This window comes from Coregonus lavaretus, assembly GCF_964263955.1.
Source record: "Coregonus lavaretus genome assembly, chromosome: 9".
Classification (NCBI taxonomy): domain Eukaryota; kingdom Metazoa; phylum Chordata; class Actinopteri; order Salmoniformes; family Salmonidae; genus Coregonus; species Coregonus lavaretus.
Genome location: NC_139996.1, coordinates 4,118,589 through 4,173,374, shown reverse-complemented (window position 1 = coordinate 4,173,374; position 54,786 = coordinate 4,118,589). Strand labels below are relative to the sequence as shown.

Below are 54,786 nucleotides of genomic sequence, written 5' to 3'. Positions count from 1 at the left end.
CAGGAATGCCACCTTCATGGGTAGGTGCTTCAAAGACGCTAACCCCAGGGGCTCCAAGGGTGGCCTAGCAAGTGCTGGCAGCACCACGTCAAGGTCCCAGTTTGGCACCGAACGGGCCTTCGCTGGACACAGACGTCTAACTCCCTTCATAAACTTGGAGAGCAATGGGTGACCACCCATGGGTCCCTCCAGGCACTCGTCATGGCACGCCAAAATTGCAGCCAAATACACTCTCAAAGTAGACGCCGCTCGGGCCCGCATCAAGCAGTGATTTGTAAAAAGTGTAAAACCATTTGTACATCACACGACTCGGGGGGGCAACATTATGACCCCCACACCAAGTACAGAATATGCCCCACTGCATTTGATATGACCACGTTGGTGGAGGAAACCCTGGCATTTTGCATCGTGTTCACCACATTGTCATGAATGCCTAAACTTGCCCATTTACGCCTCTCGGGCCAAGCCCAAAGCTGGAGGCGGCGCGGCTCCGGATACCACAGCGTCCCCCGGAGCCTGAAAGAGCAGGTCGGGTCTCAGCGGCAGCTTCCATATGGTCCCAGACAGGAGGGACAACAGGAGACAGTATGGAGCTATCAGGAGCAGCCGGTGGCCCTTCAAGCTGACTCTGTCTAGTGTCGCTGTGATCAGGGGAAATGGTGGGAATGCATAATGTGTTGTTGCCGGCCAATCGTGAGCGAGGGCGTCCAAACCCAGAGGGCCTGGAAGGTCCAACATCGAGAACCAGCTGGGACAACGAGTGCTCTCCTGAGATGCAAACAGGTCCACCTGCGCTCTCTCTTTCCCACAGCTGTAGCACCACCTGAGGGTGTAGACTCCAGTCCGCCTCCGGCGGGCCATTTCTCAAAAGCATGTCCGCTACCCGGTTCAGGACCCTGGGAATGTGCGCTGCCAGCAGTGACGCTAAGCGGGTCTGAGCCCACAGCAAGCGCTCCCAAGCTCTGATCTCAGTCCCCCCTGGTGATTGATATACGCCACTATCGTGGTGTTGTCTGATCTGACCAGGACATGCTTCCCCTCCAAGTAGGGCAGAAACTGTTGGAGTGCCAGGCGAACTGCCCTGAGCTCCAGCACATTGATTTGCTCGCCACTCCATGGGGGGCTCCAGCGTCCGCTAGCTGCCATGCTTCTGAACACTGCCCCCTAACCCGCTAGCGAGCGTCTGTGCACACTAGCTCCCTGCGGTGGACTCTGTTCAGTGTCACTCCCTTCAACAGGAAGGAGTGAGAGTGCCATTTCAACAGAGTCCTCACACATGCTTTGGTCACCGATAGCTGACGATGTCTGTGTCGTCTCTGGTGTAGATGGTGAGAGTTGAACCCTTGCTGGAGTGGCCTGAGGTGAAGAAGGCCCTGCGGAATCAACAGAGAAGCCGGCGTGAGTAGGCAGAGTAACTTCTGATACTCTAATACGGACACGTCTAGGTAGGCCTGTATCTTCACCAATCTCACCTGAGGGATATGTGCTCTCATAAGAGTTGAGTCGATCAACATCCCCCAGGAAGACCACCACCTGTGAGGGAGTCAGGTTGCTCTTCTCCCTGTTTAGGGTGAGGCCCAGGTCTTGAATGAGCTTCAAGATTATCCTTGTGTCTGCTGTGGCTTGCTCTCTTGATTAATCACACACCAGTCAGTAGTTCAGCACTAGAATGCCCTGGGACATGATAGGCGCTAGGACTGTAACCATGCACTTTGTGAATGTACGCGGCGCCAGTGAGAGGTCGAATGGGCGGACTTTGAATTCGTAAGCCACTCCTTCGAAGGCAAATCGGAGGTACTTCCAGTGATTTCGATTAACAGGAACGTGGAAGTACTCGTCCTTCAGGTCGAGCGTGGTGAACCATTGGCCGCTCGAGATTGCCTGCAACACCCGCGCTGGCGAAAGCCTCTTGAACTTGAGCTCTTTTAAACATTTTTTAGGCCGCGCAGGTCCAGGATCAGCCGAAAGCTGTCATCCTTTTTCTAGCGGTTCTACCTTCCTGATTTGTGTCCTTGCTCAGCCGGAGCGCCTCCTTCCTCACGGCATCTGCCCCTGTAGGGTGGCGGTTGGCATCGGAACTGGAGTTTGTATCCCCCCCAGGACTGTGTCCAGTACCCTTTGGGCCTGGGAGAGACGGCCGAGGCTGACCGCCATCACCTCAGGAGGACTGCCGGGGCCCATCCTTCTTAGCCGCCGCTTGTAAGGGTGGTCATGATGCCTGTCCTTGTGATGTCGGGGTGTAAAACGCCGGTTCCCATTTCCCTGCCCATGCTGTCTCTGCAGGGGGAGGAGAGGGGCCAAGATGTTGCTGGAGCACCCTTGCGACATCCTGCCCTGTCTTCCAGCTCCTCCGAGGGGTGGGGGTAGGGCACGCAGTTGCCAATAACTCCTGCAAAGTCTCTATGTCTTTGCGCAGTTTTGTAGTCTGCTGTATGATGTTGTCAACCCCTGGCCCAAAGGTGGAACCTGGCATGAGGGAGCACCAATAATGTTGTCTGAACTGGCGGTGGCAGTTTAGACCGTGCCAGCCAAAGATGGCAGCGTGAAGTGACTACTGAAGCCAAAGCCTTGCCGATGGCATGTGCCATATCCGTCTGGAGCATAGTGAGCAGCGTTGACACCTCTGTGGCCTCCTTAAGAAGCTTGTCACCATCCCCTGGGAGGCGAGGTATCAGCAGGGCGAGGTAGGATTGCAGCATCGTAGCCGTGTTTATGAGGCGTGCCATTATGGAGAGGGTCCCGGAGATGCTTTGCTGGCATTCGTCAATTACTCTTTCAGGTCCTGGTTTGAGGCGAGGCACCTTGCCAATAATCTCCTTGTCAGGGAGGATCATGGCAGCCACCATGTCATCCATCACCGGATAGTGGTCCAGCTCCAAGGACTCTGCATCCCTTAGGAGAGTCCATGGCCTGGTTTGGTTGTCACAACCGAAGCTCCCTCCAGTATTCGCGGAGAGCCAAAGCGCTACCCGGTACACGGGACTAATCTGAAATTCTTATTCAGAATGTATCCTGCCGAGTGGAAGGATACCATATTGGAGTGATCCAATATAGTGCTACGTAACTCTGTGGTCGTAATTGTATTGCTTTACTGTAAAGTGTGTTTTAAATGAGCTTTAAATAGTTTGATTTGATTTAAGGTGGAACAGCGATCTGCGGGGCCCTGCCCCCCGACCAAGGAGCCACAGCCTAAGCTCCGTGGACACACGTCACCTTAACCACCACCCCCAACTCCACCAGCACAGCCACCGCAAAATCCAGTTCATGGTCTCCGACTCGGAAGACGAAGCTGGCTACTCAGAAGATGACGAGGGCTCCTCCACTGAAGATAATGCCTCAGGCTCAAAGTCACTCCGTGGAGGCTCTCATGATGGTGAACGGCCACGGTCGCGAATCTCTGCACCAAAACGCCCACTATCCAGAGTCAAAGACCACCATCTTGGCTCCTCCTCAGGTCATCACCACTCTAACCCGCCTTCGCCTCGAGGTCGAGGCTACCAGGGTCGCAACAGGAGGGCCACCGCTTCATCCGTCTTGGACTGCAGGTGGCAAGGGTCGTTCACTGGGCTCAAGCAGGAGCAGGGGTGTGCCAAAAGCTCCCAGTACCATGGCGGCCAGAGGCACTGTAGGAAGGATCGCAACAGTCAGCAGCAGGCGTCATCGTCCTCTGGCCTGGAAGAGTCCTCTGGGCGGGCCAGTAGCCCTCAGTGTCACGGCCATGCCAGTAGCCCTCAGTGTCATGGTTGGGATGGAAGTCCCAAGTGTCATGGTGGTCAGAGGCACTACAGCAGGAAGAGGCACCATTCTTTGTGCTCAATGATAAGGAAGCACTCGTACACCCTCACCCCACATCAGCTGCCACCACGGCCCTCCTCAGCTAGACCTGTAGTCAACAACCACAGGCAGACGGTAAGCAACACTGTTGTAAGTAGGGGGTTAGGATCAACCCATTTTCAATTCAGTCATTTCAGGAAGTAAAACTGAAACCCAACCCTGGCTACTTAACCTTACTCTAGCCTGTCACTATTCTTCCTTTAGGCTCTGTGTCCCCGGAGCTCCCACGACCTGGGCTGGGACTCGTCTGCAGAGCTGCTGACGGCCCTGAGTCAGGAGGAGAGAGAGCTGCTGACGGCCCTGAGTCAGGAGGAGAGAGAGCTGCTGGAGCCTATCACTGAGCAGGACTACCCTCTACGTACTGCTATCCTGGCCCTGCAGAAGACTGGCCCACAGCAGGTAGAGATCCTGGGACAGGACTAGTTCAACGCCCACCAAGCTGTTATGTAGGTGGCTGAGAGCCGACTGGTCTCATAGAGTATACGTAACGTAGCAGCAAACTTAAATCCAGGACACTCAAATTAGTATGATATGTTACGTTTGGTATGGTTACGTAAGATGGAAGGTTACTTAAAACAAAAGGAGGGTGGTTGTCCGGGATGGATGGGTAGGTAGGTGTATAATGCGAACGTCTAACAACCCAAAGGTTGCATGTTCGAATCTCATCACGGACAACATTAGCATTTCAGCTAATTTGTAACTTTTTAGTTACTTTGCAACTACTTAGCATGTTACCTAACCCTTCCCCCTCATGCGTGCATACATTTTTTTTTTGTGTATGGGTGGTCCCGGGGATCGATCCCACTACCTTGGCGTTACAAGCGCCGTGCTCTACCAGCTGAGCTACAGAGGATGTTCCAGAACTGTGAGAACAAGGTGAGATTCTCAATACACACATTCTAAATTATTTTATATTTTCAGAATTCCATTTCTGTTGACGCTAATATAACCTGGAAATAACCTGACGAAGATCCTTGCAGGATCGAAACATTGTTCGTTTGTGAATAAAGGTACGTGGTGGAGCTTATGAGCAAAGTTTATTTTTTTTATTATTTTTTTTATAACTAGCCCAAGATAGACCACAGCCTGTTGTTTCCAATGGGAGCAAATTAATCATAGTGGGCAGAACAAGCAAGGAGGTGGGCAGAGCCAAGCATGTGCTAGCGAGATCCTATTGGCGCGTTCTAGCATGTATTTGCATATTTCCGTTAGGGAACGCCTACTCTGTGAAGTGCGCGTGTGCAATAACTCAATTCGCCCTTGCACTCCTTCTAAACAACGCACATTTTAGAAAACTTGGCAAAGGGTAAAGTCTACAAAACTTAGTCCACTCTGATCGTAGCAGATAGTTGTTTTGGAAACAGAAAACGTATTGAGATAAAATGTTTAATCGTTGAGAAAATTAGCAGAATGTCGGACAAAAATCCATCTACCTCCATCTTCTCCCTGCCGGCCACTGGGCTTCCTCTCATCACCATATTTGTTGTAAGAGGAAACGCCAACCGGAATTCTTCCTGTGAAAGCCAGGTTTCCTTGACACGGATTAATGGCCAATTTAGCTTTCTTACAACCAAATCGCTATTTTTTATGTAAATGATAAAGATCCAGACACTTCTTTTGCGATTTCACTTATTTTTGAGAAACGTACTCCAACCAGCGAGTCACTTCCTCATCCTCATTGTGCAGTAAGGGCAGGGCTGGATTAAGAAATCATAGGCCCCAGGGCTTTAGAAAATATATACAGTACCAGTCAAAGGTTTGGACACACCTACTCATTCAAGGGTTGTTCTTTATTTTTTTACTATTTTCTACATTGTAGAATAATAGTGAAGATATCAAAACTACGAAATAACACACATGGAATCATGTAGTAACCAAAAAAAGTGTTAAACAAATCAAAATATATTTTAGATTCTTCAAAGTAGCCACCCTTTGCCTTGATGACAGCTTTGCACACTCTTGGCATTCTCTCAACCAGCTTCACCTGGAATGCTTTTCCAACAGTCTTGAAGGAGTTCCCTCATATGCTGAGCACTTGTTGGCTGCTTTTCCTTCACTCTGCCGTCCGACTCATCCCAAACCATCTCAATTGGGTTGAGGTCGGGGGATTGTGGAGGCCAGGTCATCTGATGCAGCACTCCATCACTCTCCTTTCTGGTCAAATAGCCCTTACACAGCCTGGAGGTGTGTTGGGTCATTGTCCTGTTGAAAAACAAATGATAGTCATTTACATTTTTTTTACATTTACGTCATTTAGCAGACACTCTTATCCAGAGCGACTTACAAATTGGTGCATTCACCTTATAGCCAGTGGGATAACCACTTTACAATGTTTTTTTTTTTTTTTTTTTTTTTTTGGGGGGGGGGGGGTTGGGGTAAGGGTAGGGTAGAAGGATTACTTTATCCTATCCCAGGTATTCCTTAAAGAGGTGGGGTTTCAAATGTCTCCGGAAGGTGGTGAGTAACTCCGCTGTCCTGGCGTCGTGAGGGAGCTTGTTCCACCATTGGGGTGCCAGAGCAGCGAACAGTTTTGACTGGGCTGAGCGGGAACTATGCTTCCGCAGAGGTAGGGGAGCCAGCAGGCCAGAGGTGGATGAACGCAATGCCCTCGTTTGGGTGTAGGGACTGATCAGAGCCTGAAGGTACGGAGGTGCCGTTCCCCTCACAGCTCCGTAGGCAAGCACCATGGTCTTGTAGCAGATGCGAGCTTCAACTGGAAGCCAGTGGAGTGTGCGGAGGAGCGGGGTGACGTGAGAGAACTTGGGAAGGTTGAACACCAGACGGGCTGCAGCATTCTGGATGAGTTGTAGGGGTTTAATGGCACAGGCACGGAGCCCAGCCCAACAGCGAGTTGCAGTAATCCAGACGGGAGATGACAAGTGCCTGGATTAGGACCTGTGCCGCTTCCTGTGTAAGGCAGGGTCGTACTCTCCGAATGTTATAGAGCATGAACCTACAGGATTGGGTCACCGCCTTGATGTTAGCGGAGAACGACAGGGTGTTGTCCAGGGTCACGCCAAGGCTCTTCGCACTCTGGGAGGAGGACACAACGGAGTTGTCAACCGTGATGGCGAGATCATGGAACAGGCAGTCCTTCCCCGGGAGGAAGAGCAGCTCCGTCTTGCCAAGCTTCACCTTGAGGTGGTGATCCGTCATCCATACTGATATGTCTGCCAGACATGCAGAGATGCGATTCGCCACCTGGTTATCAGAAGGGGGAAAGGAGAAGATTAGTTGTGTGTCGTCTGCGTAGCAATGATAGGAGAGGCCATGTGAGGATATGACAGAGCCAAGTGACTTGGTGTATAGCGAGAATTGGAGAGGGCCTAGAACTGAGCCCTGGGGGACACCAGTGGTGAGAGCACGTGGTGCGGAGACAGCTTCTCACCACGCCACTTGGTAGGAGTGACCGGTCAGGTAGGACGCAATCCAAGAGTGAGCCGCGCCGGAGATGCCCAGCTCGGAGAGGGTGGAGAGGAGGATCTGATGGTTCACAGTGTCAAAGGCAGCAGACAGGTCTAGAAGGACAAGAGCAGAGGAGAGAGAGTTAGCTTTAGCAGTGCGGAGAGCCTCCGTGACACAGAGAAGAGCAGTCTCAGTTGAATGACCAGTCTTGAAACCTGACTGGTTTGGATCAAGAAGGTCATTCTGAGAGAGATAGCAAGAGAGTTGGCTAAAGACGGCACTCTCAATAGTTTTGGAGAGAAAAGAAAGAAGGGATACTGGTCTGTAGTTGTTGACATCAGAGGGGTCGAGTGTTGGTTTTTTGAGAAGGGGTGCAACTCTCGCTCTCTTGAAGACGGAAGGGACATAGCCAGCGGTCAAGGATGAGTTGATCAGCGAGGTGAGGTAAGGGAGAAGGTCACCGGAGATGGTCTGGAGAAGAGAGGAGGGGATGGGGTCAAGCGGGCAGGTTGTTGGGCGGCCTGCCGTCACAAGTCGCAAGATTTTATCTGGAGAGAGAGGGGAGAAAGAAGTCAAAGCATAGGGTAGGGCAGTGTGAGCAGGACCAGCAGTGTCATTTGACTTAACAAACGAGGATCGGATGTCGTCAACCTTCTTTTCAAAATGGTTGACGAAGTCATCCACAGAGAGGGGGGGGGGGGGGGGATTCAGCAGGGAGGAGAATGTGGCAAAGAGCTTCCTAGGGTTAGAGGCAGATGCTTGGAATTTAGAGTGGTAGAAAGTGGCCTTAGCAGCAGAAACAGATTAAGAAAATGTAGAGAGGAGGGAGTGAAAAGATGACAGGTCCGCAGGGAGTCTAGTTTTCTTCCATTTCCGCTCAGCTGCCCGGAGCTCTGTTCTGTGAGCTCGCAATGAGTCATCAAGCCACGGAGCTGGAGGGGAGGACCGAGCCGGCCGGGAGGATAGGGGACATAGAGAGTCAAAGGATGCAGAAAGGGAGGAGAGGAGGGTTGAGGAGGCAGAATCAGGAGATTGGAGGGAGAAGGATTGAGCAGAGGGAAGAGATGATAGGATGGAAGAGGAGAGAGTAGCGGGAGAGAGAGAGCGAAGGTTGCGACGGCGCATTACCATCTGTGTAGGGGCAGAGTGAGTAGTGTTGGAGGAGAGCGAGAGAGAAAAGGATACAAAGTAGTGGTCGGAGACATGGAGGGGAGTTGCAGTGAGATTTGTAGAACAACAGCATCCAGTAAAGATGAGGTCAAGCGTATTGCCTGCCTTGTGAGTAGGGGGGACGGTGAGAGGGTGAGGTCAAAAGAGGAGAGGAGTGGAAAGAAGGAGGCAGAGAGAAATGAGTCAAATGTAGACGTAGGGAGGTTGAAATCCCCCAGAACTGTGAGGGGTGAGCCATCCTCAGGAAAGGAACTTATCAAGGCATCAAGCTCATTGATGAACTCTCCAAGGGAACCTGGAGGGCGATAGATGACAAGGATATTAAGCTTAAATGGGCTAGTGACTGTGACGGCATGGAATTCAAATGAGGAGATAGACAGATGGGTCAGGGGGAAAATTGAGAATGTCCACTTGGGAGAGATGAGGATTCCTGTGCCACCACCCCGCTGACCAGATGCTCTCGGGGTATGCGAGAACACATGGTCAGACGAGGAGAGAGCAGTAGGAGTAGCAGTGTTTTCAGTGGTAATCCATGTTTCCGTCAGCGCCAAGAAGTCGAGGGACTGGAGGGTAGCATAGGCTGAGATGAACTCTGCCTTGTTGGCAGCAGAACGGCAGTTCCAGAGGCTGCCTGAGACCTGGAACTCCACGTGGGTGGTGCGTGCAGGGACCACCAGGTTAGAGAGGCAGCAGCCACGCGGTGTGAGGCGTTTGTATAGCCTGTGCGGAGAGGAGAGAACAGGGATATGCAGAGGCATAGTTGACAGGCTGCAGCAAATGGCTACAATAATGCAGAGGAGATCGGAATGAAATGAACTAAACATCTGGGAAAGGAGAGAGCGGGGCCTCCCTCACCACAACTCCCAAATATAACTCTCCCAACTTCCACCTCAGAAACTATAATTGTTGTAAACTACAGCGGTTCAATGTTTTCTAGGAATAGACTAACTTAGTTTATTCAGCTAGCTAACTAGGTACAGTATTATTCCGTGAAAATCGTCCGGGCACCTAGTCATAAGACGCCACAGCCAGCTAGCATGCCGGACTCCAACAACACGGTTTAGCGCCAATACTCGGTCACAACAAACCACCAGTGTATCAAAACGCAAGCAGATCGTTCGTGTCCGTGTCTAACGTTGTGGGTTAGTCCCGACAGCTTGAGCGAGTCCGTCGTCAACTTATTCAGCCAGTTAGTTAGCTAGAATAGTTAGCAAGCTAGCTAGCCATTGCTTTCAGACAAAGAAGAACCCCTCCTTTCACAGCACGAACACACAGAGAGAGCCAAGCATAGTCCCACTAAGCCCAAACCAGATGTGATGGCGTATCGCTGCAGAATGCTGTGGTATCCATGCTGGTTAAGTGTGCCTTGAATTCTAAATAAATCACAGACAGTGTCACCACATGCTTCACGGCGGGAACTACACTTGCAGAGATCATCCGTTCACCTACTCTGCATCTCACAAAGACACGGCGGGTGGAACCAAAAATCTCAAATTTGGACTCATCAGACCAAAGGACAGATTTCCACCAGTCTAATGTCCATTGCTTGTGTTTCTTGGCCCAAGCAAGTCTCTTATTATTATTGGTGTCCTTTAGTAGTGGTTTCTTTGCAGCAATTCGACCATGATTCACACAGTCTCCTCTGAACAATTGATGTTGAGATGTGTCTGTTACTTGAACTCTGTGAAGCATTTATTTGGGCTGCAATCTGAGGTGCAGTTAACACTAATACAATTATCCTCTGCAGAAGAGGTAGCTCTGGGTCTTCCTTTCCTGTGGCGGTCCTCATGAGAGCCAGTTTCATCATGGTGCTTGATGGTTTTTGGAACCATTGGAACCATTTCCTTGTTTGACCGCTAGGTGTTATGGGTATTATGACTCATACTGTGGTACTCTGTTGTAGGCTGTGTGTAGCGGTTAGCGGTTATGATATGAAGGTTTGGCTTGGAAAGGTTTTTTCGCCTGGTCACAGACAGCTGATGTGTTGTGCACAGAAGTCCACAAGCGAAGGGAAAAGGTGAGAGGAGGAGAGTGCGTAGATGTGAGAAGGAATTATCCAATGATCAAAGTTTTGTCGAATAGGCTTTGTCGTGAAGAGGGCACGACAAAGCCTATTCCCCCTCAGGAGACTAAAAAGATTTGGCATGGGTCCTCAGATCCTCAAAAAAATCTACAGCTGCACCATCGAAAGCATCCTGACTGGTTGCATCACCGCCTGGTATGGCAACTGCTTGGCCTCCGACCGCAAGGCACTACAGAGGGTAGTGCGTACGGCCCAGTACATCACTGGGGCAAAGCTTCCTGCCATCCAGGACCTCTATACCAGGCGGTGTCAGAGGAAGGCCCTCAAAATTGTCAAAGACTCCAGCCACCCTAGTCATAGACTGTTCTCTCTGCTACCGCACGGCAAGCGGTACCGGAGTGCCAAGTCTAGGTCCAAAAGACTTCTCAACAGCTTCTACCCCCAAGCCATAAGACTTTAACTCTACCCACATGTACATATTACCTCAACTACCTCAACTAGCCGGTGCCCCCGCACATTGACTCTGCAACGGTACCCCCCTGTATATATATAGCCTCCCTACTGTCACTTTATTTTACTTCTGCTCTTTTTTTTCTCAACACTTTTTTTGTTGTTGTTTTATTTTTACTTTTTTTGTTTAAAATAAATGCACTGTTGGTTAAGGGCTGTAAGTAAGCATTTCACTGTAATGTCTGCACCTGTTGTATTCGGCGCATGTGACCAATAAAATTTGATTTGATTTGATCACTGAAGTCCACAAGCGAAGGGAAAAGGTGAGAGGAGGAGAGCGCGTAGATGTGAGAAGGAATTATCCAATGATCAAAGGGATCATGCTGTTTTTATGTCACTGCTATGAAAGTGATCTGTGTTTGCGTGGGATAAACATACCTGAATTTTTCCAATGGAAACTCTCGTTTACAACTGTTGGACTGATGATTACGCCACTGATCAGCTAGATGCAGGCAAGATTGACCAAGGCGGTATTGAATGTGTCAATGTCTGTCACCTTGATTACTCAAAAGTCTCTCAACCTGTGCACCTAGGTTGAAAACGTTAATTCATAGGCTAGGTTGTAGCAACCTCATGATGGGTATAGTGAAAATTGGAGTATCATGTAGTAGGCTAAACCTAACTTTCAGGATGAATCAAACCAGTGTCGTTTTTATTAATCAATATACATTATTTCTGCGTAATGGCATTTTATGTGCATGATATGAAGTGTGTTGTAGTGACTGAGTAAGCCTAATTGTAAAAGTATGCCTCAAAAGTGCCATGTTTGCAAAAGTTTATTATGCGGAGGAAACATTTAGGCAGCCAGGACTATAAGCCAGGACCGCTCCGTAGGCCGCACTGTAGGCCTAGCTCTCACTGCAGTCCAGTGCCATGGACATCTTTGAAGTTTGGCCTCTAGTAATTTAGGAGGGCAACTTTATAAAGGCCTCCTCACAATGGCCTTATCATACAAGGCTCTACAGACAGATTGAAAAATACATAGGCTATTTTTAGTGTACACATTATTTGCGTTGATGATGTATGTATGTATGTATTGAAGTCATACACAAAAAAATGTATGCACGCATGACTGTAAGTCGCTTTGGATAAAAGCGTCTGCTAAATGGCATATTATATTATTATAAATCAAGTGGTTCAACATTCAAATGCATTTTGATTGACCACATAAAACAGCTTGGACAAGGCGACGGTCGGTGGAAGTCTGGCGCCACCAAGCGGACAATTACTTCAGTTTCCTTGAGGCAGCAGTGCTACCAGAAATATTTTATAGAAAGTAAAATGTTATGTCAATATTATTATCTCCTAATTGTTTTTCCCACCCCCGTGTTTGATAGATTATTATTCCAATGTAGCTGTTAATCTGGTTTTAATTCAACAAGGATTTATCTCCTTTCCGATTGGAGGGCGGATGACCACATGACTTTCAAACCTACCAATTTGTTACATTGTAACAGTCAAAGTGGCTATTCCCGACGTTGATCAACTCCCAATCTATGCCACCATTTTTTAAAAGCAACATCTTTGATATTTGGCGGAAAGTTTACAGAGCTCATTTTGATGTAACCGTGAACGAATTTGTCGTGTCGGAGAACGGCACCTTCCTTCCGAAAGCATTGCGGTATCGCTTCTCGGCCTTTTGGCTAAGATCAAGTGTAGTATCTGTTCTTATCAGTTTAATATCTGATACGTCCCCTATCTGGGGACCATATATTAAATTGATTTTTGGAATAGGGAGATGGAATAGGGGCTTGCTCCGTCCACTCCACGCATCGACCTGGTATTGCAGTACCTCCAGGAACGGTGCACCCCCTGTCGTTGTAAAGAAAAAGTAGGACAATTCAATTGACTGGCTTAGTGTTCTTTTATTAGGATCATGATGAAATTACGTTTGAGGTAGTTCATCTCAATGTCGACTTGCTAGTGGTGGTCAAGTCAGTCGCCTATTCTAATGACTAAAGTCATGTACTGGTAACGTTATTTGATGTATTTGCCTGAAGTCATTATTCATAGGCCTGCTATTTTCACAAAATTCAAATATATGCCATTGAAATGAAAGCATGGTTTGTTCTTCATCTTCCTGTGTTACAAAGTAACTATGGCTATTTATCCCATTGATTCTATTTCTATGATTTCTCACTGCACTTTTTCGAGATGAACTTGCTCAAACGTAATATCCAACTTCTCGGCCTTTTGGCTAAGATCAAGTGTAGTATTTTACTGGGCTTGATTTTGAGAAGTGATCAGCAAATTGTGCTTTTGTTAAAAAATGTTTTTTCTGTTTCACTATTGTTTTTTGTCCTGGTAGGTGGTGGTTTGGTGGTGGACTACAGGTGCACCAGCATCTGTAGGGTGAGTTAAGTGTTTTCTTCCTTTCTTTATTTATTTCTTTTCTTGTGTTAGCTTGTTGTTATTGTTGTTGTGTGTTTTTTGTGTTTACTTTAGAAAAAAAACCCAAAAAAATATTATCTGTTCTGTGTTTGCTCGTTGTTGTTTCTTTTGTTATTCTTATCTTTCTTATTTTTTGTTCTTTGTGTTTCCCCATCCTCTTGTAGCCCGAGTTTCCCTTTAGTTTTACCCCTTTGTTTTCTGTTTGTGTTTGCTAGCTTGGTTGGCTTGCTGGCTGGCCGGCCTGTCTAGCTTTTAGCTTGGCTGGCCTGCTAGCCTCCTCGCCCCTTAGGCTTGGCAGGCATTGTTTGTTCCTTTCTGTTCGTATTGTACCCCCCCTGTAACCCATCCATACCCCCTCAAATTGTATTTCCATCCCCTGAACTTTCCCTTGTCTTGGTTTTTTGTTTATTGACTTTTGTGTTCACTTGGGGGGCCATTTTGTTGGCTGGCCGGCCTGCTAGCTGGTTAGCTTAGTCTGGCCTGCTGGTGAGGCCTGCTAGCCTTCCTCGCCCCTCAATTTGGCTTGTCTTGTGAGTATTTGTCTGTTTTTTCTGTGTCCTGTCACCCCATCCATATTATTTCCCTCGTTTTATACCCATTTTTTCCCTCTTGTTTGTTTTGTCATCTGGGAGGTTTGGCATCCGGCCTGCTAGCTTGTTAGCTTAGACTGACTTGCTAGCACGGCCTGCTAGCCTCCTAGCCCTTGTACATTGTTTGTTTGGTGTGTTTTTAGTATTATATTTCCCATCCTTCCCTTGTGTCCCTCTTGTTTGCTTGTTTGTTTGTTTGTTTGTTTGTTTTGTCAACTGGGAGGTTTTAGCACCCGGCCTGCTAGCTTGTCAGTTTAGTCTGACTTGCTAGTGCGGCCTGCTAGCCTCCTAGCCCCTGTAAATTTGTTTGTTTGGTGTGTTTTTTATAATTTTTCCCATCCTCCCCTCGTGTCCTTTTGTGTTTAGTTTAAACCCCTTCCCCCCACAGTCTTTCCCTATTGTTGATAAGTTTAGTTGGGTGCTGTGCTAGGTAGTTTGTTTTGTGTCCCGGGAATTGGTAGGCCCTGTTAGCTTAGCATAGCTGGGCCTGCCAGCCTCCCCCACTATTATATTGTGTCTTTTTTTTATCACTGGTGTTGGGTTAAAGGGAGTGGGCCTCCATCATGTCAGCAGCACAGGCTGGCATGCGGAGGCACCACGCCGTGCGCCTCCTGTTAAAGGAGAAGGGAGGGAAATTAATGGAGTTATCCCGGTTGGATTTCTCCAGAAAATTCCTCCAAAAGGAACTCCGTTTCATTCCTGCGCAGGTGAACTGCATTCTAACCCTCCCTTATGGGAAGGGCTTTGATGTCAGTTTCGCCGGCGCCAGCTTCTTGAGGGAGTTCTGGGGGAAACTCCAGAACTCCCAGAACAAGCAGGGATCCCTGGCAGAAATGTTCGAGGTGATCAAGCTGACGGACAATAGCATCAAAACTGTTATTGTCCGTATGTACAACGAAACGGTACAGCCGGAGGACGTTGCAGTATGGTTGGGCAGGTACTGCAACGTGAAGGGGCCCCTGACCCAGGTGAAGGATCCCGACGGGATCTGGACAGGGGCCTGGAGGGTGACTGTCCAGCAAAGGGAGGATCCCGGGGGCTATGGTGGGTTGAAAGCCATCCCATCCACCATAGTCCTCGGAGAGAACAGGGGCCATGTTCACTACCAGGACCAGCCCAAGCTGTGCCGTAAGTGTGGTGAACATGGCCACCTAGCAGACGCCTGTGACAAGGTGGTCTGCATGAAGTGCCGGGAGGTGGGCCACCGCTACGAGGATTGCACGAATGGAAGGTCGTGCAACCTCTGTGGCGAGCGGTCCCACCTCATCCGCAGCTGCCCCTCCTCCTGGGCCAATAAGGTCAGGGCTGGCAGGATGGAGGCGGCGGCTGCGGACCGGGCTTCCGAGCGCCAGAAGAAGGAAGCGGCAGTTGCCAAGGTAGCGGTAGTGGAGGAGGTGGTAGAGGAGGTGGTGGTGGCAGTAGCAGAGGAGGTAGTGGTGGCGGTAGTGGAGGAGGTGGTGGCGGTTGTGGAGGAAGTGGTGGCAGTAGTGGAGGAAGTGGTAGACAAGGTGGAGTGCGCGGAAGGTGCGGTGGTGGGAGAAGTGGGAGTGGAGGCAAAACCCCCCCCCCCCCCCCCAACCCCACCGCCCCAGACTGATGTGACCCCTGAAGGAGAAAGGGCCGAGAAAGACGGCTCTGGAGAGATGGTGAGTGAGAGCTCCCCAAGTGGGTCAGACAGCATGATGACAGTGTCGGAAACGACACTGTCAAGCGAGGAGAGTGTGGGAGTGGTGGGAGGGACCCTGGGCGAACACCTTCCCCTAAGGAAGAGAAACGCGGAGGAGCTCTCCGACCCCGAACAGGGAGAGGAAAAAAAGGGCAAGTTGGAGTGGGAGAGCTCCCAGGGGGAGGATGAGTCCAGGGTCTTCCCATCGAACTCTCCAAACCAAGAATCGTTTTTAAACCCAGTTTTTACCTCCTCTCCCTGCCACCCCCCCTTACCCCGCAGGGAGAGAGAGAATGTTATTAAAAAATAACCCCTTTTAAACTGTTTAATGCCTTCTTTCTTCTTTAGCACTGTTTTTACTAACCTCTTTTATGGCTTTTAACATCACCACCATTAACGTTAGAAGCGTAAAGACCGATTTAAGAGCACAATCTGTTTTATCCTTTTTAGAAAGTTTTAATTCAGATGTGTTTTTATTACAGGAGTGTGGTCTACCCTTTTTAACTTCTTACAGTAAATGGGAAGAGAAGTGGCAGCACGGGCCCTCCATTTGGAGTGGTTCCAATTTTAATAAAAACGATGGTGTTGCTATTTTAATCAAGACCCCACAGGTGGTGGTGAAGGGGAGCACAGTGGTGGTTGGGGGGCGTGCCCTTTTAGCCAAATGTACTTTTATGGGGAGGGATTTTAACGTGCTAAACGTATATGGTTTTAACAACAAACATGACCGGTGCGCACTTTTAGAAGACCTGCAGTCCCACATGCTGGGGAGGGATCCTCTAGTGGTGGGTGGGGATTTTAACTGTGTTTTAAGTAGAGCAGATAGGAGAGGAGCGGGAGAAGATTTTAAGGTAGATAGGTCTAGCGTTTTATTGCAAGGGTTGTGCAGGGATTTTAAACTAACTGACTGTTTTAAAACCCTGCATCCAAGAGAGGAGGGCTTCACCTGGACCAGTGGTGACGGCACCAGAGCCTCTCGCATTGACTATCTGTTTACCCGCGACTGCCCGCCAACTGATGCTAGAATAACCCCTGCTTTCTTCTCAGATCACGTGATGCTGACGTGCACCCTCTCACTAACTTCGGGTGTGACTGTAGGAAGAGGGCCCTGGAAACTGAACTGCTCCCTTTTAGAAGATGATAGAGTAGTTAGCCAGTACAGGGAGCAGTTCAGCCAGTGGCAGACGCTACAGGACTTTTTTGATACACGAGCACAGTGGTGGGAAATGGTGAAGGGTAAGACGAGGACCTTCTTTAGAGAGATAGGAAAGAAAAAAAGTAAAGAAAAAGATAGACGCATGTTGGGACTGCAGAAGCGACTGGAACGTTATTTTAACCTAAATCAACAGGGCTTTGATTTTAACCAAGATATTAAAGAAGTTAAGAAAGAGATGGCATTTTTAGCAGAACAGAAGAGCAAGGGGGTTATTTTAAGAAGCAAAGAAAGGGAATTAGAAGAGGGGGAGAAGTGTACTAGGTACTTTTTTAAGAAGATAGTTAGTAAGGGTAGGGTTATGGTAGGGTTAAAAGATAAAGATGGGGTTTTAAAAACAGATACAGAGGGAATAAAAGAGGTAGTCGAGGATTTTTATGGGGAACTGTTTGGGGAAAAAGACGTGTGCGAGGAAACCATGGGAGACGTTTTAACATACATTGACAACATTTTACCCAACACAGACGACCTAATAAAAGACCTGACGATGACCGAACTGGACAAAGGACTGAGACATTTTAAAAGGGGTAAATCACCGGGGGAGGACGGCCTCCCTTTGGAGTTTTATCTGACCTTTTGGGATGTTTTAGCCGACGAACTTCTGACTGTTTTTACTGACTTTGAACATCTTGACAGACTACCTGACAGTTTTAGAACAGGGATAGTGACTCTTTTACATAAGAAAAACGACAGGACGGACCTTAAAAACTGGAGACCGATCACCCTTTTAAACTTTGACTATAAACTTTTTACCAAGGTTTTAACACTCAGAATGTCTTCTGTTTTAGGGGAGGTGATCCACCCGGATCAAGCCTGTGCCATTCCAGGAAGGAAGATCACGGACAGCCTAGTACTGATCAGAGATGCCATCTGTTATGCGAGAGACAGAAACATGCGGCTTATAGTCCTAAATTTAGACTTTGAGAAAGCTTTTGATCGGGTCTCGCACCAGTACCTCTTCAAGGTACTGCAAAAAATGGGGTTCCCTGAAAGGTTTCTAGCTTGGGTGGGATTGCTGTATGGGGACATCACCAGCAGAATCCTTGTAAATGGGCATTTGTCAAGAGCAGTGGGAGTACACTGCGGCGTCCGTCAGGGATGTCCATTATCTCCCCTCCTGTTTGTGGCCTCTATAGAACCACTGGCACAGGTCTTGAGAAGGGACCAACGGATCAGTGGGGTGGGTATCCCGGGGAGTGGGGGGATGACCGCCAAGTGCGTTTTTTACATGGACGACGTCAACATTTTATGCACTGACCTTTTATCTGTTGACAGGACTCTGGACAGGACTGACTGGTACGGACGAGCCTCTGGGGCGAGACTGAACAGAGACAAGACAGAGGCCCAATTTTTCGGACCGTGGGCAGACTCAGACTTGACAGGACTACCACTGACAGTTAGAATGACAGACATAAGGGTTCTGGGAGTTAAATTTGACAGAGAGGGAGGTGGTAGTGGTAATTGGACTGGGATGTTAGGGACAGTTAGACAGAGACTAGGGTTTTGGGGACTGAGACAGCTGACTTTGGAGGGAAAGGTTTTAATCATCAAGGCTGTGATTTTACCTGTCCTTTTATTGATCAGTTCTGTTTTTATCCCCCCACGAACAACTCTTTTAGCTCTGGACCGGATGTTGTTTTATTTTTTGTGGGGAAGCAAGTGGGAGAGGCTGAGGAGGGAGGTGGTAAAGAGGCCCAGGTTCAAGGGGGGGAAAGGCTTGCCTGACCTCTACTTGTTCCTGGGCAGCCGCTATACAGCGTTACATCTTACTCTTGCCACCTCCCCGGTCAACAACAAGACCCAGGCCCCGCACGGTTCTGGCTGGGATCTTACCTCAGGTCTCTGAGGCTGATCCCAGTCGACCTGCGAGCCCCAGTCTCTTTCCTGCTCCCCACACACTATATACAGCTACAAAAGTTTTTAAGACATTTTAAACTGGAAAAGGAGCCTGTCACTGTTTTAACTAAACACCGCTCTCTTCTCTCTCTTGTGCAGGAACGGGAACCGGTGTGTCCAGTGCGCGGGCTTGCTATAGGCGAGCCCTCAACGGTTTGGCGCAACGTGTCCCATCCTGCTCTGCTGAATCGGCACCGTGACCTGTCCTGGATGGTCGCCCACGAGATCCTCCCGGTCAGGGCCGTTATGCACTCCCGGGGCATGGCGAGGACATCCGCGTGCCCCCGACCAGGCTGCGGCCAAGAAGAGTCGGTGAGGCACTTGCTCTGGGAGTGCAGAGCCGCACGGGACCTGTGGAAGGAAGCAGGCCCCCTGATCTCCCCACGCCTGCCAGCAGGGGAGGACCTAACGCCCCAGCTCGTGCTGTATGGGGTGGGCCGAAGACAGCTTTCTTTTTTTTTTTTTTTTTCTTTTTTTTTTTTTAACAAAGTGACTTTTTTGACAGGCTTTTTATGTCTTAAAAAATGTTTTTTACTTTGTTAAATCATGTACACACATTTTAAAATGGCTTTTACTAATTGGCTTTTACAGGAATGGGTACTTTTATGTAGGATTGTTTTATTGTTTGAAATAAACAACATGTACCTTTTAAAATGTAACTGTAATGTAATGCTGGTTTTAATGCACTTTATGCCGTTTTTATGTGTGTAAATGTATTTCAAATGTGAGCTGTTTTAAAGGAATTGACAAATAAAAACTTTTCCAAAAGAAAAAAAAAATCTGTTCTTATCAGTTTAATATCTGATACGTCCCCTATCTGGGGACCATATATTAAATTGATTTTTGGAATAGGGAGATGGAATAGGGGCTTGCTCCGTCCACTCCACGCATCGACCTGGTATTGCAGTACCTCCAGGAACGGTGCACCCCCTGTCGTTGTAAAGAAAAAGTAGGACAATTCAATTGACTGGTTTAGTGTTCTTTTATTAGGATCATGATGAAATTACGTTTGAGGTAGTTCATCTCAATGTCGACTTGCTAGTGGTGGTCAAGTCAGTCGCCTATTCTAATGACTAAAGTCATGTACTGGTAACGTTATTTGATGTATTTGCCTGAAGTCATTATTCATAGGCCTGCTATTTTCACAAAATTCAAATATATGCCATTGAAATGAAAGCATGGTTTGTTCTTCATCTTCCTGTGTTACAAAGTAACTATGGCTATTTATCCCATTGATTCTATTTCTATGATTTCTCACTGCACTTTTTCGAGATGAACTTGCTCAAACGTAATATCCAACATTATTCCGATAATAAGAAAACTAAATAATTTTGCTGACTTCGCCTGCTTTTTCATTTACAACGACAGGGGGTGCACCGTTCCTGGAGGTACTGCAATACCAGGTCGATGCGTGGAGTGGACGGAGCAAGCCCCTATTCCATCTCCCTATTCCAAAAATCAATTTAATATATGGTCCCCAGATAGGGGACGTATCAGATATTAAACTGATAAGAACAGATACTACACTTGATCTTAGCCAAAAGGCCGAGAAGCGATACCGCAATGCTTTCGGAAGGAAGGTGCCGTTCTCCGACACGACAAATTCGTTCACGGTTACATCAAAATGAGCTCTGTAAACTTTCCGCCAAATATCAAAGATGTTGCTTTTAAAAAATGGTGGCATAGATTGGGAGTTGATCAACGTCGGGAATAGCCACTTTGACTGTTACAATGTAACAAATTGGTAGGTTTGAAAGTCATGTGGTCATCCGCCCTCCAATCGGAAAGGAGATAAATCCTTGTTGAATTAAAACCAGATTAACAGCTACATTGGAATAATAATCTATCAAACACGGGGGTGGGAAAAACAATTAGGAGATAATAATATTGACATAACATTTTACTTTCTATAAAATATTTCTGGTAGCACTGCTGCCTCAAGGAAACTGAAGTAATTGTCCGCTTGGTGGCGCCAGACTTCCACCGACCGTCGCCTTGTCCAAGCTGTTTTATGTGGTCAATCAAAATGCATTTGAATGTTGAACCACTTGATTTATAATAATATAATATGCCATTTAGCAGACGCTTTTATCCAAAGCGACTTACAGTCATGCGTGCATACATTTTTTTGTGTATGACTTCAATACATACATACATACATCATCAACGCAAATAATGTGTACACTAAAAATAGCCTATGTATTTTTCAATCTGTCTGTAGAGCCTTGTATGATAAGGCCATTGTGAGGAGGCCTTTATAAAGTTGCCCTCCTAAATTACTAGAGGCCAAACTTCAAAGATGTCCATGGCACTGGACTGTAATGATAGCTTGGTCTACAGTGCGGCCTACGGAGAGGTCCTGGCTGCATAAATGTGTGCTCCACATAATAAACTTTTGCAAACATGGCACTTTGGTGGCATACTTTTACAATTAGGCTTACACAGTCACTACAACACACTTCATATCATGCACATAAAATGCCATTACGCAGAAATAATGCGGGGAAGGACTGCCCGTTCCATGATCTCGCCATCACGGTTGACAACTCCGTTGTGTCCTCCTCCCAGAGTGCGAAGAGCCTTGGCGTGACCCTGGACAACACCCTGTCGTTCTCCGCTAACATCAAGGCGGTGACCCGATCCTGCAGGTTCATGCTCTACAACATTCGGAGAGTACGACCCTGCCTTACACAGGAAGCGGCACAGGTCCTAATCCAGGCACTTGTCATCTCCCGTCTGGATTACTGCAACTCGCTGTCGGCTGGGCTCCCTGCCTGTGCCATTAAACCCCTACAACTCATCCAGAATGCCGCAGCCCGTCTGGTGTTCAACCTTCCCAAGTTCTCTCACGTCACCCCGCTTCTCCGCACACTCCACTGGCTTCCAGTTGAAGCTCGCATCTGTTACAAGACCATGGTGCTTGCCTATGGAGCCGTGAGGGGAACGGCACCTCCGTACCTTCAGGCTCTGATCAGTCCCTACACCCAAACGAGGGCACTGCGTTCATCCACCTCTGGCCTGCTGGCTCCCCTTCCTCTGCGGAAGCATAGTTCCCGCTCAGCCCAGTCAAAACTGTTCGCTGCTCTGGCACCCCAATGGTGGAACAAGCTCCCTCACGACGCCAGGACAGCGGAGTCACTCACCACCTTCCGGAGACATTTGAAACCCCACCTCTTTAAGCAATACCTGGGATAGGATAAAGTAATCCTTCTACCCCCCCCCCCCCCCCCCTAAAAAAAAATAAAAAAATAATAATAATAATTGTAAAGTGGTTATCCCACTGGCTATAGGGTGAATGCACCAATTTGTAAGTCGCTCTGGATAAGAGCGTCTGCTAAATGACGTAAATGTAAATGTAATAAAAAAGACACTGGTTTGATTCATCCTGAAAGTTAGGTTTAGCCTACTACATTATACTCCAATTTTTACTATACCCATCATGAGGTTGCTACAACCTAGCCTATGAATGAACGTTTTCAACCTAGGTGCACAGGTTGAGAGACTTTTGAATAATCAAGGTGACAGACATTGACACATTCAATACCGCCTTGGTCAATCTTGCCTGCATCTAGCTGATCAGTGGCGTAATCATCAGTCCAACAGTTGCAAACGAGAGTTTCCATTGGACAAATTCTGGTATGTTTATCCCACGCAAACACAGATCACTTTCATAGCAGTGACATAAAAACAGCATGATCCCTTTGATCATTATCCTTCTCACATCTACGCGCTCTCCTCCTCTCACCTTTTCCCTTCGCTTGTGGACTTCAGTGCACAACATTTACATTTACGTCATTTAGCAGACGCTCTTATCCAGAGCGACTTACAGGAGCAATTAGGGTTAAGTGCCTTGCTCAAGGTCACATCGACAGATTTTTCACTTAGTCGGCTCGGGGATTAGAACCAGCGACCTTTCGGTTACTGGCACAACGCTCTTACCCACTAAGCTACCTGCCGCCGCTACACCCACAACACATCAGCTGTCTGTGACCAGGCGAAAAAACCTTTCCAAGCCAAACCTTCATATTATAACCGCTAACCGCTACACACAGCCTACAACAGAGTACCACAGTATGAGTCATAATACCCATAACACCTAGCGGTCAAACAAGGAAATGGTTCCAATGGTTCCAAAAACCATCAAGCGCCATGATGAAACTGGCTCTCATGAGGACCGCCACAGGAAAGGAAGACCCAGAGCTACCTCTGCTGCAGAGGATCATTTCATTAGTGTTAACTGCACCTCAGATTGCAGCCCAAATAAATGCTTCACAGAGTTCAAGTAACAGACACATCTCAACATCAACTGTTCAGAGGAGACTGCGTGAATCACGCCTTCATGGTCGATTTGCTGCAAAGAAACCACTACTAAGGCAAATGGAGAACACTCGTCTGAAAGACAGAGCGCTAAAGCTTTCAACCAGATATAAAACTTGTCTTGAAATGTACAATAAGAATTGCATTCAACTCGATAATTCAAAGAGAAATATCCATAGTTGATACGGCAGCAAAATGATTTGGCATACACTCACAATACTGTACGGCTGTTGTGTCGTTTGTTTCAACTCTTTCTTTGGAGACCTTTTTTGTCGTTGGATCTCTATATCTACGATCATCTGCAAAGCCCTTTTCCATGTAATAAGGCCATTTTAAAGCTTTTAAGGTCCGGTGCACTGGAAATGCCAGTTCAACTTTTCTTTTTAGTTACTTAGTTTTTACTCAAATGGAGACTGACGATACAGTATCTAATGCACTTCCATATTTGAACTATACTGAAGGGAACATTAAAAACGTAAAGCTTTTCCAACCTTATAAAAACATCAAATAATTCAAAAGGAATTTTTACAAATCTTACTACCTAATTTTAACAGTATATTGTGCAGTACTGTATATAGTACTACAGTGGCTTGCGAAAGTATTCACCTCCCTTGGCATTTTTCCTATTTTGTTGCCTTACAACCTGGAATTAAAATGGATTTTGGGGGGGGGGGTTGTATCATTTGATTTATACAACATGCCCACCATTTTGACTTCTTCTGTATACCACCCCTACCTTGTCACAACACAACTGATTGGCTCAAACGCATTAAGAAGTTAAGAAATTCCACAAATTAACTTTTAACAAGGCACACCTGTTAATTGAAATGCATTCCAAGTGACTACCTCATGAAGCTGGTTGAGAGAATGCCATGAGTGTGCAAAGCTGTCATCAAGGCAAAAGGGTGGCTACTTTGAAGAACCTCAAATATAACATGTATTTTGATTTGTTTAACACTTCTTTGGTTACTACATGATTCCATATGTGTTATTTCATTGTTTTGATGTCTTCACTATTATTCTACAATGTAGAAAATAGTAAAAATAAAGAAAAACCCTTGAATGAGTAGGTGTGTCCAAACCTTTTTGTCTGGTACCCTGTGTTATATATATATATATATATATATATATATATATATATATACACACACACACTACTGTTCAAAAGTTTGTTTTCGAAAGAAAAGCAATTTTTTTGTCCATTTAAAATAACATCAAATTGATCAGAAATACAGTGTAGACATTGTTAATGTTGTAAATGGCTATTGTAGCTGGAAACGGCTGATTTTTAATGGAATATCTACATCGGCATACAGAGGCCCATTATCAGCAACCATCAGTCCTGTGTTCCAATGGCACGTTGTGTTTGCTAATCCAAGTTTATCATTTTAAAAGGCTGATTGATCATTAGAAAACCCTTTTGCAGTTATGTTAGCACAGCTGAAAACTGTTGTGCTGATTAAAAAAGCAATAAAACTGGCCTTCTTGAGACTAGTTGAGCATCTGGAGCATCAGCAATTGTGGGTTCGATTACAGGCTCAAAATGGCCAGAAACAAATAACTTTCTTCTGAAACTCGTCAGTCTATTCTTGTTCTGAGAAATGAAGGCTATTCCATGCGAGAAATTGCCAAGAAACTGAAGATCTCGTACAACGCTGTATACAACTCCCTTCACAGAACAGCGCAAACTGGCTCTAACCAGAATGGAAAGAGGAGTGGGAGGCCCCAGTGCACAACTGAGCAAGAGGACAAAAACAGTAGTGTACAGTTTGAGAAACAGACGCCTCACAGGTCCTCAACTGGCAGCTTCATTAAATAGTACCCGCAAAACACCAGTCTCAACGTCAACAGTGAAGAGGCGACTCCGGGATGCTGGCCTTCTAGACAGAGTTGCAAAGAAAAAGCCATATCTCAGACTGGCCAATAAAAATAAAAGATTAAGATGGGCAGCAAAAGAACACACAGTGGACAGAGGAAGATTGGAAAAAAGTGTTATGGACAGACGAATCGGAGTTTGAGGTGTTCGGATCACAAAGAACAGTTGTGAGATGCAGACCAAATGAAATGATGCTGGAGGAGTGCTTGATGCCATCTGTCAAGCATGGTGGAGGCAATGTGATGGTCTGGGGGTGCTTTGGGGGTGGTAAAGTGGGAGATTTGTACAGGGTAAAAGGGATCTTGAAGAAGGAAGGCTATCACTCCATTTTGCAACGCCATGCCATACCGGCAGGTAGCTTAGTGGGTAAGAGCGTTGTGCCAGTAACCAAAAGGTTGCTGGTTCTAATCCCCGAGCCGACTAGGTGAAAAATCTGTCGATGTGCCCTTGAGCAAGGCACTTAACCCTAATTGCTCCTGTAAGTCGCTCTGGATAAGAGTGTCTGCTAAATGACAAAAAAAAAAAAAAAAAAAATACCCTGTGGACGGCGCTTGATTGGAGCCAATTTCCTCCTACAACAGGACATTCACCCAAAGCACAGCTCCAAACTATGCAATAACTATTTAGGGAAGAAGCGGTCAGCTGGTATTCTGTCTATAATGGAGTGGCCAGCACAGTCACCGGATCTCAACCCTATTGAGCTGTTGTGGGAGCAGCTTGACCGTATGGTACGTAAGAAGTGCCCATCAAGCCAATCCAACTTGTGGGAGGTGCTTCAGGAAGCATGGGGTGAAATCTCTTCAGATTACCTCAACAAATTGACAACTAGAATGCCAAAAGGTTTGCAAGGCTGTAATTGCTGCAAATGGAGGATTCTTTGACGAAAGCAAAGTTTGAAGGACACAATTATTATTTATATTAAAAATAATTATTTCTAACCTTGTCAATGACTACGTTTCCTATGCATTTTGCTATATTTCCTATTCAAACTCATTTAATGTATGTGTTCATGGAAAACAAGGACATTTCTAAGTGACCCCAAACTTTTGAACGGTAGGGTGTGTGTGTGTGTGTGTATATATATATATCCACACACACACAGTGCCTTCGGAAAGTATTCAGACCCCTTGGGACACAAATAGAAATGTTTTAGAATAAGGCTGTAACCTAACAAAATGTGGACAAAGTCAAGGGGTCTGAACCCGGCCCTGAGTATGGGGGCTCTGAAGAAATGCTCCAAAAAACACCCAAATACGTCCTTTTGGAAACGGAAAAGCTCTCCGTATAGTGATGCAGGTCTTTAGAGGCTATGCACTAAAATTGGGTCATTCCGATCTTTATCCGCAATGTTATAGTCAATTTTGTTGCAACTCGAGTGAAACTTCTCCGTCCATTTTAGCAGGAAGTATAACGTTGCGGATAAACTTCGGAATGACACAATTTCATGTGTACAACATTGAAAGACCTGCATCACTATACTGAGAGCTGATCCGTTTCTAAAAGGACCTATTTGGGTGTTTCTGGAGCCTTTGTTTATGTTGTTTCAGAGCCCCCGTATCCACGAGGATGAGGAAGTGACTCGCTGGTTGAGGTACATTTCTTAAAAACAAGTGAAATTGCAAAGAAGTGTCTGGACCCTGCTACACATGCCATTTAGATACAAAATAGATTCATTCTCCTTTATGCCTAGTTTTGGACTATGAAGCACTTTCAATAGAGTTTCTCAATTTAGGATCTTTATTCCAAGATTAGGCATAATCTGGGTCCAGGGAAACCAGTCCCCCATAGAATGCAAAATAAATTGTAAATATAGGTTTTATATTTTTTATTCGTTATTTATTCCCACTCTATAATGAACTCTTATTCCAGGCTGGTGAGTTTCTGCGTCTCCTGACTCAGTTCAATGAAATGGGTTTTCAGCGGAGTGCCATCAAAGAGGTTCTACTGGTCCACGAGAACCACCGGGAGAGGGCACTGGAGGAACTCATGACACGCCACAGCTAAATATGAACTAGTATGGTCTGTTATACTGCTGAGTAGTTATGGAGATAAATGTGCAGCAAACATAGTAACCTTTTTAATGGGTCATGTTCAGTAGGGCACACCGTAGCAGAACGTTTTTAAACGGAAAACAAACATTTGTTTTGTTGAAGTGCAGGCAGTCCATGTTTCAGTCAATTTATGAACACCGCCATGGTTTTTACTCCCCATCAGAATATATGTTTATGATGTATTTAAAGATAAAAGCTCGATTTGTGCTGGATTAATTTGAGTAAACATTTATTTTCACCAGATTGCCCTGTCTTTTTTACACTAATACTGTAACATCCAATACATGCTCCGGAACTTTGGTGACTAGTATTTTATAAACCTCCTGCTTTTGGCGTAGTTCATACATGCATAATCTATGAGCAGATTTACAGGTTTACCCCAATTAGCCACGAGATCTCAAATTTGAAAGCGACTGTTTACTGGAAGCTGTGCGGTTCCGTTTTCCCTACATTTCCTCCCGCGTGGGCCATCCCCCTAGCCAATGGGATTCAGACCCTGCCATTTGAGTGACAGCTAGCAAGATGCAGACGTGGTTAGTGGTGCACATACAGCTCTGGAAAAAATTAAAGAGACCACTGCAAAAATATACGTTTCTCTGGATTTACTATTTATAGGGATGTGTTTGGGTGAAATTAACATTTTTGTTTTATTCTATAAACTACTGACAACATTTCTCCCAAATTCCAAATAAAAATATTGTCATTTAGAGCATTTATTTGCAGAAAATGACAACTGGATGCAGATGTTGTCAGACCTCGAATAATGCAAAGGAAAAAAAAGTTCATGTTAATTTTTAAATAACACAATATTAATGTTTTAACTTAGGAAGGGTACAGAAATCAATATTTGGTGGAATAACCCTGATTTTCAATCACAGCTTTCATGCGTCTTGGCATGCTCTCCACCAGTCTTTCACATTGATGTTGGGTGACTTTATGCCACTCCTGGCGCAAAAATTCAAGCAGCTCGGCTTTGTTTGATGGCTTGTGACCATCCATCTTCCTCTTGATCACATTTCAGAAGTTTTCAATGGGGTTCAGGTCTGGAGATTGGGCTGGCCATGACAGGGTCTTGATCTGGTGGTCCTCCATCCACACCTTGATTGACCTGGCTGTGTGGCATGGTGCATTGTCCTGCTGGAAAAAACAATCCTCAGAGTTGGGGAACAATGTCAGAGCAAAAGGAAGCAAGTTTTCTTCCAGGACAACCTTGTACGTGGCTTGATTCATGCGTCCTTCACAAAGACAAATCTGCCCGATTCCAGCCTTGCTGAAGCACCCCCAGATCATCACCGATCCTCCACCAAATTTCATAGTGGGTGCAAGACGGTGTGGCGTGTAGGCCTCTCCAGGTCTCCGTCTAACCATTAGACGACCAGGTGTTGGGCAAAGCTGAAAATTGGACTCATCAGAGAAGATTACCTTCCTCCAGTCCTCTACGGTCCAATCCTTATGGTCTTTTGCAAACATCAGCCTGGCTCTTCTTTGCTTCTCATTGATGAAGGGCTTTTTTCTAGCTTTGCACGACTTCAGCCCTGCCCCTACGAGCCTGTTTCGAACCGTCCTCGCCGTGCACTTCACCCCAGCTGCCGTTCGCCATTCTTTTTGTAGGTCACTTGATGTCATCCTACGGTTGTTGAGTGACATTCGAATGAGTTGGCGGTCATCCCGGTCAGTAGTCATTTTCGCCCTCTGCCGGTCTGTAGCTTTGTTGTCCCCAATGTCTGCTGCTTGACGTTGTTCTTATGAACCGCCGTCTTTGACATTTTAAGGATGGAAGCAACCTGACGCTCACTGTATCCCTCTGCCAGTAAAGCCAGAATTGAATCCTTCTTTTCCTCACTCAACTCTTTTGGCATGGTCAATAGTTATTTTTTGATTAATATTCCTTTTGAGGTATTATTAGCACTGTTTTTGCCATCCAGCTGGTCCTATTGCAAGAGGATAGTGATGACCACAGCAGTGGTTTTTATACTTTTCCTTGTTAAATAAGATTTGGTTCATGTGATCACCTAATTCAGTACAATGAGGTGTGCCTGTGTTGGAATTCAGTACCGGAGAATCTTTAAGACAACAGAAAAAATAAGGCTAATTTGAAAGCATTTATTTACAGTTTTCAAAGAAATCACCAACAAGAGTATGCCTTTTGCTTCTCTCTAATATGATTCCCATTTCAGCTGTGAATAAGAATGACTGAATGTAGTGTAAAGCTAATGTTTATATGACAGAATAGTCATCATTTGCGACAACCCCCCCCCCCCCCCCCCCCAACCCATAATTATATGAAGTACAACTATTTCCTCTAGCACCAGCATGGATGATTTCTAAAACAAAAATCATGGGAGCGTTATGAACAGAGGTTATTTCATAAACTCTTTTTACGTAGGTCTAGCAAGTCCTCCCAACATTTCATTCATCTCAGATCAAAGCTTTAAAAAATTGAATAAAAAATAATTATATTACAAATCTGACAAGAGTATTTAAAAGTTCAGTAGAGCTCAGTACATTCAGTAGGTGTTGACACGTCTTCATCTAGACATGGACACCGACAACAAACAGTGATTAAAACTGAAAAGACCCCCAGGCCAGAGTGAAGATGGAGGATTCAGGATCGGATGCAGTAGTTTGGAAACCTCAGCGATAGAACACAGTTGCCCTGAGAGACGCAGGGTTCTGTTCTGATACTAATGGATTATATTCAGTAGGCGTTAATACATTTTCTTTATCTAGACATGGACGGGGACAGAAACGGTGATAAACTCAAGCCCGAACGGTGTCTTAGCGGGATGAATCAGGGACAGGTGCAGTTGTGTCTGATCCCTCAGCTCAGAGATGAGTAACAGTAGAGTTTAGATGTCCTGTCTTGAAGTTAGATTTGGAAGCTTTTGAGAGAACTTGCTGTGGAGGAGAATAGATATTAAAACAAACAAAGTGAACCGCCCGTACAGAAGATCAAAATACAATAATTCAAATAAGGCAAATCTGTCTTGGAGGTAAGTGGAAAAAATCATGTAGAATTGTTTTGAGTGAAACATCCCTTTAGTTTCTTTCAATCACTGGCACATTTTTCAAATGCAAGTGGTATATTTTTCAAAACTAAGTAAAAATTCTAAACTGATCCCACTTGTAATGTCCCCCCATCTTATGTTCAGAACCTTCGTTTCACTCATCTTGTACCACGGAGTCATTCATGCAAAATCAACGTTTTCCGTGAAATACCATGAGAACATTTTGTTTAGTCACCAATACATCAGATGATAGGCTCACCATTTAGTCATTTTAACTACCATTTAAAACAATAGCAAAAAAATACAAGATACACATTTCAAAACTGTTATTTTTGAATTGCTGAAGAACAGATGGTAATTTTTTCCCCATACAGTATTTGACATGCACAATTATTTTTATAATTTGTATCCAATGGCAGGTTGTAAGCATGTTGAGAAATATTTCAGTCTTCGTTCCATTATCCGTCTATAGTACTTACTGTATGTAGGACAAATCATCAGAAAGGGTTATTGTAAAGCAGTTGGCTACTGTAAAAACGTAGCACGGTGTTGTGCCATATCTGCATGCGACATTGTACAAGATCACCTTTCCGACATTACTTGTCAACTGATACAGTCTCTGTTTTGAAAAGCATCAGTTTTCAGTATCAAAAAAATTCAGATGAGTGGAATATATTCTGTACAACCCAGGTATTTCACCAGTGCATTGTACACTCATTCTAAATGGCAGCATAGTTTGACCGTCCCATTGAAGTACACTGGCCGATGGAGGATGAAGTATTTACAGCCACACCCATATATGATTTGGTTTTACCTTCCAAAATAAAATTTGTCAAATTGATACATTAGGTCAAAATCATTTTAGAGTGTTCAGCAGTTCAACTATATACGTTATAGGCACTTCATAATTTTGGTTAAGTTGAGCAGTTTGATTAAGTTTGTGAAAAGGACAAAAATAAGATCAAAAAAGGTTAAGTGAATATTGCATTTTGAAAAGCAGATACTGTGATTTGGTGCAGTGAACAAGTGATTGTTTGCTGTACTCAGTCAATTGAAAATGTGCGTAGAGTTTTAAAAACATGAGCCATTTTGATGATCCGTTTTAAATTTGTGCTTAGTTGTGAAAATTGCACCAAAGTGATAAAAAAAAAAAAAAAAAACTTCCCGTAAAGAGTGTCCGGGAGTGGTCTGAGTGGGGCGGGGAAAACTAGCGGTTATTGGCAGAGAGATTTGGAACTCTTATTGGTCTATGAACTAATCAAATTTGGTGAGTGGTTGGAGTGAAAAAAAAAATGAAATTGATAGAACCCAAAATCTCACTGCAATATTAAAACTGATCTGAAAACCCAGCAACACACAGTCCAGTTCAACAAAGTGTTAGTTTGATCTTTAATAAAATGTTTATAAAATTTCTCCTCACAAGATGGTTAGGCCAACCGAACCGGACCAGGCTCTTGGTTAGCCATTTAGCACGGTGAGGCTCACTTATCGTTATGGCATTCAATTAAAACGTTCATTCATACAGAACTGGAAATGGCAGTGGATTCAATGTTGACAAAATCCTTCTAAAATAGAATATATAGTTAGATGGTCACAGAGAAAAAGAAACGGTCTATTTCAGCTATCCATGATAGCATGCTAAACCTCCACTTAAAAACGTATCCCACTCTCAGAGTAAGACTGGTGCGTATAAAACCTGGTGCTATTCTCTCACTGGACACACAGAAAGACACAGCCACTCATCTGTGATTGGATTGTGTGTTGCTGGGTTTAAAATCATTGGTGGGTAGGTGATTGACCTAGGAAATGGGGTTGGAAATTACCGAAAATTCAGAATAGGTGCCGGCGACAGTGTTAATGCTGATGTTACGGCGTGAGGCGGGGCTACGGGCCGGGGTTCTGAACACACTGCTCAGAGCCGCGGCGTTCGGGTGGGAGACGTTCTCCTTGTTCCTCTCCAACGTACGGGGGGTTCTTCCAACACGACTCGGGGTCCTCTGAGGAAGCTATGAGGGTGGTGTTAGAAGGCAGTTATTTTCCTTAGGCATTAAAAACAACACACACACACACACAAAAAATGGAGTTTGTCTTTGCTTGAACACAGACGCCGAGTGCAATACCAACCTTGCTGACAGACGTGGGCAGCCTGGGGACTGGAGACTGACACATGGTTCCTCCGAAGGCAGAGCGTAAGGTGCTGTTAGGAGTAGAGCCGGAGATGCTGCTAGTGGCATTGAGCTGGGAGAGGAGTGGGAAAATAAAGGACCACGTTAAGTCACCAAGAAGACATAAAGAGACGATGGCTTTATAGTAGAGAAAAGTACTTCAGTGCTCCCGTTTTTTATTAAAATGCTGAATTACGAATAAACTAAAAACTGACAATGGTAATATATTTCTAAAATAAAAACAGCTTGAATTTAATCCCCCTAAAAAAAACAACCACAATAGTGACGAATCAATTAAAATGACCAAAAAAAACAGGTGATTTGACCTTTCTTGCTTTGCCAGGCGTAGGGGTCCCTGCAAGGCGTCTTTTGGAAGGGGTTCGTTGAGCAGTGCCATACAGCATGTCTTGTTCTATCTGCTGGCTCTTCTTCAGTTGCTGTTTGTTTCACAGATCACAGTCAACATTCTCATCTGAACCAGATCCACTCATCACTACCGTTTTAAGAATTTTTTCCCCTGCTCTTCCTCGAAGAAATCACTGATCCGATTACGACACGATTTGGGAAAGCCGTGTTCAGGGAGACGGTGATTGCAATCTGATCAACGTTTTATTTAGTCGTGTTTGATCAGTGATTACCTCGCGGAAGGCAGGAAGCACATTTTAAAAGCATTGAAAACAGGGCTGTTGTCTTTATCCTCACCCTCTCATTCTTCTCCCGCTCCTTCTCCAGTCGCAGTAGTTCCCACTGCTCCTGTACGAACTGGAAGAACCGCTGTCCATTAACCAGGAAGTCTCTGTACTGCTCCTCCTCCCATAGGTCTATCTGGGTCTTCAGGCTCTTCTCCAACTGGAACACGTGAGAGAACATGCTTAAAAAGTGTAATATCCCCCTATGTAATAGATCCCACACAATAAAAACAGCAAGAAATATAGAACCAAAACAGGCCAGCTAGTCAGTATTCGGACAGCCTGTGGGTAAAGTACTAACTAATTAACATTTTTAAAAAATCGCAACTTCTCCTCACCTTTGGCAGGCTTTTCTGCAGTTCAGCTCTTTGCTTCTCCTCTTTGAGTAGGTTCCCTCCTCGGTTGTTGAATCTAGAAGGATCGGTCGCCTTTTTCTGTGGAGAGTTCAACAGTGTTCATAATACAGTCACTTGAAACACACTTAATAATAATAATAATAATAATATGCCATTTAGCAGACGCTTTTATCCAAAGCGACTTACAGTCATGTGTGCATACATTTTTTACGTATGGGTGGTCCCGGGGATCGAACCCACTACCCTGGCGTTACAAGCTCTACCAATTGAGCTACAGAGGACCACATTGAGCTACAGAGGACCACTTGAAAACACATGAATGGTGGGGTCAAACAGTTGACTCAAATGGGTGACATCTTCATAGTGCAAAAGATACAGTAAGCATCAATAAAAAAATTTGCAGTGCGATTTAATATGAAGCTTTTCTTCAACAATGTGCATTATTTCGTATTATCTGTAAACGAGAACACTTCGTATTCACCAAGCGCTCACCTCCAGTCGTAGGAACAGAGTCCAGCTCTCTTGCCACCGGCTGACTCCTTCAAACAGCTCCCTGTGGTCTTCATAATGCCTCTTCAGTCTCAGGAGCTCAGCCTCGTGTCGGTTCAGCAGCGCCTCTGTGTAGTCAGCTGAAGAACACGTATTGTACCAAATCTCAGTAGGACAACCAGGGTTGTGTTCACGAGTTCATTAGTCACCAAAATGGAAGAAAACAGGGCGCAGTTATCTGGACTACCGTCCAATTAGAAACTTTACAATTTTTAGCAGTCCGTTGCAAAATGTGTTGCTACGGTGTACCCCAATGAACAACACTCAATGACATTACGGTCAAACTGTCAGACTGACCATCATAGTAGGGTGCGAAGGCTTGTCTCTGCTCCGGGCTGTAGTAACACTTCTCCCAGAACAGAGCCACCTCAGCCCTGACGGCTTCTATCACATTCCTCATGTTCCTCATTTTCAGCTCCTCCAGGCGCCGGCACTCCGCTTCTAACTGGAGGAAGGAACAGCAAACGTCAGTCAGTAAAAAAATAAAAATAATCAATCAATCAATTATAGTTCTGACATTCCATTCAAACCTTAGGCGATAACGTACTAGTCCACCTGAAAAGGCTATGGTTTGTTGTAGGTATTCTGAATCATTCTACTCAGGGCTATGGTTTGTTGTAGGTATTCTAAATCATTCTACTCAGGGCTATGGTTTGTTGTAGGTATTCTAAATGCATCCCTATCCACTGCAAACATGTATGGTAACAAGGTAAATTAATATATAATTCAACATTTTCCTGAATATAACTGTATCGAGCCACTGCATCCTTCACTGGACCAAGGACATTAGGCCTCTCCATTTCGCCACAAGTATGTCCATATCTGATCAGCCTGACAGGTTACGTACATAATTACACATTTGGAATACGAGAAGAGTGCCGTAGCTGTGAAAAATATGAAAGAAAGAAAAATGCTCACAGCCTCCATGTTTTTCTTCCTGGACTGGACCACGTGTTCTGACATGCCCTCTCGTTCCTCCTGGGGGACCCCCAGTCTCTCCCACAGCTCCCGGATCTTACTGCGGTAGGAGTTGCACACCAGCTCATTCTCCGTCTTACGATCCTCCAGCTGAGAATAACACAACAAGACCGTCAGGTGACGAGCTGATGACTGACGAGAAGATGGCATATGGGACGCATTTGTAAAAATGAAATACCATACATATACAAATAATATAACATACTACATTTACATAATTTGGACACAGAGTATCAAATTGTTCAATGTTCAGATAGAAAAATGTTATGTAGAACAAACATTCCTCTCTGACGTAGACTAAAAGAATCACGACAGCTCCATTCATGACATTCCACAATGTAACTGAACAGACTTCAGCAGTTCACCTCACCTGTCCCAGCAGCAGTTGGAGAGCTGTGATGTTGTCGTTGGACAGACAGAAGGCCTCCTCGTCCTCACACACCACGTCCCTCTCAAAGCTGGTGTCCGGCAGCTGGTCCAGCTCCTCCATACACGCCATGATCTGACGCTTGATGCCCACAAACTCACTGTGGCGACGATCCTGGAACACAGAACGGAGAGAGCATAATCCTCAACTTAATGAAACCAAGATTGTCTGAATGAACATAGAACAGTGAGTGTTAGACTACCATATTTACTTACTTAATCCTGTTCAATCCTATGTGGACATAAGGCTTACTTGCCATTAAAACTGGCTTAGAAAGCCCAACAACCTGCCGGCTTGACCCTATCCCCTCCTCTCTTCTCCAGACCATCTCCGGTGACCTTCTCCCTTACCTCACCGATCAACTCATCCTTGACCGCTGGATATGTCCCTTCCGTCTTCAAGAGAGCGAGAGTTGCACCCCTTCTCAAAAAACCAACACTCGATCCCTCCGATGTCAACAACTACAGACCAGTATCCCTTCTTTATTTTCTCTCCAAAACTCTTGAGCGTGCCGTCTTTAGCCAACTCTCTTGCTATCTCTCTCAGAATTACCTTCTTGATCCAAACCAGTCAGGTTTCAAGACTGGTCATTCAACTGAGACTGCTCTTCTCTGTGTCACGGAGGCTCTCCGCACTGCTAAAGCTAACTCTCTCTCCTCTGCTCTTGTCCTTCTAGACCTGTCTGCTGCCTTTGATACTGTGAACCATCAGATCCTCCTCTCCACCCTCTCCGAGCTGGGCATCTCCGGCGCGGCTCACTCTTGGATTGCGTCCTACCTGACCGGTCGCTCCTACCAAGTGGCGTGGCGAGAAAGCTGTCTCCGCACCACGTGCTCTCACCACTGGTGTCCCCCAGGGCTCAGTTCTAGGCCCTCTCCTATTCTCGCTATACACCAAGTCACTTGGCTCTGTCATATCCTCACATGGCCTCTCCTATCATTGCTACGCAGATGACACACAACTAATCTTCTCCTTTCCCCCTTCTGATAACCAGGTGGCGAATCGCATCTCTGCATGTCTGGCAGACATATCAGTATGGATGACGGATCACCACCTCAAGCTGAACCTTGGCAAGACGGAGCTGCTCTTCCTCCCGGGGAAGGACTGCCCGTTCCATGATCTCGCCATCACGGTTGACAACTCCGTTGTGTCCTCCTCCCAGAGTGCGAAGAGCCTTGGCGTGACCCTGGACAACACCCTGTCGTTCTCCGTTAACATCAAGGCAGTGACCCGATCCTGTAGGTTCATGCTCTACAACATTCGGAGAGTACGACCCTGCCTTACACAGGAAGCGGCACAGGTCCTAATCCAGGCACTTGTCATCTCCCGTCTGGATTACTGCAACTCGCTGTTGGCTGGGCTCCCTGCCTGTGCCATTAAACCCCTACAACTCATCCAGAATGCCGCAGCCCGTCTGGTGTTCAACCTTCCCAAGTTCTCTCACGTCACCCCGCTCCTCCACACACTACACTGGCTTCCAGTTGAAGCTCGCATCTGCTACAAGACCATGGTGCTTGCCTACGGAGCTGTGAGGGGAACGGCACCTCCGTACCTTCAGGCTCTGATCAGTCCCTACACCCAAACGAGGGCATTGCGTTCATCCACCTCTGGCCTGCTGGCTCCCCTACCTCTGCTGAAGCACAGTTCCCGCTCAGCTCAGTCAAAACTGTTCGCTGCTCTGGCACCCCAATGGTGGAACAAGCTCCCTCACGACGCCAGGACAGCGGAGTCACTCACCACCTTCCGGAGACATTTGAAACCCCACCTCTTTAACGAACACCTGGGATAGGATAAAGTAATCCTTCTACCCCCACCAAAAAAATATATATATAATTGTAAAGTGGTTATCCCACTGGCTATAAGGTGAATGCACCAATTTGTAAGTCGCTCTGGATAAGAGCGTCTGCTAAATGACGAAAATGTAAATACAGGCACGTGGAGGCCACACACACTACTGAGCCTCATTTTGACTTGTTTTAAGGACATTACATCAAAGTTGGATCAGCCTGTAGTGTGGTTTTCCACTTTAATTTTGAGGGTGACTCCAAATCCAGACCTCCATGGGTTGATACATTTGATTTCCATTGATAATTTTTGTGTGATTTTGTCAGCACATTCAACTATGTAAAGAAAAAAAGTATTTAATAAAATTATTTAATTCATTCAGATCTAGGATGTGTTATTTTAGTGTTCCCTTTATTTTTTTGAGCAGTGTATATACAGTAGGTCTACCATAACTATATACAGTAGGTCTACTATAACTATATACAGTAGGTCTACTATAACTATATACTGTAGGTCTACTATATACAGTAGGTCTACTATAACTATATACAGTAGGTCTACTATATACAGTAGGTCTACTATATCTATATACAGTAGGTCTGCTATAACTATATACAGTAGGTCTGCTATATACAGTAGGTCTACTATAACTATATACTGTAGGTCTACTATAACTATATACTGTAGGTCTACTATAACTATATACAGTAGGTCTACTATATACAGTAGGTCTACTATAACTATATACAGTAGGTCTACTATAACTATATACAGTAGGTCTACTATATACAGTAGGTCTACTATATCTATATACAGTAGGTCTGCTATAACTATATACAGTAGGTCTGCTATATACAGTAGGTCTACTATAACTATATACAGTAGGTCTACTATATACAGTAGGTCTGCTATATCTATATACAGTAGGTCTACTATATACAGTAGGTCTACTATAACTATATACAGTAGGTCTACTATAACTATATACAGTAGGTCTACTATATACAGTAGGTCTACTATATCTATATACAGTAGGTCTGCTATAACTATATACAGTAGGTCTGCTATAACTATATACAGTAGGTCTGCTATAACTATATACAGTAGGTCTACTATAACTATATACTGTAGGTCTACTATATACAGTAGGTCTACTATATCTATATACAGTAGGTCTGCTATAACTATATACAGTAGGTCTACTATATACAGTAGGTCTACTATAACTATATACAGTAGGTCTACTATATACAGTAGGTCTACTATATACAGTAGGTCTACTATAACTATATACAGTAGGTCTACCATAACTATATACAGTAGGTCTACTATATACAGTAGGTCTACTATATCTATATACAGTAGGTCTACTATAACTATATACAGTAGGTCTACTATAACTATATACAGTAGGTCTACTATAGCTATATACAGTAGGTCTACTATAACTATATACAGTAGGTCTACTATATACAGTAGGTCTACTATATACAGTAGGTCTACTATATACAGTAGGTCTACTATAACTATATACAGTAGGTCTACTATATACAGTAGGTCTACTATATCTATATACAGTAGGTCTGCTATAAATATATACAGTAGGTCTACTATAACTATATACAGTAGGTCTACTATATACAGTAGGTCTACTATATCTATATACAGTAGGTCTACTATATCTATATACAGTAGGTCTGCTATAACTATATACAGTAGGTCTGCTATATACAGTAGGTCTACTATATACAGTAGGTCTACTATAACTATATACAGTAGGTCTACTATAACTATATACTGTAGGTCTACTATATACTGTAGGTCTACTATATACAGTAGGTCTACTATAACTATATACAGTAGGTCTACTATATACAGTAGGTCTGCTATAACTATATACAGTAGGTCTACTATAACTATATACAGTAGGTCTACTATAACTATATAGAGTAGGTCTGCTATAACTATATACAGTAGGTCTGCTATAACTATATACAGTAGGTCTACTATAACTATATACAGTAGGTCTACTATATAGAGTAGGTCTACTATATACAGTAGGTCTACTATATCTATATACAGTAGGTCTACTATAACTATATACAGTAGGTCTACTATAACTATATACAGTAGGTCTGCTATAACTATATACAGTAGGTCTACTATATACAGTAGGTCTACTATATACAGTAGGTCTACTATATACAGTAGGTCTACTATATCTATATACAGTAGGTCTACTATATCTATATACAGTAGGTCTACTATAACTATATACAGTAGGTCTACTATAACTATATACAGTAGGTCTGCTATAACTATATACAGTAGGTCTGCTATAACTATATACAGTAGGTCTGCTATAACTATATACAGTAGGTCTACTATATCTATATACAGTAGGTCTACTATATACGGTAGGTCTACTATATCTATATAGAGTAGGTCTACTATAACTATATACAGTAGGTCTACTATAACTATATACAGTAGGTCTACTATAACTATATACAGTAGGTCTACTATATACAGTAGGTCTACTATATCTATATACAGTAGGTCTACTATATCTATATACAGTAGGTCTACTATAACTATATACAGTAGGTCTGCTATAACTATATACAGTAGGTCTACTATAACTATATACAGTAGGTCTACTATATACAGTAGGTCTACTATATAGAGTAGGTCTACTATATACAGTAGGTATACTATATACAGTAGGTCTACTATATCTATATACAGTAGGTCTACTATAACTATATACAGTAGGTCTACTATAACTATATACAGTAGGTCTGCTATAACTATATACAGTAGGTCTGCTATAACTATATACAGTAGGTCTACTATAACTATATACAGTAGGTCTACTATATACAGTAGGTCTACTATATCTATATAGAGTAGGTCTACTATAACTATATACAGTAGGTCTACTATAACTATATACAGTAGGTCTGCTATAACTATATACAGTAGGTCTACTATAACTATATACAGTAGGTCTACTATATACAGTAGGTCTACTATATACAGTAGGTCTGCTATAAATATATACAGTAGGTCTACTATAACTATATACAGTAGGTCTGCTATATACTATATACAGTAGGTCTACTATAACTATATACAGTAGGTCTACTATATACAGTAGGTCTACTATAACTATATACAGTAGGTCTGCTATAACTATATACAGTAGGTCTACTATATACAGTAGGTCTACTATATACAGTAGGTCTACTATATCTATATACAGTAGGTCTACTATAACTTTATACAGTAGGTCTGCTATAACTATATACAGTAGGTCTGCTATAACTATATACAGTAGGTCTACTATAACTATATACAGTAGGTCTACTATAACTATATACAGTATGTCTACTATAACTATATACAGTAGGTCTACTATAACTATATACAGTAGGTCTACTATATACAGTAGGTCTACTATATCTATATACAGTAGGTCTGCTATAACTATATACAGTAGGTCTACTATAACTATATACAGTAGGTCTACTATATACAGTAGGTCTACTATATCTATATACAGTAGGTCTACTATAACTATATACAGTAGGTCTACTATAACTATATACAGTAGGTCTACTATATACAGTAGGTCTACTATATCTATATACAGTAGGTCTGCTATAAATATATACAGTAGGTCTACTATAACTATATACAGTAGGTCTACTATATACAGTAGGTCTACTATATACAGTAGGTCTACTATATCTATATACAGTAGGTCTACTATATCTATATACAGTAGGTCTGCTATAACTATATACAGTAGGTCTGCTATATACAGTAGGTCTACTATATACAGTAGGTCTACTATATACAGTAGGTCTACTATAACTATATACAGTAGGTCTACTATAACTATATACTGTAGGTCTACTATATACTGTAGGTCTACTATATACAGTAGGTCTACTATAACTATATACAGTAGGTCTACTATATACAGTAGGTCTGCTATAACTATATACAGTAGGTCTACTATAACTATATACAGTAGGTCTACTATAACTATATACAGTAGGTCTGCTATAACTATATACAGTAGGTCTGCTATAACTATATACAGTAGGTCTACTATAACTATATACAGTAGGTCTACTATATACAGTAGGTCTACTATATACAGTAGGTCTACTATATCTATATACAGTAGGTCTACTATAACTATATACAGTAGGTCTACTATAACTATATACAGTAGGTCTGCTATAACTATATACAGTAGGTCTACTATATACAGTAGGTCTACTATATCTATATACAGTAGGTCTACTATATCTATATACAGTAGGTCTACTATAACTATATACAGTAGGTCTACTATAACTATATACAGTAGGTCTGCTATAACTATATACAGTAGGTCTGCTATAACTATATACAGTAGGTCTGCTATAACTATATACAGTAGGTCTACTATAACTATATACAGTAGGTCTACTATATACAGTAGGTCTACTATATCTATATAGAGTAGGTCTACTATAACTATATACAGTAGGTCTACTATAACTATATACAGTAGGTCTACTTTAACTATATACAGTAGGTCTACTATATACAGTAGGTCTACTATATACAGTAGGTCTACTATATACAGTAGGTCTACTATATCTATATACAGTAGGTCTACTATATCTATATACAGTAGGTCTACTATAACTATATACAGTAGGTCTGCTATAACTATATACAGTAGGTCTGCTATAACTATATACAGTAGGTCTGCTATAACTATATACAGTAGGTCTACTATAACTATATACAGTAGGTCTACTATATACAGTAGGTCTACTATATCTATATAGAGTAGGTCTACTATAACTATATACAGTAGGTCTACTATAACTATATACAGTAGGTCTACTATAACTATATACAGTAGGTCTACTATATACAGTAGGTCTACTATATCTATATACAGTAGGTCTGCTATAAATATATACAGTAGGTCTACTATAACTATATACAGTAGGTCTACTATATACAGTAGGTCTGCTATAAATATATACAGTAGGTCTACTATAACTATATACAGTAGGTCTGCTATAACTATATACAGTAGGTCTACTATAACTATATACAGTAGGTCTACTATAACTATATACAGTAGGTCTACTATAACTATATACAGTAGGTCTACTATATACAGTAGGTCTACTATAACTATATACAGTAGGTCTACTATATACAGTAGGTCTACTATAACTATATACAGTAGGTCTGCTATAACTATATACAGTAGGTCTACTATATACAGTAGGTCTACTATATCTATATACAGTAGGTCTACTATATACAGTAGGTCTACTATAACTATATACAGTAGGTCTACTATATACAGTAGGTCTACTATAACTATATACAGTAGGTCTGCTATAACTATATACAGTAGGTCTACTATATACAGTAGGTCTACTATATCTATATACAGTAGGTCTACTATAACTTTATACAGTAGGTCTGCTATAACTATATACAGTAGGTCTGCTATAACTATATACAGTAGGTCTACTATAACTATATACAGTAGGTCTACTATATCTATATACAGTATGTCTACTATAACTATATACAGTAGGTCTACTATAACTATATACAGTAGGTCTACTATATACAGTAGGTCTACTATATCTATATACAGTAGGTCTGCTATAAATATATACAGTAGGTCTACTATAACTATATACAGTAGGTCTACTATATACAGTAGGTCTACTATATCTATATACAGTAGGTCTACTATAACTATATACAGTAGGTCTACTATAACTATATACAGTAGGTCTACTATAACTATATACAGTAGGTCTACTATATGTATATACAGTAGGTCTACTATAACTATATACAGTAGGTCTACTATAACTATATACAGTAGGTCTACTATAACTATATACAGTAGGTCTACTATAACTATATACAGTAGGTCTACTATAACTATATACAGTAGGTCTACTACAACTATATACAGTAGGTCTACTATATACAGTAGGTCTACTATATCTATATACAGTAGGTCTGCTATAACTATATACAGTAGGTCTGCTATAACTATATACAGTAGGTCTGCTATAACTATATACAGTAGGTCTACTATAACTATATACAGTAGGTCTACTATAACTATATACAGTAGATCTACTATAACTATATACAGTAGGTCTACTATAACTATATACTGTAGGTCTACTATAACTATATACAGTAGGTCTACTATATACAGTAGGTCTACTATAACTATATACAGTAGGTCTACTATATGTATATACAGTAGGTCTACTATAACTATATACAGTAGGTCTACTATAACTATATACAGTAGGTCTGCTATAACTATATACAGTAGGTCTACTATATACAGTAGGTCTACTATATCTATATACAGTAGGTCTGCTATAACTATATACAGTAGGTCTGCTATAACTATATACAGTAGGTCTGCTATAACTATATACAGTAGGTCTACTATAACTATATACAGTAGGTCTACTATATACAGTAGGTCTACTATATCTATATAGAGTAGGTCTACTATAACTATATACAGTAGGTCTACTATAACTATATACAGTAGGTCTACTATATACAGTAGGTCTACTATATCTATATATAGTAGGTCTACTATAACTATATACAGTAGGTCTGCTATAACTATATACAGTAGGTCTACTATAACTATATACAGTAGGTCTGCTATAACTATATACAGTAGGTCTACTATAACTATATACAGTAGGTCTACTATAACTATATACAGTAGGTCTACTATAACTATATACAGTAGGTCTACTATATACAGTAGGTCTGCTATAACTATATACAGTAGGTCTGCTATAACTATATACAGTAGGTCTACTATAACTATATACAGTAGGTCTACTATATACAGTAGGTCTACTATATACAGTAGGTCTACTATATCTATATACAGTAGGTCTGCTATAACTATATACAGTAGGTCTGCTATAACTATATACAGTAGGTCTACTATAACTATATACAGTAGGTCTACTATATCTATATACAGTAGGTCTACTATATCTATATACAGTAGGTCTACTATAACTATATACAGTAGGTCTGCTATAACTATATACAGTAGGTCTACTATAACTATATACACAGGTCTACTATATACAGTATATTATTATATATTAGATCATCACATGCATATTCAAACTTAAGAACTGCACCTCAAAGTAACCTAGAGTCTGTGCTTTTTAACCCAATGAGTCCCACCGTAAAGCCAGCGCGTTGTGAACTTTAACCCCTTTTAAAACGTGTGTCCGAGCTACAGTCTTCTGGGTTGCACCACTGGATTCATCTACTCCTGGTCGTAAATGCTGGCTACATCCTAGGAAAAAAGATGAACAACGAAGCATGCACACCTTCTCTTTAGTGAGATCGTTGAGGTAGGAGCGATAGCCGTCCAGTTGTTCCAGGGATGGGACCGTGTCCATGTCGATACAGAAGGGGACTGAACACATGATGTCACACAGCTCCCGGTCCTGCTTGGACAGAGTCTTGAGCTCCTTGACCCTCTGACTCTTCTGTTTCATCGTCACCTCCAGCCGTGACCGGATGTCCTTCTCCAGCTGCAGCATTGTCCTCCCCTCGTCCTCCTGTAGACACGTCAAGATGGTTGAGAGGAACATTAACAATATTTCTCATTCCTTTTATTTAACCAGGAAATTAACATTGAGATTGGCATCTCCTGTTGAAGTGAGCCCTGAATAAAAAAACATGCAACATTAAGGTAATAGGGGGTCTCTTATTGTCTTTGCCCATTTCATTTCTAAAAAGGTAGAATACATTATCTTTGTCATGTTTGTAGTATACCTCAAACGGGGATAGCTGAAGCTCAGTGCACAGAACATCCAGCTCTTTGCGACAGGACTCTATACTGCTCATCAATCTCTTCCTTAGACTGTCCTCCTCAGCGATCATCATGTCCAGCAAGCCCTGGTAGAATAAAAAAAAAAAAAAGGTTAGAAGACAGGCCACTGGTTATAAAAAGAGATATTCAGCAACTCTTGGTAGTACACTGGAAGTTTGATTCAAAAAGCAACCTCCCATTTAACCTACAAAGAGTTGCTGAATAAATATCTCAATCTTCAGTCTGCCCATGCACCTTGGTCTAAAATGAGAGTGTGACAGCACTGTTGTTCTAGTCCAGTGCCCACTGGATAACAAGTAAACCTATAGGCTTTGGAAAGAAGCAGAACTCACTTTGATATGTTTCTTAACCACATCAGTCCTTTGTAGTCGCTGATCCTCTGGAATCCCTATTTCCTCCCAGATGTCCTTCAACCGGTTAAGGGCTCGATTCAGACATTCTACCGACTCTGCAGCGTGGATTTCACTGTACAGGGAGAAAGATAAAAAAGCAGGTGACAGCAACTTAAATATGTTGTTAAATATGAATGCTGCAGCCTGCAACTACGGGAAAGAGTATAGATCAGGTTCACACTGTCCATGGATTGTTATGGCTCATTTTGTATTTGTATATATTATGGATCCCCATTAGCTGCTGCCAAGGCAGCAGCTACTCTTCCTGGGGTCCAGCAAAATTAAGGCAGTTATACATTTTAAAAAAACATTACAATACATTCATAACAGATTTCACAGCACACTAAGTGTGTGCCCTCAGGTCCCTACTCCACTACCACATATCTACAACACAAAATCCATGTGTACGTGTGTGTATAGAGTGTATGTTATCGTGTGTATGCATGTGTCTGTGCCTATGTTTGTGTTGCTTCACAGTCCCCGCTGTTCCATAAGGTGTATTTTTATCTGTTTTTAAAAAAAATCTGATTCTACTGCTTGCATCAGTTACTTGATGTGGAATAGAGTTCCATGTAGTCATGGCTCTATGTAGTACTGTGCGCCTCCCATAGTCTGTTCTGGACTTGGGGACTGTGAAGAGATCTCTGGTGGCATGTCTTGTGGGGTATGCATGGGTGTCTGAGCTGTGTGCCAGTCGTTCAAACAGACAGCTCGGTGCTTTCAACATGTCAACACCTCTCACAAACACAAGCAGTGATGAAGTCAATCTCTCCTCCACTTTGAACCAGGAGAGATTGACATGCATATTATTAATGTTTGCTCTCTGTGTACATCCAAGGACGAGCTGTGCTGCCCTTTTCTGAGCCAATTGTAATTTTCCTAAGTCCCTCTTTGTGGCACCTGACCACACAACTGAACAGTAGTCCAGGTGCGACAAAACTAGGGCCTGTAGGACAGACTTCTCCCCATCTTAGCTACTGTTGTATCAATATGTTTTGACCATGACAGTTTACAATCCCGGGTTACTCCAAGCAGTTCAGTCACCTCAACTTGTTCAATCTCCACATTATTTATTTCAATATTTAATTGAGGTTTGAAGTTTAGTCAATGATTTGTTCCTAGTTTTATAAATATTTAGGACTAACATTCCTTGCCACCCACTCTGAAACTAACTGCAACTCTTTGTTAAGTGTTGCAGTCATTTCAGTCGCTGTAGTAGCTGACATGTATAGTGTTGAGTCATCCACATACATAGACACACTGGCTTTGACATTAGTAAAGATTATGTGCATTGCAGAGCTTGTTGTTGATCAAAATAACAATTGAGCTGAGTAGGTTTGTCGAAGGTGTCAAATGACAAGTAGCTAGCTATGTAGGAAGTTGGTCAAGTTGTCATGTACATTTTCTGATCAAGGACTCATTGATTGGCATTCCGTCTCGGCAGGCTAACGTTAAATACATTTCTAGCCATTTTACATAGTTACTTGTGATAATATACAGTAGCGTTGGTTATGGGACAAACGGCTAGTTAGTATGGCAAGTAACTTAGTTACTAACGACAGGTTACGACAGCTAACTTTACTGCAGAATCTTACGCCAATATTATGTGACGTTGGTTAGTCTTTGCTAGCTAACTGAAGATATTAGCCTCGTCGGTTAAGTTGGCGAGCGAGCTAGTTACTGTAGCAAGCTGCCGACGTATTAACTTAGCAACAACATGAAAAGACATCCAAACACAGAAAACCAGAAAAATTTTGACCAACCTCCTCCTCATGGTCACGGTCCACCGAAAAGACAACACTGGTTAAAAAAAAAAGTAAAAGTGTTGCCTAAAATACGTTTCATTAAACACAACAGAAAGATGGTACTTTGTAGCTATCCAGGCGTCCTCTCTTTGTCAGCTGCTTCTGCGACTCCGTTCAAATTCTTTCACCGAAACACTGCTTCGCCTCCCATTGGCCGATACAGAGAACACGTCACAAAAACAGGTTTCTATGGGCGTGTCCAAAGTACTTCATGAATCAAGAGCTCACCTTTGGAATTTTATTGGTGAATATGTGAATCATAGCTGATTCACATTTCCCAAGATTAAATAATATATACATATATGTATTAGCTGCTAGAGTTAATATATTGATAAGCAATATTTTATTTTAGGTCTACAAGCCTCTGGGTTCCTGCTGAGGCACTAACTAACTACTGTAATTTACTCTCTAGATTAAACTAAAAGGAGATTGAGACCTGCCAGGCACACCCCTTGTTTCAGAACTCTTATCCAAACTAGGGCCTACACTTCAAAACTGACCTGTGACGGCTTCCCTTTTCATCAACCACTGAAGTGATCAGATTGATGATGAGGTTGAAGGCGGATAACATGATAATAGAGAAACACAACGATTGCTGTAACTATCTGCCCCTTCTTAAACTCAGTCATGATAGACTAATGTTGCAATTGTTTGGGGTTTTGATCTTTCTTCCATTCCACTGACAGATTTTCTGGGAAGTAGAGCATTTGCAAAATATACTTTAATGCTTTTTCCTTCACAGAAACAAAGATAGAGAGTCAAGAGCAAGATGATGCAACTCAGAACATGACGACATGTTCAGTTAAGGAAATAAATATACATGGAATATGCAAACACCGATAAAAAAAAATCTAAACATGTTTAAGGCTACCTGATTGTTTCTGGGGTATCATTTGAAATGTAATGAAATAGAATTACAGTAGACAGTCATTGTTGTCCTATTTGCAATGCATATCAGTGAGGGTAGGCCTACTCTCAAAGCCCATATCAAGGGGCATTATATGAACAATCTCTGGTACTCCTAGTGAGGGTAGTGCCTCCTCTCTGTAGTCAAGACTTTCCTCAGTACCTCCGGACTGAACTGGTAGGTCAGTTTCTTCTTGACCTTTTTGATCTCTCCCGTTTTGCCGTAGTTCCGCAGGGCCCTGGCCATCTTCTGATAGGTCATCCTCTTCCTGTTTCCTTTCTGTGTGCCCCAGCGATTGGCCAGGGTCTCCTTGTGTTTAGAGGAGAACTGGAAGATTCCTTTCTCTCTGTCCGCCCACCACACGCTGTCCTTCATGTCTCCTTTCCTCAGCAGATCCAGGAGAAACTGGTACAGGCGGTGCTTCCTCTTGTTACCTGGATAGAGAGATACTAAAGAGTTTTGACATTAATTTCGTAATGGCAGAATTAATTAATTTCAATGGCTATTGTTGGATTATGTGAAAGGCTATTAGCAAGCGTGTGATCCCTGTATGTAATAGCCACCGTGCAGATTTCTCCCCTGTAATACTACTGTACTCATTCTCACACGGAGGCCTTATGTTTCACAATGGAATGAAAAGGATTAAGTCAGTCAGTGAGTAAGTCATTAACTGAGTAATTTATTAATTAGGTTATTAAGTAATTAATTAAGTCGGTCAGCACTCACTGGAGTCTCCCCAAAAGGGGACATGGTCTCCGCAGTCCTCCTCTTCACCCTCGGACACCTCCAGTGGGGGGATGTGGCCCCCAGGTTCCTCCTTCTCTGAGCAGCAGTGCCTAGGGGACACAGGAGGCTGGTGCTGGTAGTATGATGTATGGGTGTAATACGGCATCTGTGGAGAAGAATGGACAGATCATTTGCTGTCACGATGTATTGTTGCACTGTATGTTTTTGTTTTAGCATTTATATGACATAGTACACACATTTCAGGGACCCATTTTGTGCACAACTTCTGGCAGAAAGTATATGAAACCTCCACATAGCCTCTTCATCCAGGTAGTCCCATTGAGATCAAAATACTTATTTCACAAAGGAGTAGCCTTAGTATTATGCTTGATTAGTTGTCTCTCGGACTTTGTGATTGCACATCACGGGAGGTTTGTGGCACTTTAATTGGGGAGGATGGGCTCGTGGTAATGGCTGGAGCAGATGGGAGTGGAATGGTATCAAATACATCAAACACATGGTTTCCATGGTTTCCATGTGTTTGATGCCATTCCATTCGCTCCATTCCAGCCATTATTATGAGCTCTACTCCCCCAAGCAGCAGTCCTGTGATGTGCATACTGTACATCTACTGTGTAAATAAACGTTGCTTATAGACTGGGCTTAGAGACCATAGGATTGTATTACCTTGGAAATGTAAAAATGGTCGGTCATCTCCCTGAAAGAGGAAGTGGTGTAAGGTAAACTAAATAGAATCTAAAAACAATTGTCAATGGCAAAATGGACATACAGTCCTAAACGAGAAATACTCTTGTATTTCCAGGTGAAATTTCCAGACGAAATACTTTAGAGACTCTGATTTTAATTGACATCCTTCTGTGGTGATTTACAGTGCCTTCGGAAAGTATTCAGACCCCTTAACCCTTTACTTTTCCACATTTTGTTACGTTACAGCCTTATTCTAAAATGTATTACATTGGTTTTTTTGCTCATCAATCTACACACAATTATTTTGCTAATTTATAAAAAAATTGAAAACTGAAATATTACATTTACATAAGTATTCAGACCTTTTACTCAGTACTTTGTTGAAGCACCTTTGGCAGCGATTACAGCATAGTCTGAGTCTTCATACCCAAGAGTCTTCTTGGGTATGAAGCTACAAGCTTGGCACACCTGTATTTGGGGGTTTCTCCCATTCTTCTCTGCAGATCCTCTCAAGCTCTGTCAGGTTGGATGGGGAGATGTTAGATCGGGTTCAAGTCCGGACTCTGGCTGGGCCACTCAAGCACATTCAGAGACTTGTCCCGAAGCCACTCCTGCGTTGTCTTAGCTGTGTGCTTAGGGTTGTTGTCCTGTTGGAAGGTGAACCTTCGCCCAAGTCTGAGGTCCTGAGCGCTCTGGAGCAGGTTTTCATCAAGGATCTCTCTGTACCTTGCTCTGTTAATCTTTCCCTAGATCCTGACTAGTCTCCCAGTCCCTGCCACTTAAAAACATTCCCACAGCATGATGCTGCCACCACCATGCTTCACCGTAGGGATGGTGCCAGGTTTCCTCCAGACGTGACGCTTGGCATTCAGGCCAAAGAGTTCAATCTTGGTTTCAATAGACCAGAGAATCTTGTTTCTCATGGTCTGAGAGTCTCTAGGTGCCTTTTGGCAAACTCCAAGTGGGCTGTCATGTGCCTTTTACTGAGGAGTGGCTTCCATCTGGCCACTCTACCTTAAAGGCCTGATTGGTGGAGTGCTGCAGAGATGGTTGTCCTTCTGGAAGGTTCTCCCATCTCCACACAGGAACTCTAGAGCTCTGTCAGAGTGACCATCGGGTTCTTGGTCACCCCCCTGACCAAGGCCCTTCTCCCCCGATTGCTCAGTTTGGCCAGGCAGCCAGCTCTAGTAAGAGTCTCGGTGGTTCCACATTTCTTCCATTTAAGAATGATGGAGGCCACTGTGTTCTTGGGGACCTTCAATGCTGCAGACATTTTTTGGTACCCTTCCCCAGATCTGTGCCTCGACACAATCCTGTCTCAGAGCTCTACAGACAATTCCTTCAACCTCATGGCTTGGTTTTTGCTTTGACATGCACTGTCAACTGTGGGACCTTAAATAGACAGATGTGTGCCTTTCCAAATCATGTCCAATCAATTGAATTTACCACAGGCGGACTCCAATCAAGTTGTAGAAACATCTCAAGGATGATCAATGGAAACAGGATGCACCTGAGCTTAATTTTGAGTCTCATAGCAAAGGGTCTGAATACTTATGTAAATAATGTATTTTTAATACATTTGCAAAAATGTCTAATAACCTGTTTTCACTTTGTTATTATGGGGTATTGGGTGTAGATTGATGAGGATGTTATATTATTTAATCAATTTTAGAATAAGGCTGTAACGTAACAAAATGTGGAAAAAGTCAAGGGTTCTGAATACTTTCCGAAGGCACAAATGCAAAGTCATTGTCCTATAGCTCTCAATTCATTCTTCGATTACATCTTTGATTTAACTGTTGAATTTTAAATTTACAGATGTAGGATCTTAATTTGATCACCCTGTTTTTGCAGGAAATTTCAACCCCTACAAAAAAGCTGTGAAACCTATTGTTATTCTTAGATCTTCTCTTCCTTGACATGGACAAATAACTCAAGGATAGATTGGTAACTTTTTTTCTAATTTGGCACACAGAAACTCGAGGCCATGAGTAACTTGGTCAAAAGAGATGGCATGATTGGCTTATAGGTGTCGCTGTTCAAAGCAATCTCACGTAAACCCTCATATCTGCCACCACGTTTGACCTAGAGACTTACATAAAAAATACGTAAAAAATATTAATTATCATGAACCATAGCTCATGGAATGTAGGCCGATGGCATATGTCTTAACTTAGTTTGAGAAAAGCTAAGGGATTAGTCGAAAGATGGCTGAGATACTGACAAATCAAAAATCTGATTTTGCGTGTCAATTTAAACCACTGTAAATACACTCCACAGTGGTCTATCAACTTGAAACTTGTCATCGGTATCATGGACGTCCCTAAGATGAACCACACTGAATTCGGTATTGATATCTCAAAAAACAAGGAAACTATTAACAATTCATTCTTTGCATACATAACGCTAATGCTCAAAATCATCTGCAATCATCTTCTCCTCATGAACCATACGTCAGATTCACTCCAGATTTTGTATTTAGACTCATTCCATCAGACTTTAATGTTTTTTTTTAGCTGCATTCAAAAATGGCCGCACTCCACCTATAGATGAACGTTAGCACATATGCTAATGCTAAACATAATTACAAAATCTTCTCATGAACCAGAAGTCAGATTGACTCCAGATTTGACTGCAGATTTGTTTATAACAAAACCCTTTGATATTGCCAACCACTTTAATAACATTTATTTGTTGACAAGATTAGCAAATGCATTAATGACATGCAAACAACAAATGTTGAGCCTTCATAGTCATGCATAACGGACCAAATTATGAAAGACAAGCACTGTAGTTTTGGGTTCCGCAAAGTTGGTGTGGAAGGGGTGATTTTTTGTTGTTGCTATCTATACATAAGGACAAGCCACCTGGTACCGACAACCTGGATGGTAAATTGCTGAAGTTGGTAGCGGAATACATTGCGACTACTGTTTGCCATATCTTCAATTTAAGCCTGGAAGACGATGTGTGCCCTCAGGCCTGGAGGGATGCAAAGGTCATTTCACTGTCCGTTAATAGCAAGCAATCTTTAATTGTTCAAACAGCTGACCAATCAGCCTTTTACCGGTGTTTAGCAAACTTTGACCAAATACAATGTTATTTTACAGAAAACAAATGAACAACAGACTTTCAGCATGCTTATACGGAAGGGCACTCAACATCCTCGGCACTGACAAAAACGACTGATGATTGGCTGAAAGAAATTGATAGTAAAAAGATTGTGGGAGCTGTTTTGTTAAATTTCAGTGCAGCTTTTGACATCATTGATCATAACATCATTGATCATAACCTTAAGTGTTATGGATTTACATCCTCTGCCTTATCATGGATTGAGAGTTACTTATCTAATAGAACACAGAGGGTTTTCTTTAATGGAAGCCTCTCTCGTGCAAATAAGGTTGAGTGTGGTGTACCGCAGGGCAGACAGCTTGGGCCATTATTGTTTTCTGTTTTCACTAATGAACTTCCACTGACCTTGAATAAAGCCTGTGTGTTTATGTACGCTGACAACTCAACCGTATACACGTCAGCTAGGACAGTAAAATAAATAACTGACACCCTCAACATAGTGCTCCAGTCAGTTTTAGAATGGGTAACTGGCAATAGGCTGGTTCTAAATATCAAAACATCTAAATGCATAGTTTTTGGGACAAATCACTCACTCACTCAACCCTAAACCTAATCTAGATCTATTACTCAATAATGTGGCGATTGAGCAAAGAAGGACATAGGACAATTGCAGTTGGTCCAGTTGGTCATTGTCCTGCTGGAAGGTGGACCTCCGTCCCAGTCTCAAATCTCTGGAAGACTGAAACAGGTTTCCCTCAAGAATTTCCCCTGTATTTAGCGCCATCCATCATTCCTTCAATTCTGACCAGTTTCCCAGTCCCTGCCGATGGAAAAACATCCCCACAGCATGATGCTGCCACCACCATGCTTCACTGTGGGGATGGTGTTCTCGGGGTGATGAGTTGTATGCAATTTTAAAACTATTTAACCATAAACTTAATTGTTTAAAACCTATTGAACTTTACTGCGTATGACTGTCAGATAACAACTGTGCGCACAGTGCTGGAGAGACAGCTGCTTGCGCCAACGAGAGATAGGATAATCCCTGTTCTAATAGGCTATTCGTACATCTGCATTCAGACGCTTGTAAAATGGCTTTTGCAATGTCAAATCACAGGCTTTATTAGTTGAGTGACAACCAATGTTAATTTACTGGGTCATTGTTACCAAATGCGCTGTAGAAAAATTGTGTTTTACCGGAGTTGTGTAGCCTACCGGAGTGGACGCTACTCAATCCAACTGCTGATTGGGGTTTTCAATCATTTTATTTAGATAGTTCACCAATAATAAACAGTTGACTTAGTTTTGCTGTAAACAGTCAGTGTATTTGGTCATTTTTACATGAACAGGGTAATTTGATGAAGGACTCATGCTCATTATTCCCTATGGCTCAGGTCGGGTGCCTACACACCATTGACTCACACTCGCTCACTCACTACGGCTGGGCGTTATGGCCTACAAAATCATAGTTAGAATTTTTTTCTAAATTAGGGGCAATTCACGATATACACTGAGTGTGCAAAACATTAGGAACACCTTCCTAATATTGAGTTACACCCACTTTTGCCCTCAGAACAGCCTCAATTTGTCGGGGCATGGACTCTACAAGGTGTCAAAAGCGTTCCACAGGGATGCTGGCCCATGTTGACTCCAATGCTTCCCACAGTTGTGTGGGAGTCACTCACCACCTTCCGGAGACACTTGAAACCCCACCTCTTTAGGGAATACCTGGGATAGGATAAAGTAATCCTTCTACCCCCCCTTACCCCACCCCCCCCCCCCCCCCCCCCAAAAAAAAACAAAAAATAACATATTGTAAAGTGGTTATCCCACTGGCTATAAGGTGAATGCACCAATTTGTAAGTCGCTCTGGATAAGAGCGTCTGCTAAATGACATAAATGTAAATGTAAATGTAAATGTCCAGAACAGAGCAGCACGTATAGCACTTAGATGTACACAGAGGGCAAATGTCAGTGGTATGCATGTCAATCTCTCCTGGCTCAAAGTTGAGGAGAGATTGATTGCATCACTATTGGTCTTTGTGCGAGGTGTTGATGGGTGAAAGGTACCGAACTGTCTGTTCAAGCAGTTGGCACATAGTTCGGACACTCATCGATACCACACAAGACATGCAGCCAGAGGTCTCTTCACAGTCCCCAGATCCTGGACAGAGGCTGGGAAACATACAGTATTAAATAGAGCCATGACTACATGGAATTCTCTCCCACCCCAAGTAACTAAAATTAGCAATAAAACCAGATTCATAAACCAGATAAAAGAACACCTTACTGCAAGACGGGGTTACTATGAAGAGACACAGACTTTTGTATATAT

The 54,786-nt window shown here is 43.2% G+C and overlaps 2 protein-coding genes across 3 annotated transcripts; both read right to left on the bottom strand.

Moving 5' to 3' along the window:
- Nucleotides 1–29,026: 29,026 nt before the first annotated feature.
- LOC311134711 (protein regulator of cytokinesis 1-like) lies at nucleotides 29,027–47,153 on the bottom strand. 2 transcript variants are annotated; one of them, XM_084168480.1, is made up of 14 exons: nucleotides 47,000–47,153; nucleotides 45,177–45,309; nucleotides 44,787–44,909; nucleotides 44,336–44,569; nucleotides 35,058–35,228; nucleotides 34,628–34,777; nucleotides 34,007–34,154; nucleotides 33,653–33,789; nucleotides 33,143–33,238; nucleotides 32,818–32,964; nucleotides 32,442–32,552; nucleotides 32,075–32,188; nucleotides 31,774–31,956; nucleotides 29,034–29,840 (listed from the first exon to the last, which is right to left on the bottom strand). In XM_084168480.1, the coding sequence occupies exons 1-14, from the start codon at nucleotides 47,008–47,010 to the stop codon at nucleotides 29,769–29,771; spliced, it is 1,830 nt and encodes a 609-aa protein (XP_084024606.1). In that variant the 5' UTR covers nucleotides 47,011–47,153; the 3' UTR covers nucleotides 29,034–29,768. The 2 variants fall into 2 exon arrangements, with proteins under 2 accessions (XP_084024607.1, XP_084024606.1); XM_084168481.1 differs by lacking the exon at nucleotides 31,774–31,956 and having other exon boundaries at nucleotides 29,027–29,840; nucleotides 47,000–47,144.
- Nucleotides 47,154–47,811: 658 nt separating this feature from the next.
- spi1a (Spi-1 proto-oncogene a) lies at nucleotides 47,812–48,843 on the bottom strand. Its single transcript, XM_084168106.1, has 2 exons — nucleotides 48,675–48,843; nucleotides 47,812–48,382 (listed from the first exon to the last, which is right to left on the bottom strand). Exons 1-2 carry the CDS (start codon nucleotides 48,838–48,840, stop codon nucleotides 48,063–48,065), a joined length of 486 nt encoding a protein of 161 aa, XP_084024232.1. The 5' UTR covers nucleotides 48,841–48,843; the 3' UTR covers nucleotides 47,812–48,062.
- Between the last annotated feature and the right edge of the window lie 5,943 nt (nucleotides 48,844–54,786).

Excerpts from the sequence above, each read along its gene's own strand:
- LOC311134711 (XM_084168480.1), bottom strand. Across the intron at positions 44,910-45,176 it reads TGGTTAAGAAACATATCAAA|GGCTTGCTGGACATGATGAT; the intron begins GTGAGTTCTGCT and ends TTATTCTACCAG. Across the intron at positions 44,570-44,786 it reads TTCAGCTATCCCCGTTTGAG|GAGGACGAGGGGAGGACAAT; the intron begins GTATACTACAAA and ends ACGTGTCTACAG.
- spi1a (XM_084168106.1), bottom strand. The coding sequence starts at position 48,840 with ATGCCGTATTACACCCATACATCATACTACCAGCACCAGCCTCCTGTG. Across the intron at positions 48,383-48,674 it reads CCCCTTTTGGGGAGACTCCA|GTAACAAGAGGAAGCACCGC; the intron begins GTGAGTGCTGAC and ends CTCTCTATCCAG.